This window comes from Lytechinus variegatus, chromosome 1, assembly GCF_018143015.1.
Source record: "Lytechinus variegatus isolate NC3 chromosome 1, Lvar_3.0, whole genome shotgun sequence".
NCBI lineage: Eukaryota > Metazoa > Echinodermata > Echinoidea > Temnopleuroida > Toxopneustidae > Lytechinus > Lytechinus variegatus.
The window spans coordinates 64,175,771-64,247,859 of record NC_054740.1 but is presented as its reverse complement, the minus strand read 5'-3'; the positions used below and the strand labels follow the sequence as shown (position 1 = coordinate 64,247,859).

At 35.4% G+C, this 72,089-nt stretch overlaps 2 protein-coding genes across 2 annotated transcripts; one reads left to right on the top strand and one right to left on the bottom strand.

Annotated features, from left to right (window-relative positions):
* Positions 1-23,708: 23,708 nt before the first annotated feature.
* Positions 23,709-26,915, bottom strand: LOC121431481. The gene is made up of 2 exons (XM_041629053.1): positions 24,504-26,915; positions 23,709-23,963 (listed from the first exon to the last, which is right to left on the bottom strand). The coding sequence occupies exons 1-2, from the start codon at positions 26,913-26,915 to the stop codon at positions 23,709-23,711; spliced, it is 2,667 nt and encodes an 888-aa protein (XP_041484987.1).
* Positions 26,916-42,505: 15,590 nt separating this feature from the next.
* LOC121419760 (nucleoporin NUP42-like) lies at positions 42,506-56,899 on the top strand. Its single transcript, XM_041614219.1, has 7 exons — positions 42,506-42,649; positions 45,759-46,203; positions 47,712-47,806; positions 49,005-49,081; positions 50,130-50,216; positions 50,789-50,895; positions 53,068-56,899. The coding sequence occupies exons 1-7, from the start codon at positions 42,568-42,570 to the stop codon at positions 53,549-53,551; spliced, it is 1,377 nt and encodes a 458-aa protein (XP_041470153.1). The 5' UTR covers positions 42,506-42,567; the 3' UTR covers positions 53,552-56,899.
* The last annotated feature ends 15,190 nt before the right edge of the window (positions 56,900-72,089 follow it).

Sequence of the window (72,089 nt, the reverse complement as noted above, 5' to 3'; positions counted from 1 at the left end):
TTAAAGTACCGAAGAACTTGTTAAAACGTTATCCATATTGTTAGAATCATTTCCTTTTATTTAATATCTCATAGATCGTCGATCAACAACATTATCGTTTTCGGGAAGTAATCCCCATATCGTGTGCTGATATCTTATTCCTCAGTTTTTTGTTTTATATGTATTTAGAGGGTTTTTTTCATAGACTAAAAAGGAATGAATATATAAGAAATAATAATGATAGAAAAGAAGTAATAAAAAAAACACCAATTAAAATTGTTACCCTACTTCTCATACAGTGGGTGGCAAAAATAGTCAATCATGACTTATTGCCAAATAAAAACATGGAATGGAATGGTCATCTCCTCTTGATAGAATGTTTTTTCTTTTATATACTATATCATAGATCGTTGATCAACAACCTTATCGTTTTCGGGAAGTAATCCCCTATTGGTTACTGATATCTTATTTCTCAGTTTTTTCATATGTATTAAAAGCTCCGTTATTTGTGTTTTTTTTCATAGAAAAAAGGAAAGAATATACAAGAAATTATTTTCTTATCTGAATGACATTCATATCTGAATGACACGCGCCTCAAAACCCAAACTAACAACAACAACAATGTTACTTAGCATAAATAGGATCATGGGTCTTTGTTTTTTATAATTATTACAATTTTGAAATAACCAGGTCTGGAAAAGACTTTGGACTTATAATATAATTTTTTAATTAACCTGGTCTGGAAAAAAGATTTCGTATTTTTGTGCTATATAAATGCATTACCATAGGGTTTCAACTTTTAGTTACCGGGTCTGGAGCAAAGACTATGCTTGATTCTCATTTTTATTCCACTGGAATATCATTATTGTATCATAGTTTGGACTTAAATTATAATTTTTGAAATAACCAAGTCTGGAATAAAGACTTTGGACTTATATTATAATTTTTGAAACAACCGGGTCTGGAAAAAGTCTTTGGCTTTATATTAAAATTTTTGAAACAACCGGGTCTGAAGAATAACTTTGGACTAATATTATAATTTTTGAAACAAACGGGTCGGGAAAAAATACTTTGGACTTATATTATAATTTTTTAAACAACCGGGTCTGGAGAAAAGACTTTGGACTATATTATGATATTTGAAACAACTGGGTCTGGAAAAAAAAAATTAGACTTATATTATTATTTTTTAAACATTCGTGTCTGGAATAAAGACTTTAGATTTATATTGTAATTTTTGAAAAACCATTTAAAAAATAAAGACTTTCGGCTTATATTATTATCTTTTAAACAACCGGGTCTGGAAAAGACTTCAGACTTATATTATAATTTTTGAAACAACCGGGTCTGGAAAAAGTCTTTGGCTTTATATTAAAATTTTTGAAACAACCGGGTCTGAAGAATAACTTTGGACTAATATTATAATTTTTGAAACAAACGGGTCGGGAAAAAATACTTTGGACTTATATTATAATTTTTTAAACAACCGGGTCTGGAGAAAAGACTTTGGACTATATTGTGATATTTGAAACAACTGGGTCTGGAAAAAAAAAAATTAGACTTATATTATTATTTTTTAAACATTCGTGTCTGGAATAAAGACTTTAGATTTATATTGTAATTTTTGAAAAACCATTTAAAAAATAAAGACTTTCGGCTTATATTATTATCTTTTAAACAACCGGGTCTGGAAAAGACTTCAGACTTATATTATAATTTTTGAAAGAACCGGGTCTGGAAAAAAGACTTTGGGCTTATATTATCATTTTCTAAACGATCGGGTCTGGAATAAAGACTTTGGACTAATATTATCATTTTTTAAACAACTTGGTCTGGAATAACAACTTTGGGCTTATATTATCATTTTCTAAACAATCGGGTCTGGAATATAGACTTTGGATTTAATTCACAATCTTTAAACAACCGGGTCTGAAAAAAGTTTTTTTTATTATTTTTGAAATATCCGGGTCTGGAATAAAGACTTCGGATCTATATTATAATTTTTTAAACAACCGGGTCTGGAATAAGAGACTTCGGGCTCACATTATTATGTTTTAAACAACTGGGTCTGGAAAATATACTTTGGACTTATATTATTATTTTTGAAACAACCAGGTCTGGAATAAGAGACTTCGGGCTCACATTATTATGTTTTAAACAACTGGGTCTGGAAAAAATACTTTGGACTTATATTATTATTTTTTAAACAACCGGGTCTGGAATAAGGACTTTATATTTATATTATAATTTTTAAAACAACCTGGTCTCGAGAAAAGACTTTGGACTTATATTATCATTTTTGAAACAACCGGGTCTGGAATAAAGACGGGCTCATATAATTTTTTAAACAACCGGGTCTGGAAAAAAGAGTTTGGACTTATGATATCTTTTTTTGAACAACCGGGTCTGGAATAAAGACTTTGGGCTTATATTATTATTTTCTAAACGATCGGGTCTTGAATAAAGACTTTGGATTAATGTTATAATTTTTTAAACAACCGGGTCTGGAATAAAGACTTTGGACTTATATTATTATTTTGTAAACAACCGGGTCTGGAATAAAGACTTTGGGCTTATATTATTATTTTCTAAACGATCGGGTCTTGAATAAAGACTTTGGATTTATGTTATGATTTTTTAAACAACCGGGTCTGGAATAAAGACTTTGGACTTATGTTATTATTTTTAAAACAACCGGGTCTGGAAAAAGACTTTGGACTTATATTATTATTTTTGAAATATCCGGGTCTGGAATAAAGACTTTGAATTTATATTATAATTTTTTAAACAACCGGGTCTGGAATAAGAGACTTCGGGCTTATATTATTATTTTTTAAACAACCGGGTCTGGAAAAAAGACTTTGGATTTATATTATAATTTTTTAAACAACCGGGTCTGGAATAAGAGACTTCGGGCTCGTATTATTATTTTTGAAACAACCGGGTCTGGAGAAAAGACTTTGGACTTATATTATTATTTTTGAAATATCCGGGTCTGGAATAAAGACTTTGGATTTATATTATAATTTTTTAAACAACCGGTTCTGGAATAAGAGACTTCGGGCTCATATTATTATTTTTTAAACAACCGGGTCTGGAAAAAAGACTTTGGATTTATATTATAATTTTTTAAACAACCGGGTCTGGAATAAGAGACTTCGGGCTCGTATTATTGTTTAAACAACCGGGTCTGGAGAAAAGACTTTGGACTTATATTATCATTTTTTAAACAACCGGGTCTGGAATAAAGACTTTGGGCTCATATTATTATTTTTTAAACAACCGGGTCTGGAATAAAGACTTTGGACTTATATTATTATTTTGTAAACAACCGGGTCTGGAATAAAGACTTTGGGCTTATATTATTATTTTCTAAACGATCGGGTCTTGAATAAAGACTTTGGATTTATGTTATAATTTTTTAAACAACCGGGTCTGGAATAAAGACTTTGGACTTATGTTATTATTTTTAAAACAACCGGGTCTGGAAAAAGACTTTGGACTTATATTATTATTTTTGAAATATCCGGGTCTGGAATAAAGACTTTGAATTTATATTATAATTTTTTAAACAACCGGGTCTGGAATAAGAGACTTCGGGCTTATATTATTATTTTTTAAACAACCGGGTCTGGAAAAAAGACTTTGGATTTATATTATAATTTTTTAAACAACCGGGTCTGGAATAAGAGACTTCGGGCTCGTATTATTATTTTTGAAACAACCGGGTCTGGAGAAAAGACTTTGGACTTATATTATTATTTTTGAAATATCCGGGTCTGGAATAAAGACTTTGGATTTATATTATAATTTTTTAAACAACCGGTTCTGGAATAAGAGACTTCGGGCTCATATTATTATTTTTTAAACAACCGGGTCTGGAAAAAAGACTTTGGATTTATATTATAATTTTTTAAACAACCGGGTCTGGAATAAGAGACTTCGGGCTCGTATTATTGTTTAAACAACCGGGTCTGGAGAAAAGACTTTGGACTTATATTATCATTTTTTAAACAACCGGGTCTGGAATAAAGACTTTGGGCTCATATTATTATTTTTTAAACAACCGGGTCTGGAATAAAGACTTTGGACTTATATTATTATTTTGTAAACAACCGGGTCTGGAATAAAGACTTTGGGCTTATATTATTATTTTCTAAACGATCGGGTCTTGAATAAAGACTTTGGATTTATGTTATAATTTTTTAAACAACCGGGTCTGGAATAAAGACTTTGGACTTATGTTATTATTTTTAAAACAACCGGGTCTGGAAAAAGACTTTGGACTTATATTATTATTTTTGAAATATCCGGGTCTGGAATAAGAGACTTCGGGCTCATATTATTATTTTTTAAACAACCGGGTCGGGAAAAAAGACTTTGGATTTATATTATAATTTTTTAAACAACCGGGTCTGGAATAAGAGACTTCGGGCTCGTATTATTATTTTTGAAACAACCGGGTCTGGAGAAAAGACTTTGGACTTATATTATTATTTTTGAAATATCCGGGTCTGGAATAAAGACTTTGGATTTATATTATAATTTTTTAAACAACCGGTTCTGGAATAAGAGACTTCGGGCTCATATTATTATTTTTTAAACAACCGGGTCTGGAAAAAAGACTTTGGATTTATATTAGAATTTTTTAAACAACCAGGTCTGGAATAAGAGACTTCGGGCTCGTATTATTATTTTTTAAACAACCGGGACTGGAGAAAATACTTTGGACTTATATTATCATTTTTTAAACAACCGGGTCTGGAATAAAGACTTTGGGCTCATATTATTATTTTTTAAACAACCGGGTCTGGAAAAAAAACTTTGGAATAGTATTATAATTTTTTAAACAACCGGGTCTGGAAAAAGGCTTTAAACTTATATTAATATTTTTTGAATATCCGGGTCTGGAATAAAGACTTTGGATTTATATTACAATTTTTTAAACAACCGGGTCTGGAATAAGAGACTTCGGGCTTATATTATTATTTTTTAAACAACCGGGTCTGGAGAAAATACTTTGGACTTATATTATCATTTTTTAAACAACCGGGTCTGGAATAAAGACTTTGGGCTCATATTATTATTTTTTAAACAACCGGGTCTGGAAAAAGACTTTAAACTTATATTAATATTTTTTGAATATCCGGGTCTGGAATAAAGACTTTGGATTTATATTACAATTTTTTAAACAACCGGGTCTGGAATAAGAGACTTCGGGCTTATATTATTATTTTTTAAACAACCGGGTCTGGAGAAAATACTTTGGACTTATATTATCATTTTTTAAACAACCGGGTCTGGAATAAAGACTTTGGGCTCATATTATTATTTTTTAAACAACCGGGTCTGGAAAAAAAACTTTGGAATAGTATTATAATTTTTGAAACAACCGGGTCTGGAAAAAGACTTTAAACTTATATTAATATTTTTTGAATATCCGGGTCTGGAATAAAGACTTTGGATTTATATTACAATTTTTTAAACAACCGGGTCTGGAATAAGAGACTTCGGGCTCATATTATTATTTTTTAAACAACCGGGTCTGGAAAAAAGACTTTGGACTAATAATATTTCTTTTTAAACAGCCGGGTCTGGAATAAAGACTTTGGGCTTATATTATTACCTAAACGATCGGGTCTTGAATAAAGACTTTGGATTCATGTTATAATTTTTTAAACAACCGGGTCTGGAATAAAGACTTTGGACTTATATTATAATTTTTTAAACAACCGGGTCTGGAAAAGGACTTTAGACTTATATCATAACTTTTTAAACAACCGGGTCTGGAAAAAGACTTTGGCTTTATATTAAATTTTTTTAAACAACCGGGTCTGGAAAAAAGACTTTGGACTAGTATTATAATTTTTGAAACAACCGGGTCTGGAAAAAAGACTTTGGACTTATATTATAATTTTTGAAACAACCCGGTCTCGAAGAAAGACTTTGGACTTATATCATTATTTTTTAAACAACCGGGTCTGGAATAAAGACTTTGGGTTTACATTATAATTTTTTAAATAACAGAGTCTGGAGGAAAGACTTTGGACTTACATTATCATTTTTTTAAACAACCGGGTCTGGAATAAAGACTTTGGGCTCATATTATCAATTTTGAAACAAACCGGGTCTGAAATAAATACTTTAGCTTTATATTATAATTTTTGAAACAACCGGGTCTGGAGAAAAGACTTTGGACTTAAAAGAGACTTTGCACTTGTGTGCTATATAAACGCATTACTATAGGATTTTAGTTTAGAACGGATTTGCCAAAGAGCCCTTCAAATTTATAACATTTGTGGGTAAAGTCATTATTACATTTGTAGGCAATACAAAATCATTACATTTGTTGGTAAAGTGCATTATTACATTTGTGGGTGAAATTATTACATTTGTGGGTAAAGTGTTATTACATTTGTGGGCGATTATTACATTTGTGGGTGTAACAGGGATCTTCCCCCCCCCCCCAAAAAAAAGGGGGAAGTAAGAGCAAGTAGGTCTAGATGTTGTCATAAGCAGCTGTCAAGTGCTTTAAAAATCCACTGCTTTTCAGATCTAGAAATGTTATCATTTTGGATAAATACAAAAACTAAGCTTCAATCATCTAGCAGTGTCTTGGGGCATCGTGAGATCTCCCTAGTTTGAATTATTGTCCTGTGTCCACCTAAACTTAAAAAATATTTGTGCCTCAAATGATGAAATTGAGTTGAGATAATAATAATAATAATAATAATAATAGTGATATCTTATAGAGCGCACACACCGTCTAGAGACGCTCATGGCGCTAGCGTAGCAACAGTTCCATTGGATATACAATTTTATACACGTACATTACAAACAGCTACTAAATAGAAATCTGAAATCACTACAAGTACCATCCTGCATCACCACCACTTAAGTTCCCAGCTACGTCCTGGCGGGGCCTGGTGCCCTTGCGTTTCCTGCACCTTTCACCGACAATTTAAGGGGCAAGCCCGGTCAGCTCAGTACTCACAGGAGCTCAAGAAAATAAGGGCACCAGCCCCCATAGGAAGCCAGTCAGACCAGGGTGTGATGTCAGGAAGTGCACTTAAAAAAATGCATACAAAACAAAATTATTTCTTTAAAAATATACATAATTATACAGTGTATACATATTTAGTTGTGAAGGTATTAAAGGTTGAACAAATACGTCTTCAGGTGTAGTTTAAAATGTCATGCACTTTAACGGAGTGAAGTGACTGAGGAAGTTTATTCCACAACTTGGCCGCAGCATATGAGAAGGACCTATCCCACCAAGAATGTCGGGTACGAGGAATCAGAAGCAAATTATCACCTCCACTGAGATCTTAAAGTACGAGTTGGATTGTAGGGATGTAACGTATCTTTAATATATTGTGGCGACATCCCATGAATAGCTCGATGGACAAGTAACATGAGCTTAAAATGATCTCTTTTGTTAACAGGCAACCAGTGAAGGGAACTAGGTATAAAGTCTCGCACTGGAATTTTGAAGAGATTGTAATCTGTTTAGCTGGTGTTTGGGCTATCCGAAGAGAACAGAATTACAAAACCTAAACGTGATGAAATTGATGCATGCAGTAATTGTTCACATGCTTTGTCAGTCAAGAACCTACGTATAAATCCCAGGTTACACAATTGATATCTCACTGACTTGGAAATGCTAGATACCTGCTGATGAAAGGTCATGTTGCTATCAAATATAACACAAATGTTACGTACATTTAAGACAGGGAGAATGACTTTATCACCTACATGCAGAACCAACTGATTGTGATTTGCTTTCATTAAGGAGTTATTAGAGCCTAAAATCATGAATTCGGTTTTATTTTCATTGATCTTCAGACTGTTTGAATTCATCCATTGCTTCATATCTTGAATACATTCTTAAATATTTTTCAGTGCTTCGGCTATCACTTTTACTTCAGGAGGAACAGAAACAAAGAGCTGAATGTCATCAGCGTAGCAATGGTAGTTAATACTATACTTCTTAATTACCATACTTATTGGTTGTAGATAAATGGAAAACAATAGTGGACCACCAATAGAGCCTTGTGGTACACCGTAAGAGAGGCAACACTTGTCAGATTTAGAGTTATTTACAGAGACATACTGGGTTCTATTTTCTATGTACGACGTAAACCATTGTAACGCAGTACCTGATACCCTGAGATAGTAAAGTCTCTTAAAAAATATCGAGTGATCAACAGTGTCAAAGGCACTGGACAGGTCAAGTTATGTTACCTTTGTCCATTTCACAAAGGACATTATCTACAAAGTTGGTTAAGAACGTTCAACAGTTATGTTTGTGCGCATCATGATCTGCGCAAAGTTTACACTCTGCGCGCTGACGTCACAATGGATGAACAGGTGATTAATTAACTGCGGGTATGAGCTGATATTTCTCATCTTCTGCTTTTTAACTGCAGATCCGATGCGTTATTTAATGAAGCTAAAAAATTGAATTATTCCATTGACCATTTAAAAAAATATCTACAATTTCAAAATACTTTACTCTGCAGTGCTGCCAAAAGTCACGAATATTAACCCGAGTTTGAATAAATGGTAGAGAGGTTTTTTTTCTTTATAAATACAAAGCATTCGGCGCATTATTGGTGTTTTAAAAGGCGCACTTGCTCTAATAAAAATGCTGATAGTTTAAAAACAAGCACATGAACCCCTATTTTATAATATTTGTACCTCTTAGGTATACTTTCCTCTACAACTCTGCAAATTTTGGTGAAAATGACATGGATTTTGTATAAAGATCAGCATTTATTGTACTTTGTAGTTTGTTACTGAAATTTGACATTTTTTAGATTGGGATTTTGTTATCTTTTACGCCATTTTTAAGAACTGACAATGCTATTAAACTTAAAATTGCAAACAAATAGCACTATAAATAGATCCTTCATTCTAACGATACAATTATTAACTCTCTTGCGAAATCTGATGACCTTTTCGCGTATTTTTACTGAGTAATAGAGGTCTAAACTCATTGTAGTAATCTTGGGCGGTCTAAAAATGCCAAATTCTTTTGAATGCGCAATTAGTCAGAACATCGATTTGGGTAAACTTTGAAGCTCTATAGCAAAAAATCAAGCACATGGACCTATTTTAATTTTTGCATATTTCGAATATCGAGATTCTAAAGTATCTATGTGCAAAGTTTGGTGAAAATGACATGGATTTAACTGTGGAACGTCCTTAAGAGAGTTGCAACACTGAGATATGGACGGTATGCAGATTGAAGATTATCGATCAGATTTAAGTACGAAGACGTGAAAAAGCTACTCGTTCTGCCAATTTAGACAAATATGACAAATTTGGGATGGGTCTATAATTCTGTAAAATGTCACTGTTAAGGTTAGATTTCTTCAAAGTGGGACGAACTGAAGCAATCTTCATAGAGTCTTGCACTATTCCAGAAACAAGACTTGTGTTTATTATGTTCACAATGGATGGTACGATAGTGGGGAGACATGTTTTAAGAAGTGATGTTGGTATAGGATCAAGGTCACTAGATTTAGAAGATGAGCTCATTATGATGGACCTCATCTCATCGAAACAAGTTGGGGAGAGTGTATCCAACGTACTATCTCAGGTTCGAGGTATATCAAACCCTCCAATGTTTAGGTGTGTTGATATAACATCTTGTGTTTTTTCTTTGAAGAAGTTGCTAAAAACGAACCACAAGATGTATCGAGGAAGGAAGAGGAGTAGGTTTTTTCTATTTAAAAGAACATTGGCAACTTTGAAAAGCTTTCTCGTATTTGTGTGTCTGCGGAAAAAGGATAAATAGTGATAAGTGAGTTGCCAAAGGACTGACAACTATGGGGCCTCTCCGACGGACATGGTTGGGAATGGTCGATGCCTTTCTCTCAGTGTCAATGCTGCCACATAACCCTTTGTTTGGAACCTGTGGAGCCGACATATCAACACACACAAAAAATCCTGTCTTACCCATTTTTTCTCCTTCTTATGACTACAATTTAGATAATTTTAAACGACTAAACACCTTCTGCAGCTGGGGTCTAGAAGGGATGCACTGTCTTCCAGATTGAGACTCCTTCACAGGTTGATCATCAGGGATATCGCTCTGATCCGTTGCTTCAAGATCCACATCATGCAGGAATAGGCAGACCTTTTCCATCTCCGTAACCAGATTTGAAGACACGGATCGATAGGATGCACTATTCTGCTCTAAATCTTCACCACAGATAGCCTCACTTTGGTCATGATTTTTATGTGTATCAGTTGGAGCTCCTGCTTGGTTGATGGAGGCTGGCATTGATATTGAGCTGGAACCTGCGGTAGATGTTTCATAATGTTCTACAAATGATATTGGATCAACTTCTGGAATTCCAGACTCAAGGATATCAATGACCCCTTCACCTCTCAGTTTCATGTTCCTCGGATCGGCTGTAGGAAGGAGCATCTGAAGGAGCTTGGCTTCACCATCATATGCGAGCTGTATGGAATTAAAATGTGACGTTGGACATCATGGTCTGATTGATTGAATTACGTCTTGTTAATGTTCATGGACACATGTTTTATTTCTCCTCTAACACAGACAGCTCGTTATCGTGCATCCACACTATTAAGGGGTCAATAATGCAAAATACCCCCGTCGGAGGTCATCGATTTTTGTCTTTAGATAGATTATTTTTCCGTTTTGGCCTGAAATGCACCAAAACGGAAAAATAAACTTAAAAGGGGAAAAAAAGGTGACTTACTTCGGCTGTCGCGCAACCCCCACTTCCTAGTTTATCTGAACATAATACATAAACTATTGCCATTGAGTCTCTGTACAGATCGAGTTAGAGGTGTAGAGGTATTTGGCCGGGGCTATATGCCCCACAGCGGCGACCCAGTCCGATGTCCGGGAATGTATAGAAGAAGCAAAACACCCCCCCCCCCCAAAAAAAAAAAGGGGGGAATTTTTTTCCTTTCTGTGGAAAATACTTTTTAAGCCATTAATATGAATGTTTGAAGCAGATTTTTTAAATTGAAGGTATCAGTAAATTCATCATTGTTTGAATTATAAAAAGGAAATCAAGGCAAGAAGGACATTTCATGCAAATATCTATTTCACGACACAGAATTAATTGCAAAATACTTAAAAGACAATTCCACCCCAACAAAAAGTTGATTTGAATAAAAAGAGAAAAATCCAGCAAGCATAACACTGAAAATAAAATTTCATCAAAATCGGATTTCAAATAAGAAAATGATAATAATGACAACAACAATATATTTACCCAGGGTAGCCACTTCAGTTCCGAAAAGTGTTCTCCCAGCGGGCTCTGCTATTATTATTACCCGCCTAAGGTAGGCTACAGATTCAGGTGCACAAAGCTTTTTGAGAAATTATTTCCTGCCGGTACCCATTTACCTCACCTGGGTTGAATGCAGCTCAGTGTGGATAGATTTCTTGCTGAAGAAAAACACGCCACGGCTAGGATTCGAACCCAAGATCCTCTGTTTGAAAGGCGAGTGTCAGAACCACTAGACCACGACGCGCCCATTTGTGACATTTTAAAGTTTCGCTTAGCTTCACAAAATAGTTATCTACACATCCCGGTTGGTATGCAAATGAGGGAACTAATGACACCACTCAATATTTCTTTTGTATTCATTATTTTCTGTTTCTGTTTGTGGTAACTCCCGTAGGAACTCGGCAGGACAGCATTTTTTTTTGCTGGTAAACGCCAAGCTGGTATATAACCAATTACCTTGGAAACATTTAACGTCTAGGTTAATCAGTCATAGTGGCTGACGTAATAGACGACAGATATCACTCTTGGGCCTTTTTATCAAAGTGGAGACAATTGCAGAGTTGGGATTCGAACTCACAACCTTGTGATTATGAGTCCAATGCTCTAACCACTGGACCACACAACCCGTGAAATTTGAAATATGAGATATTCTAACTTTCTTCTCATTGTCGTGTGAAACAAAGTTTTATATCTCCCTTAACAAGTAGGATTACCATTGTTTATCAATATGGTTAATCAGGAAAGTTTGTCCTTACTGTAAAATCTGTAAAAATTGAAATATTGTATAATTCAAACAATAAAAACACTAAAGAATTAAGAGTGAGGGACATTATCGACCGTCTAATTTGCATGTCACTGAGTTGTGCATATCACTGTCATGTCATAAATTTCTTATTAGGCATCCGATTTTAATTTTCAGCATTATGATTGTCTGATCTTTCTCTATTAATTCAAATTTAAAATTTTCAGAGGTGGACTTGACCTTTAATGTAAATCCATTCCCATCGAGAGGTGAAGAAAATAGGAAAAATAGAAGAATACATGTAAGAAAGCATCATTGAATAGATTTGTAGCAAAACAAAATGTTTAAAAGAAAATGACACAATCATAAAGGAATTTGATGGAATTGTGACTTACCACATAAAGCTTTACAATATCTGATAACGTAGGGGAGAAGAATAGGGCTTCATACGATGCCCAAATTTCTATTTGGTCATTCCACTGACCAAGGAATTCAGTCATCTTTTCAACCACCTGAACCAAATAAGAAAATCATGAAATCATTAATTAATTCACTTCAGTTGCATAGCTCAGCTATACCACATGATAACATTATACAAATCAGGGGAAAAAATAATTTAGAGTGCTGTTAATATTGTGAAGACAACCCTTTAAAGGTCAAGTCCACCCCAGTAACATATTGATTTAAATAAATAGGGGAAAATTAAACTAGCACTGAAAATTTCTTCAAAATCTAATGTAAAATAAGAAAGTTATGGCATTTCAAAATTTCGCTTATTTCTCACAAAACAGTGATATAAACTACTCTGTGACATGCAAATGAATCAGTCGATGATGTCCATCACTCACGATTTCTTTTGTTTTTTATTGTTTGACTTATAAAATATTCCATTTTCTAGATATTTGACCATAGGGACCGACTAGACTGAATCATACAGTATTAAACAATGCTAATTCCATATGTTCAGGGAGGAATTGATCACCGTTTCACTTGACATTGAGGAGAAAATTAGAATATTTCATATAAAAAAAAATACAAAAGAAATAGTGAGTGGGTGACGTCATCAGTCTCCTCATTTGCAGGATGTGCACATAACTGTTTTGTGAAATTAAGCAAAACATTAAAATGTCATAACTTTCTTATTTTACATCCGATTTTGATGAAATTTTCAGTGTAATGCTTGTTAGATTTTTCTCTTTTTATTAAAATCAATTTTGTTGGGGTGGACTATTCCTTTCAAAAAGAAATCAAGTACATTTCTTGCTTACAAGGGAGAGGTTAAGTAGGTGCAGGGACGCACCCAGAAGGAGGGGGTAGTATCGGAATTGGCACCCCCCCCCTCCTGTGAGTGGTTCAAGCTTTGCAAACATGTCTGTATACCACGGCACTACCCCTCTCCACATGAATCCAGTCTGCAGGCTAAGACCCTGACCGAAACTTTGATCAACAAGTAAATCTCCACGCAAAGACTAGCACATACAAAACTTGCTGTTTGAGCGAGAGGGCCTTCAGTACACAAAGCAAGAATAGGCTGCAATTCAGACCCTTTACTCGAGTTTAAGGGTTTGCACAGCAGACTACCATGAATCCCCTCTTGCAATCATGAATCCGCGACTGCCTGGGGTATATCCCGCGCTGCTTCTCCCATCCAGAATAGATACACCCGCCCCCCCCCCCCTAATTCTGTGACATACATGTATGGATTTGGTTCATAATAACAGAGGGTACAAAGTTCCCGTAAACAGGCTACAAACAAGGGCGGGTCCAGGATTAAAAAAAGGGGGAGGTGCACATTTTCCCGAGGAAAAATTTGACAAGCAAAAAAAAAGGTCTTCACATTCTAAGGGGGAAGGGGGACCCACTTCTGTTTTAAGGGCAATTTTACATTACAAATTTTAATTGTGCCTCTTAAAAGGGGATCCACCAGTGGCTACAAAGTCCCCCTAAAGAAGGCTATGTCACCGGTTATTGAGGTGGTATTGAATTGAACATATTATGCACAATTCCCTTGCTTCATAGATGTGTAGTCAATGGCACGGTTTCCCACAAGATTCGTCTAGATATTTCACTGCATTATTAGACAATGAAGTTTGGCTTTGAATGGCATCGCATTTATTCGATTGTAGTGAATACATGTACTTGTGCATAGATCAGTGACAGCATCGTTCAAAAAATGATTTTGGGCAATGTTTTTAGCATTAAAATACCAGGAATGACAGCCACTGGCCATTTTGACCAGCGGCGTCCGGGTGGGGAGGTGTGCTTTGGTGCCCCCCCCCCCCGAAAAAGAATCAATACCGAGAAAAAAGGGAAAAGGAAAGAGAAATGGATGAAATATTATCATTATTTTCTGAATACTATGCAAAAAAATTTGTTACCAAATTTGATTTTTTTTTCAATGAAAAATATCAAAATAGTTTCTCTCTCACTGGGCTCGCTAACAACTTTTAGAAATAGCTTTGCCCGATACGTCATATCTGGGCCCCCTCAAATGACACTACTGATTTTGACAAAGAAAATTTCGAAATTCTGTGATAACTTTTAAGGTAACATATGAATCTATTCAACATGAAGGAAAATCTGTTCACTGATCATTTTACATGACCAATAGACAATATACAATAATATATATATATATATATATATATATATATCCTTACTCCAAACAATTTGCAATAAATGGCTTTCAACGGTTTTGGGGGTATTTTTTATGTCAGGAATAACATAGTTGGACCTTTCATACCACAGTATAGACACCAAAATTGTTTCTCACAGTCACAGGTGGATGTGGTATGAACTCTGATCATTATTGAGTGATAGGAGTCATTTTCGATACCATTTTACTCTCTTGGATTTTTAGGCACAATGGACAGCTGCATATTATAACCAGCCCAAACGTATTATTCTAACCATGAAACCACTGTGTGAACACCGAAATCATATTTCCTTGGTGAATTTTAAATGAACAATGTCCATTTTTAAGTAACAGCAGTTATTTTTTTATTCCTATCTCCGGAAGCCATCTTGGATTTTCGACATAATGGACCACTGACTGACCTTGTAACTAGTTTTCTGACTTGTAAAACCATGGTTGAGACATCAAAACCATATGCCCTTAATGGATATTACATGAACTATGTCCATTTGTAAATAACAGCGATTATTTTTTACTCCATTTTTTGAAGTCACCGTACATTTTTGGACATACTTGACTACCGAATGTCCTTATCCTGTTATCCCATTGCATTATTTTACCAATTCAACCATGGTATAGACACAAAAGTCATATTCCCGGATATTGAACAAACTATGTCGGGCAATTTTAGACTCCATTTTTGGAAGCCTTTTTGATTTTTTGAAATACATGTTGTTCGTTTTTTTTTAGAGAAATAGAACATTACTTAAAAAAAAACCTTGACCTACTTTATAAATCCTTCAAGCGAATTTGACTGTGGGATCTCCGTCTGTTATTTATGATTTTGATTAATTTTGTGTGAACTGTGAGAAATTTTTGATTGAAAATCAGCTTCATGATAGTTTCCAAAAATGTGCGCAAATCATGGTCACCCCATCATATACATTTTCAGTGAATGACGGTCATCTTGGACGCCATTTCGAAAATATCCACTTTCCCGGGTGCGGATGTTGGTAGATGTTTAGTGTTACCTGTATACGTTATTCATTAACTTCTTCAATATCATACATTGACATCCCTGTTGTGGTGTTTATTCCCATTTAATGTTCTAACATACCCCCCCCCCCCTGAACTCAGCTCTATTGCAATTCAGTTAACATTGAGTAAATCAACGTTTGTTTATAAACACATGCAAACACACATGTATATAATTACAATAATATGATACATGTATAATGATAAAAATAATGTAGGATTTATATAACGCACATATCCACCTTGTTAGATACTCATTGTGCCCCTATATTACCCCGGCTGGCTAAGCTATTCGACCGATTCCGGTGGCCACAGCTTTATGAGTAATCACTTCCTGTCGGTACCCATTTACCTCACCTGGGTTGAGTGCAGCACAATGTGGATACATTTATTGCTGGATAAAACACGCCATGACTGGGAATCGATCCCACGTCCCTCAAATTGAAAGACGAGAGTCTTAATAACTATATATATATATGGCCAAAAGCTCGTAAATAAAAGGAAATAATAAGCTACGTCTCACTCGTCTATTTACTTGTCTTCCAAGTATATATATATATATATATATATATATATATATAGGGTGTTTCTAAAAAAAGATGACCGAAGTTCAAAGGTCAGCTATAACAAACATAGATATTTTATTCTTGTGATCTAATCAACTTTAATTTGACACCTTCCTTGCGTCACAATTATCACGGGCCACAAAGGAATGGTCCATCGAAGGCGAAAGGTACAAGCCGCACTTTTTTTCCAAGGCATGCACGAAACCCACCTTGTTGTAAGGTCATTTTTCATCTATTTTCCCTTCCCAATTTCAGTGAAATACCATCCCTTCTGTTAACTTGTTGTGAGGTACTGACATTAACTACCTTCAATCTCTATTAAACACGTCGTTCAACTCTTATGCACCAATACCTTCAATGTTTTCACAGTACCTCCCCTGTCGATGCTGCATGCCATGCATTGCTCTTCTAACCATTGCAGGATTGTTACGAAAAACATTTATCTTATGCTAAACTTGTGCCTGCAAGTCACCGAGGGTGTGCTGAACCAAAATTGAAGCTAGGCACTAGTTTTGTAACATTTACTCGCAAAAATGTTATAAGGGTATCATTTCATTGAAATTTGCAGAGAAAATCTCTGATAAAAACCAAATCCCTGTAACAAGGTGGGTTTCGTGCATATACTATACATTGAAACCCAAAACTTGGAAAAAACGGGTTTTGTACCCTTTGCCTTCGATGGACCATAACTCTGTGACTCGTATCAAGTGTGACGTAAGCAAGGAATCAAATGAAAGTTGATGAGTTACTCAGTCATGTAAAAATAAGATCACAAGAATAAATCATGTAGCCTTCAAAAAGTTCACCTTTGAACTTCGGTTACCTTTTTTAAAAAACACCCTGTATATATGTGCATATATATATGTCAATTATAGTTCTTTTGATAATATGTAGGCCCTATGACCCTTTTCGGGCGAAATGAATTAATTTAAATTGTTTCAAAATATTTGCCAGTACAATGTTGTACTTGTGAAGGCCTATTTCTTCACATGATATATGTTTAATTTCGAAAAATAATAATTTTACATCTGTTGTGATGAAATTGTCATTCTTAGGACCTTAGTTTATTCATTCAAATCAAATCACGCTTAATCATACCTACGTCACAGCTCCTACGCAGGGGCGGCGGAACCGGGGGGCACTTATTCTCTCCCCCCCCCACCTCAAAAAAAAGAATAATAATAATAATAATGATAATAATAATAGGCCCTAATAAAAATAGATAAAAATCCCCGTAGGAAAAAATGTCTTTTCAAAATGGAAAGTGCCCTTTTTATCAAAATGAAATGTGACCTTTTCAAAATGAAACACCTTTTTGAAGGAAAACATTATACAGGTTTAGGTTAGAAAATAAAAAAATGTTTGCATCAATTATTGTTTAAATAAGTAGTCATTCTGTCTTTGGTAACAAAAATGCTTAGAATTTCAGGTTGGAATATTATAATTTTCAGCTCAGGCTTTGCGTTTGCATTATTCGATTGGTGAGTTACGTTTCCTATTCATCATTCATTAAATGCAGTCCTTGTCTTGTTCCTTTTCTGCTCAGTATGTAAACAAGTTAATTCTTTAGTTAGGTACACAACTTTTTCATGATAAAAAAGGTGAATGGCATGTTTGATTTTCATGTCTTGTTATATACGAAATGTCCGAAAGTATAAAGCCTAAATATTCATTTTATTAATCTGAAATCACTTCAGAAAGGCTTTGCTCAACTTATTTACTACAACTACTAAACACAGATGATAGTCTCATGCTGAAAATATCCGTTTTCACATATAAGTGTCCTTTTTGCCCCCCCCCCCCCACGAAAATACGTTCCGCCGCCCCACGTGATCTGATAGACTCGGCGACTGCCTCGTGGTAAGTCAAAAATTATGAAATAAGGGCCATTGTATATGCTTACCTCTGAGAAGTGACTCCTTATTTTGGAGGTAAGGGTTTGAGTGCAATATTGATAATCCGTTAGTGCTGAAAACCCGTCCTTAGCGCCAGATGAACGTTTTTTAAATTTCTAATAAAAGCATACATAGTTACGAATGTCAATCTTATCATTCACTGTTAGAATTGGGGAAATAGTCACAATCTGAAAAAGAATCTTAAAGTTTGTAGAATGGTATCATTAGAATATTAGAAAGTTGCAACTTTACTTTCAAGTTAAAATTTTGATTGTTGCAGATGTTACATATCATTTAAAAATGGCTCTTTCATTTAGTTGTTCTTTGCAAGATTGTTTTGAAGAGTGCGTATTTCATTACAGTAGTTGTAAATTTTAGAATTAAAATGCACTGTTTTTTTCTTCCTTTCTCCCTCTTCCGTGTATCTTGCAATCGGACATCTCAAGGGGGATTGTGCTTTTGGACAATAAAATCATCGCACCAAACTCCCACTTTCCTGCCTCAATATTTTCTGCTCAGCACTCACCCAACTTCTCCGCTTTGGTCTCTGTGCAGCATGTTCGGAGAGAAAGTTTTTTGAGGTTTGGTTGCATGTATCCAGCACTTCAAGAATCAACGAATGGTGTGTCATCTTCATGGTGATATCGCTCTGCAATTTCTTCACCAAAGTATACAAATTAAAGTTAGGTTTGGTTTTCAGGTTACAGTTTTTTAAAAACAAAAAGGTATGTGTTTGGAAACTGAAAATAAATTAATTTTAACGATCACTCGAGTCTTAACTGTTATTCAGAGATCCGATTAAACCAGGTGTTTGCGACACATGTCTACCTCAGACAAAAATGATAAATGTTTTTTAATGCCTTATTCCATATATTTAAAATATCGATTCAGCTTTGGTAGGTGCAACATATTCAAGATTTAGGATGTAGTGATGTATTTTAGAACATTTTATTTAACACCTGTAATTCAGAGCAGCCACACATGTAGTAACTTTCAGCAATAATTTGAGAACAAATATTATGTGAAATGGAATTTGCCTATATTTGTATGGCTGATTTTGTAGGCCTATAGCGTGAGAGTGTTGTGTATGCATTGAGGGGGGTGTGAGGGGACTTATTTGACTCGGTATGTCGAAATCTGTGTGGGGAGGGATATGATATTCCCTAATCCGTCATCACAACAATCAACCTCTGTGCTTACCTGAGAATACAAACATGAATTTTTGATTAAAAAAAACAATTCAATATGACATTCATGTGGCCACACACATGCAAATTTATTTGTATAAACATGTATACATATATATAATATATATATATATTACATTGCATTTGCTATTTTGGTTTTCTTCTCGATCTGCTAAAAGAAATTTAATTGATTACCTCGTAAACCTTGTGAAGAAGTGGCCGAGAAGCGTCCGACGTTGTATCTAAAAAGATTATACAGGAAACCGAATGAGAACGGATTGTCGCAATTGGAGAGGGAAGTGGCCCCATATAAAGCTGGTTATACCACATGTAAAGATAGGTTTGGCATGTTCAACCTTCCAATCGGTACATGAGGTATATACCCCACCCAATGACAGACAATAACCCAATACATGAGCGGAACCCTTTGGCTAATTACTCCCATCTTCTTTGACAATAATAATAATAATAATAATAATAACGGCATATTTACCCAGGGTAGCCACTTCAGTTCTGAAAGCTGTTCTCCCAGCGGGCCCTGCTATTATTATTACCCCGGCCTTAGCACGGCTACCTTGATCGGGTGCTCGAGCATTCGAGGAATTTTTACCTACCGGGTACCCATTCACCTCACCTGGGTCGAGTGCGGCACAATGTGGATCAATTTCTTGCCGAAGAAAATTACGCCATGGCTGGGATTCGAACCCACGACCCTCTGTTTCAAAGTCTGGAGACTAATCCATTGGGCCACAACGCTCCGATGATACTATGTAGGGAATTCAATTTAACATTATCATTCATTTACCGAATAAATTGATATTTCCCAATATTCAAATTGGCATCCACAGTGCGTCCAAGATGAAAAAACGACACAGTGGAAAATAGATCTATGATGTTCCAATTTCATCTTAGCTGTAATTGTGAATAAATATAAAACTTGGGACGCTCTTTTGAAAAATCCACATACACCCACCCGTCACATTTTACAATGTTCTTTTTTGCAACAGCACATACGAAACGACACTCAAATAAAACACGACTGAGCATGAGCAGAGGTACAATTCCTGGTATAATTTTAGACGTCGAGCTTCATAACAATGCCTTATAAACAATTATAGGAGAAGAAATCTTACCATCGGGCAGGAGATCTTGGAAAGTTGAGCTACCTTGGGGGCTTTTGGCCATGTTTCCACGTCCGCTGTTTCCGATTGCGCAAAGTGAGTCAGAACATTTAACTGAAGTCATGAAGTCGAGCGATCAACGCCGTTATTATGTACTGCTCGGGTTGCGCTGCACTATTCAATGTTATTATATTATTTTCAAAAATGTTATTGTGTGAAAAGGAAAACCGGCAAAGTTCAATTTTGGTAGAGAATGGGAAAGGATTGAGCATAGTCTTGCAGTGTAAGGATTTGTCATATTTTTCAGGGTCTGTTCGCCGTACTAATATGGGCTTTCGTAGTGTAAAAAGTACAGTTATTGCCAGTCAAAGGGGAGACAAAATATAAAAGAACTATAGATGATATATTGAAATATAGATAAAGAGAAGTCGGACAGATTCAATACAAGTTTGGGGCATAAAATCCCACAAAATAATATGGGCTTTCTTGGCAAAGTACACAGAAGGAAGAATTTTTTTTCATTTTTCGTGAATCAAAGAAGAGGAAAGGCAGATCAGTTACAAAAAAAATCAACACAAATTTTCGAAAAGAAAATAGGCCTACTTGTTTTGTATTATTGGTCTGACCCCTCTCCCCCCCCCCGCGTCTAAAAAGAAATGCTGGGTCAGGTGGAAGTGTTTATGTTTAGCCCCTTTTGTGGTGACCCAGGTTGAATACAGGTCAAATGAATCGCTTGAAATATCATGACATGTTGATATTTGTGAACACTAATTTTATAACTGTCTAAAAATATAAATGTTGAACCCCCCCCCTCTCGATTTCGCAGCCATGAATCTGCTTTTACAGCAGTACATAAACTGGGAGTCCTTGTCGGTCAAATGAATCGCTTGAAATATCATGACATGTTGATATTTGTGAACACTAATTTTATAACTGTCTAAAAAATATAAATGTTGAACCGCCCCCCCCCCCTCTCGATTTCACAGCCATGAATCTGCAGTAATTTTGGATGTGACAACGTTTTTTCATGAGAGGTGTGTGTTTCGTGGTAATTAAGTTGAGTAAAACCTTTTTGAAAAAAATAACATTAATTACATGTGTAGACTTTAGTCATTCCGCGAGCGAGCATACATACCAAGCGGTTTGAAAAAAAGGCAACGGTCTTCATCGACTGCCAGGAAGCCCTATGGGATCTCTATTTGATATAAAATCATAGCTGAACAGTGTAAGAAAGATAAACATAACAGGTAAAATTCACTATCTGGACATTTCATGATGGGATGAGATATTCATTATTTCTGTTTCGGAAAAAAGAAATTCGACCAAAGTAGCCACCTGTCTGATTTTGGATACTAAAACGGTCTTATTTGATTATGATGACACCGAACAAAATAATGATTAAAAAACGCACCTCGAATTTGAGTTCAAGGGGCAATCATAATTATGTAACAAGACGTAATTATATTACGAATGGACGGTATCTGTACTTTTTAAAGGATGCTTTAATGAAATCATTTCATTCCCTTTCAAGAGATTAAAGGTGCAAGGCTAAAGACAAAATCACCGGCTTGCCCTAGTCATAAAATACTATTTACAACAATCACCTAATTATTTGTAGTTTTATGTACACATATGTATATCGCAAAATTTCGAACTATTCCGATCTCGAAGCCAAAACGATTTCGGTTTTGAAATAATTTACCTTTTAATGTACATTTACAATATTTTTTAAGCTCAGAACTCAATAAATAACCTCATCTCAGTGGGTCCGTTTCTTCGCTACTGGCTTTTTTTTTAGATCTGCCACTTATATGTAAGGTCGAGGCTCGATTTGGATCAAAAGTTTAATGATTAAAGATAATTTTTACTTAGAATGAACTGAGCTATTACCATGTACAAACTATGTCATCGTAATTACGGTTCTTTAGCACTATTAGTGTTTGCCGAGCATAGGACGTATGTCTAGTTTGCATCTGCCGTTCAAAATAACTAAATATCGAAATTTCAGTCAATTCGTCCCCATTGGACGAAATATATTGATTTCGATTTTGAATCGTTATAACGTCATCATCGGAACAAAATAATGATTAAAAAACGCACCTCGAATTTGAGTTCAAGGGGCAATCATAATTATGTAACAAGACGTAATTATATTACGAATGGACGGTATCTGTACTTTTTAAAGGATGCTTTAATGAAATCATTTCATTCCCTTTCAAGAGATTAAAGGTGCAAGGCTAAAGACAAAATCACCGGGTTGCCCTAGTCATAAAATACTATTTACAACAATCAACTAATTATTTGTAGTTTTATGTACACATAATGTATATCGCAAAGTTTCAACTATTCCGATCTCGAAGCCAATACGATTTCGGTTTTGAAATAATTTACCTTTTAAATAAATAAATAACCTCATCTCAGTCGGTCCGTTTCTTCGCTACTGGCATTTTTTTAGATCTGCCACTGATATGTAAGGTCGAGGCTCGATTTGGATCAAAAGTTTAATGATTAAAGATAATTTTTACTTAGAATGAACTGAGCTATTACCATGTACAAACTATGTCATCGTAATTACGGTTCTTTAGTGTTTGCCCAGCATAGGACGTATGTCTAGCTTGCATCTGCCGTTCAAAATAACTAAATATCGAAATTCCAGTCAATTCGTCCCCATGGGACGAAAGATATTGATTTCGATTTTGAATCGTTATAACGTCATCATCGGCTGCTTCTTGAGGCTGCGTCTTGAGGCCGATATGACTTTACTCTGATCACTATCTTAGCAATAAACTTGAAGTATAATTTTTTTATTTAGCATGCTACCTAACTTCAAAATGTAAGTAATTATCATTTTTAATAATAAATACTGCCAATGTAATTTTCATCTGCAAATTTAAAAATATCGAACCTGTAATCTAGAAATCACGAAATTAGTCCATCTATTCTACTTACAAACTTAGAAAAATGTGTAACCTGGGCTCCGTAACACAAAGATTAGCGATCAATCGCTAAATGAACTGACCAATTAAGATCAAGTTTACACGCAAATTTGGCGCAAAATACTGACCAGGAACCAATCAAAAGTGTTCTTTCATATTTACAATTCATCGCAAACCTTTGTGTTACGGAGCGCAGAAGGTATAAAGTCACGTTATAAAGTTTCGATTTGTCAGTTTCAGTTTAGCTCTTGTTTCGATCTTAAAGTAAAGAAAAACAAATCGCACTAAAACTTCTTAACCGGGGACAGGTATACGTTTTCAGTGAGGGATATGCTACATGGTATTGTTGATTGTCGAGTTCTTGGTGTTTGTACTTTTGCTGTCGCCTTGGCTGGAGCTTGCATCCTTCCGTGTGATGCCCAACTTTTCCTTCCAAAGAGCGATCACACGCTTGTTTAGACCGAATGCCAGGAAAACGAAAACCCCTTGGAGAGAGTTGACTGCGGTGAAGATGTACCAGAGTTCTGGAACGTTGGCATACTCGCAGACGAAGCAAAAGATCCAAGTGAAGCCCATCACACTAGAAAGCTAGAGACAGGAATATATATATAATGTAAGCAAGTCTACACTTTCCACACGATCTTCTGATGATGTATAACAACTGACACACCAACACGCTAAAGAAGCTCTGACGGTTAGGTCAATATCATATATATTAGATTGGAACAGGCTTGATAAAATAATAGAATTGTGATTGTCCTTTTTGAAAAGAAAATCTCAAACTCCGACTTTAAAATCTGATGATCACAACCATTGGAACTATTTTGAAAGCATAATGCAGATGGTTATTTTGACTCTTTATTCCATCAATGATACGATGATTAATGATTTCCTTAAAGTTCAGATTATGTATGTTGTCATTATTCAAGGAGCATGCATGGCAATGCTGCAGCCACAAAAACGAATCTGACTCCAAACCTATCGAAGGTAGGCCAAGCCACCGTAAATATCCTAATGGATTTCGTCGGTTATTTGGAGGCGGTTTCGCGCGTGTGTCTGTAGCATTTACAGCAGATTTACAGCATTTTTGGAAATTTCATATTACACCATCAAAAAAGATTCCTTTACCTTGATATAAAGAGAAAGTTCTTCCTTTGCTCTGGCTAGAGCTGGTCTTTCTTTGAGGGCCTTCTCGGATGCCTTTTTGGTGAGTCGGATACCAACGACTGTGTCGCTGAAAAGAATTATGTTGAAAAACAGCAACGCAGCTAGAGGTACGCCGAAACCATACAAATTGGCATCACCACTGGATAGCCAACACAAACCTTCTCTTCCGTACTCAAAACTCAGGTCTGTGCACTCACAAAGATCAATCGTCAAACAGGCGCCAACAATCAAAGCTGGCGTTCCCCAGGAATAGAGAGAGTACCAGACGTAGAATATCTGGGATTTGCTGCCGACGCGGATTTTGGCACGGGACCCGAAGGTACGATTCAGATCAATAGCCAGCGCGTTCATCCAAAAGAAAATTGAGAGCCAGAAGAAGTGGGACGCGGCTGACATTGCCTTACAAAAGCCCTTGCTATTGCTGCTGATCACTGCCAAACACATTAAAACGAATACCATCAGGAGAGCAACGGACAGGGCGAGAATTGATTTTCCTGCCATGTTTCTGAGCTTTGGGAAAACTACATAAGTGGTAATTACAGCGAGTACAGATACCATCGACAGTATAGTTCCTACCATAGTCATAATGTCCAACCCTTCAGGAAGGCTTTGGTTTTGACCTTCACTGTCTTTACGACAGTATAGAACCGAACCATTTTCAATGCGCTCGAACTCCCCGTTCTCAATTATTCTGTTGTCAGTTTGCAAACGTATGGAATCTTCAGAGTCGTCAGTATATTCGAATTGTCCCGGATCAGCCATGAAGTAATCTTTGCAGGTTTGCAGAGAAATATTACGGCAAATATATTCTCCTTTTATTGAGGTCACCTCATATGCCCCTGCCTCTCTGGTGATCTCCAACCTAAATGGAGGTAGCAGAGTTTCATTGGTCTTCCCTTTAAAGAAACTAGAATACGAGGCGCAAGTCCAATCAGCAGGAACATTTATTTCTATCTCTGTCACGGAGACGTTCCCAAAGGAAGGTGTAAAATAGCACGCTGCGTCATCAATCCAAGAAGAAGCATTAAAAACGGCGCTGATATTAGATTCAATCAAGGCAGAAAAATTAAGAGCTATTTCAAAGCAAGCCTGACATGCTCTCGTTGAGATTGTCCCGTTCGATTCAAAACAGCCTTCCTGATCGTAAGACTGTATTTCGGATCGATTACAAGACACATGAAGCAGGTCTAACACGTCAAAATCCGTCAGCAAGTCGTACGGCGATCCCATTAACAAAGAGTTCATTGCGTCTACGAGGTTCTTCAAATCATTAGAAGTAACGTTCACCTCCGTCTCTCTATTTGACTGAGACTCGAAGGACAGACACACACCTCCTACTTCGTCAACAGGAAGGCGCTCGCAAGTTCCTGTCGTATCGTTATAGACAAATCCGGACAGGCAATACACGACCTGACAAATCCTTGTCAGTGGATCAAAGGCCTCGTTGAGGGCACAAGAAAGAGTAGTGGATGTATCAGGACTGAAAGAAAAGTATTCCGCTAGCGAAGGAAAATATCGTCGTGATATCCTTACTCCTGGCCTCATCGATTCGCACAATTTGACATATTTATTACAGACATCTATACCATTGCATTTCGCGCAAGCCAAATTCTTGTATATTGTCCCATTGTGCTTCACAGGTGCTAGATAAGAAGGGCATGTAATTTCGGTATCTGGTTGTTCTGGATATGGCATTGGACACGTGGTAACGCTGATATTGAACGTACATGTCCTGGGAGCTAGGTGTTCAGGTCTGTCTTCCGGTTCTTCAAGAGCTCGAGAACATGTTCCTCGTTTGATTAAATTTTCTTCTGTGTAGTCCAGGTCATCAAGCTGAGACGATTGAACGTCATAAGTTAAATCATCATCACATCGCCATTTTCCTTTCCATTCCTTGATGTTGGACAAGTCCACCCCGTGGCACATGGCGCAGTAAATATTCTTGAAATGTCCGATGCTTTCCACCATCATCGGAGTGTGGAATACATCTGCTGCCGTTTGATACTCTTCACAATAAAGGCGAACAATGCTCTCACGTGGAACGTAGTCAGGGCAGCTACTAATGAAGTTATAATACTCGAGACTTGTACTGTTTCCTGAAGATAAAAACCATTCTACCAGTATGGACTCACACTTCATGTAGGGTAGGAATTTCTCTATGAGAAGGTTCTCGACTGGAACTTGGTCAGAATACCCTGGCGCATCATGGCAACAATCCTCAAAGAGAACGCAATCGTCATCGCATTTACATGTCTTAAGTGGTCGACGTTTCTGGCATGAATAATGTTCTTCTGTATCTGAACATGTCGGGTCGGGATGAGGCTGTTCTTCCCCATCTTCTGTGCATGTTAGTGGTTCTGTTAAGAAGAGCATATATGGATAGAAGAAAATTATGCCAAGCGCAGTGGGTTCACGGTACACTATGCATTTGTTTGTGGGTATATTATGCCACTTTTGCAGAACTCGAATTCCCAGGAGGGTAGGGGGTTGCAAGATGGGGTTAAGGGGAGCTCTTTTTTCACAATTGATAACCGACGTATTTACAGTGTGAGTCAGAAAAAATGTTACACTTTTTAAATTAAGTATTTTTCAAGAAAATGTGGGATTCAGAGAGAAATTCTAGCATGTAAGGATAGAGTAATTACTCCTTTGTCACTTTGTAAAATTTGTTTCAGTGTTGTTGTTATGGTTGAGTGCACAACAGCCATTGTTTGAAAGAGTGTCAAAACCCATTTGCGCCAAGTCAGGTGATTACATGTACCTGCTGAAACAGAGACAGAAGCATTCACACAAACAATTAGCGTAAGTTTATGCGTATGTTTATTAATCAAGAAAAAGATATTTATTGATTTACTGATTCTTTTGTTTATTTTTCTTGATTAATAAACATACGATAAACTTAACGCTTATTGTTTGTGTGAATGCTTTTGTCTATGTTTCAGCGAGTACTTGTAATCACCTGACTTGGCGCAAATGGGTTTTGACACTTTTTCAAACGATGGCTGTTGTGCACTCAACCATAACAACAACACTGAAGCAAATTTACCAAGTGACAAAGGAATATCTACTCTATCCATACATTCTAGAAATTCTCTCTGACTCCCAAATTTTCTTGAAAAATTCTAAATTTAAAAAGTGTAACATTTTTCTGACTCGCACTGTATAATAAGGGCAAACTTGTCAGTATTCCTGTTTTATCAACTTAATATGTGCACCGAAGAGGAACGTTTATCTTTTTTCCTGTACATTATTCTTTGAATATTCTTTTATGCCAAGTTTTGGGGAGGTGTCAAGACTTGTTTGAATCTCATGAGGAAAGTTTAACTTTTCGTACATCCACGGCCCCACCCTTATCTATCTGTGTATCATGATACCCATGCCGGTTCTGCTTTTTTTTTGCACCCAGGATTTACCCATCTGTATCACTGGACCAAAGGGATCCGCCCTTTTTTTGGAAGGAAGTCATCCACTAATTTCTAATTCGAGTATAAATCCTGTATCTTAATATGTTCTGTCAATTACTTTTTTCAGAGAGGACACCTGTGGAGAGATATTGATATCAAATCATTGAAATATGAACTGTCTAAGAAAAAAATGATAGCTGGATTTCTAAGTTTGCTGCGTGTAAACAAAATAACGTTCACAGAGACAAAATTTCATCATGAAGTAACATCTTCCTCTGTTTAACATATTAAAAATACCGAATTCGGAGAGGACATTTTCGAGCAAGATTTGCACTCTATTTTGGGTTGAGCTTCTCGGGTTTTCGATTTTTAAACAATCGTATTTCTTTAAAATTGCGGTAAAACAATGACTAATGATTGCTCATGAAAAAGATGCGCTGGCTCAAAAAAAATAAAAATAAGACAGTAATTTTGGACCTAAAACGCCCGTTATGGTCAATATATATATATATATATATATATATATATAAGGGTAGATAGCTCTGGGGAACCTTGATTTAAGCTACGCCTACCATTGTTCTCTTCATCCATTTCTTTACACAATATTTAAAATAAAAGAGTTGCCAAAGCTGTTGTACATGTATAGCTTCACACACACATATATATATATATATATATATATATATATATAAGGCCTCCTGCACGTCATAAAAGAGGTAGAAAATATCAAATCTATGATGACAAGCTATTGAACACTGTATATACATACATGATATACTCTAATTGTGAAACAACACTTATAAAAAAAATATCACATTTCAAAGACTAGATATTATTTCATGATCATGATCATAAATAATTACAAGACCTTGTCATGCCTCATAAACCAGCTCTTAGCCTGAGATCATCACACCAGCAGCTTCTTAAGACGCCCCCCCCCCCCACTGCAAAAAAAAAAAAACAAACGTGTAGCCTATCAGGTGTCTAAGCTTTCTCTGCTGTAGCACCTTCCCTTCCTAATGATTTGCCACTAAATTTAAGAATCATATCATCACTGGAAACTTTCAAATCTAAATGAAGCCTTATCTTTTCTAACATTATTATTGGCACTTTGACACTCATCCAAACTCATTCTTTTTTTCTAGTGCGCCTCGGAATTAAACATTTCTAGATAGATGGCGCCACATTAATGCCTATTATTACTAGTGTTATTATTTATTATCAATATTGTTATTATTATCATTATCATTATTATTATTATTATGATTGTTATTATTATTGTCTTTTGTAAATACGACAACGGAGAAAAAGAATAGAGAAAATTTACTGACATTCTAACGATAACTTACCTGAAAATTCGACGATTTCACCTTTGACTAAGTCAATTTTCAAGGCAATAGAAAGTATCCACAAGATACGAAAGCAATACAAATGAAAATGCATCATGAAAATGTTCAGTCAAACTGCGCGGAAAGCAGAAAGTCAAACACGCACTGTTTTAATTCAAAATAGATCATGAAAAACGAAGAACCTTCTCCCTGTGTCAAAAGTCATCTAAATCAATCAACTATCTTAGAATGAGTGTATTAGATGTTAAATTTGACAATCAGCCTCTGATGATGGTGATCAAAGTGATGATGTCAACGATGAAAATCCTATGACAGATTAAGATTTAAAAAAAAACACGAAAACAATCACATATTAAATGTTCAAATCTTGATGGTTCCCATCCTCGACAAGATGATAATCTCTGTTCAGGTTTCCGCATTCAGTAATATTACTCTCATTCTTCGATTCTACTCGGAATAAATCACCTCGAAATACTCATGGAAAGTCATTTCCAACTTCGATCGGAGAAGTCTGATTGGCTAGCACTTGAATAAAAGTTCTTTCCTTAAAATTTGTTTTAAAATCGTTTAAAATCATCTTTCTTTATTCGTTCTGATTTTTTTTTTTGGGGGGAGGGTTAGTCTGACTCGATGACAATGTAGGTAGATCCTCGGAGTTTAAGGAATCGTTTAGAAGAATGGTACTGAGGATGATATTGATGATCTCTATATATCCACTTATCTCTTTTATCTAAGTGACTGTCATGAATGAAAGCTGATATGGAGCTGATATCAATTAAATAAAATTAAATCTCATGCACACGTCCCTGTGGCCTCATTTTTGGTAATGGACTCTTAAACAGACAACTCTACTTTATTAGATAATGACTGAACAATTATTAGATTTCAGTCTATAAATGCATTACCCCCGTTCCAGACACAAGTATGGTCAAGGATCACGACTCTCCTCTGCTCGCAGTTAAAGAAGATAATGGCGTTAAAATGAAATGTAATCGAAGCTGAGATGCATATATACTCTTCCAATAATGATCGGTGTTCATCGGGGTCTCTGAGAAGTTGATGGAATGCTGGCGTTCCCGTTTGTAACAACCTTTCATCGAACACGCGAACCATGTGACAGGCTGAAACAGTATGCATGTCATGGTTGTACCGAACTTCGTCGGTTGTCAGCAGATTTAGAAAGCTTTCTTGTGGATGGGATGGAAGGGGGTGGCCATGCGTATCATCACAATTTGATGGTCATTTTATGTTTTTTTATACATGATTACTAAACAGATTGGGAAACTTAAGCTCCTCCCCTATCCCTTGTTGGAGATTAAAACAGAACGGGCAGGTTTAGAACAAGGTACACATCAGAACAAGTTGATTGACAGTTTGACATGTATCCCAAGGCATGTAAAGGTATCAGAGGATATTAGCCATTGTAAATTAGGGTTTTGGACAACGTGAATTTCCAACTTTTGTGCAAATTTGTTTCTATATAGTTCGTGTTGAACGATAAAAGGTCGAAGAGTGTGTGTTATTGCAAATTAACATTTTATGTAAATATACTGACGTCAGCTGCATTGACGAATCACGGTGTTTGGCTTCTTAATATCAGGCGTCCATCAGTTGGCATTTGGAAATAAAGAAATGGATGCTGGAATTCACCTCTCAAATTTACTGTAATGAGTTCTGGGGCCCGTTGCAGAAAGAGTTGCGTTTAAACCCAAGTCAAAAAATCAATCGCAAGTCCCAAATGCGCGCTGTTGATTGGTTGAATATCAAGTTGCGCATGATTTGTTAGAGTTTCGATTGATTGCAACTCTTTCTGCAACGGGCCCCTGGAACGGATCGTTCTTCACAAACTCACTTACGAAAAACGAGATGTCTATTACCTTATCATACGTCAGTTATAAATCTGTGTCCTTTATAATGGGGTAGCTAACACATGGAATATGAGCAGAGTAATAGTGTAGATCACAAGGTATTTGCATATGTAAGTTCTTTCGAGGGATTAAAACTAACAAAAAAATCCCTTTTTTGACAAATACATATTACCGAAAATGTCAGCAAACAAACTCACTTATACGTAAACAAAATCGCATAATGGAATTATAGAATTCCAAAGCTATAGTGAAAGAAAAATCCTCTCTGATGTCGTATCACCTCTCTCTCCCCAACGCTTCGAATGTTAACTCAACAGAAATTTAACATCTTTGACGATAGGGCTGTCACCGTTTATTAATACTAATATCGATTTCGTGGTCCAATTTACCGAGCTCTCATTTGTATAAAGACTGAACTGACGGTGGAATCAAATACGATTAGTTTAAACTTGCATGTTTTTATTACTTCATTATTTGCTACCTCTAAATCATATAGATGCTGTTATACGTGTATAATACAGTAGAATACGGAATATTCTTGATATACAGACATTTACTGCGAGATCGATTGATTTGTCTTTTCCTAAAAGCTATGGTCGGATGATGATTTTTTTTTTGGGGGGGGTGGACAAACATAGATTCCAAGGTGTGAGATAAGCAAGGCTTTCTGTTAAATATTAAAGTAAAATTTTCAAAAACTGTAACAAAAATCTCATGGGTGGATGAGTTTAACAAAGATGTCAAAACTACTTATGTTGCAAGAGGACTACATCAGTTTTATCAGGATGTTAGTTCAAACAGTTTTAATACGTTCTGATCGTTAGTTCAACACTATTTTATGTTACGCAGTTGTTACGACCCCCCCCCCCCCCTAGAAATGAGAGGGCGCAACATGGTGTGTATTACAAAATGTTTCAACTCCATGGTGATAATTTAACACCTGACCATGTGGTGTCTCGGAACACCGAGTGTTTCTCACCGCACTATCTCTTTACAAATAATCTGTGTTCTCTATAGCTTCTATTTGCCCTATATTCCGATCTGTAATTTGACTAGTAAACCAAAGCTTCTATTTTTTATTATCAGTTGCCGACATATAGCGTAATATTTGATTTTTGCCTATCGGCCTACCCATACCAATCAAATGATCGCTTTTCAAATTTATTACGATATCAACTCAAATCACACAGTTTTTTTTATGAAAGATATTGATTAGTCCTACATGTATATGTGAATCGTGATGAAGGTATGGGTCGGTGATTTCCGCGGTATTTGACTTTATTTGCGACATGAAAAGGGCGTTTTTATCACGATACAGTTTAATTTCCTGGTATATAGAGCGAGCTATGAAAAGCACAAATCTACATGCACATTTGTACTGGTAGGGCTATATAAACTTCAATTTTATGTGTTGGAAATGGTAAAGCAATGGTTTATATTACTTTCTAAAATAAGTTAAGGATTCATTAATGCCTTGATATATCTGTTTATTCACATCGAAGTGCTAAATCGGCGCTTTTTTGTTCTATCAGAAACTCAGTTTAGGAGTTTGGTTGTCAGACATGTCTAAACAGTGCTTTTCATTTTCACAAATTATATTAAAAGCTTCGTGAACAACCAACTCTGTCGAAGAACCTTCTTATTTTAAATATCATTTGGCAAGGTCTAAAAAATGAGGGAAAGGGGGGTGGAAAATGGGAAAAATTGATAAAGATGAAAATCAAAAGGAGGGGAGGAACTAAAAAAAAAGTAGATAGAGAGAGCGAAAGAGATAAAGAGAAAGAACAACGACAAAGAGGAGGGAGGGGAGGGCAACTTGATGTTTAACCTAAATGTTGGTCAAACCGCCCGAGCGTTGTTGGAGCGGTCATGGAGTGGAGAGAAAAAAATCATCACCGCTCGCTACCATTCACCATTTTCGATTTCGATTGGATTTTTTTTGTTTTTTTTTTTTTTTTTCCCCCAATTTTGTGAGCGAAATTCGACCCTCTCTCCCTACCGCTCCACGATCGCTCCAACAACGCTCGGGCGGTGTGACCAGGCCTTAAAGACATGGTCACACCGCCCGAGCGTTGTTTTCTCTCCGCTCCATGACCGCTCCAACAACGCTCGGGCGGTGTGACCAGGCCTTTACAGTGTGTCGAATCGATATCCAACCAATTGAGGCGCCGAAATTGACCGGAAAATGTAAAGGTGCCATAATGGTCTTAATATCAGGGGCACCAATCTGTTTCCTTATAATTGACAAAGGGCACCGATTAGATTATAATTTTTCGATGCGCCTATTACAATTACTATAAACATTCTCTAAATTAATAATAATTAATTTTGAGTAATTTTGACCGCACACAATACAAAAGATTAAAGCTTTACTGTATATTCTTCATTCCCAACCTTATACATGTAGCTAATATATTTATTCAGGCCTCTATGATGAATCTAGTAAACAATTTTCATTTACTTTTATTTATAATTATATAACAACCTTAACAGGAGATCTATTTATTACTCACAATTACATCTCCTCAAGTTCATCTACTAAAATATACTATCCAACTGCAGCACTGGGAGCTCATTTTGGGTGCAACTTTGCGCCTGTAGAAGTATTGTGCACCTCTAATGGTGCAGTTAACTACATTTTTTCACACATTTAATATGGTGCGAAATATGCACCTTGAATGCAAACCTTTTAGGTCCAAATAGGCATTAATTTTCCGGTGCAAACAGCACAACAGGTGCATTTTACTTCTTTTTGTAAGTGTGACCACAATCTTTGTAATTGTATCCCTTAAATATTTATATTCTCAGATATAATTGACAGCATGGCTCTGGGAAGCAGGGGTGCTGGAGATGCCCCAAGATATTTTTCCTTGGGGTGCCGGGTGTATTTTTCTCCAAAGCAGCACCCCCTTTAATTCTGGCAGGTGCTAAAAATGGGAATATGTAGCTAAAAATTACTTATATTTTGTAGTGAAACACTTTTTGTTTTGGGGTTCTTTTTTTTTTGCTTGTAAAATTTTTGAAGTGAAACTTTTTTATGACCTTTATTTTGTAGTGAAACCCTGTTCAAAGGGCCCTGCCTGACAGCCGCTACCTTCATTTCCTTCTCCAAGAATTTGAACGTGAGAGTAACAAAAGAACCAAATTTCAGAATTTGACAAAATGAGAGAAAACATTGTAATTTCTAAGTTCTTTCAAAGGGAGGACAAGGAGATCCGAAGCTGGCTACCAACTAATACAAAACCCAACTTGAATAGGGTAAACCTATATGTCACACATAGATCATTTATTCTCAATTTCCTTAAATTGATCTAAGGCTGACAAGTTTGACAGAGTCGGGGGAATTTCATAACATGTGGCAATATTCTGCTTTGTGTGTTGGTAATCCATGGATATTTAGCTAGCGCTAGTCATTAATTTAGCAACGGGAAATTGAGCACGAGCTCCGTTGTCCGTTTGCAAACATTTCAGAAAATTAACGTCCACTTCAGATATGAATACCGCCACCACAAGATGTTGCGCCTGTCATTGTTACCATGGTTTCAAAAGCCAAGGACTTCCATAGTTACATCAACCCTACATAATTATCACGACTGCAGACCGTTCAAGTACCGCAGTTTGTTGATCATCCATCTTGCTTTTTTAAACTTGTTATCTTTATTTTTTCCTCGTCATTGTGTTATTTTTATTCTTATTCTATTTTTTATTTGGGGTTTGTTTCGACATTTAATAGTTACACAGTATAAGACAAATTACACAATGTAACGCATATTATTGTATTGCAGCCTGTCTAATATTGTAGTTTTAATGCATTGTCGTTTTCGAAATTGCATCGTGTTCATTTTTCTTTTATTTTTTTCTTTTTACATTTTACCTTCATACATTATTTTGCTTGTTGGTTGCTTGCTTTAGGGGTGTAATAATTGTTATTTAATGGTTATCTGCATTTGTGATTAATGATAATCGATGCAAAATTCCTTACGGGGGTCGAACTATTAATAGAAACACTTAATTTCTATGATTAGTAGTAGATTTTCAGAAAGTGTAATTGACTTTCTAGGCAGCAGCCCCAAAACGACTTTAAGTTTTTACAACTTCATTATGCAATTTCAACTATTCTTGATATTTTGCTAGAATCCTGAACAGCATTACAAATCTACGTTATAATTTCTTTGGGAGAGATTCCAAATCCAAGATTGCAGGGCCAGTGGAACGTAATTTTGTTGGGGGGCAAAGCCAAAAAATGGCACTTATTTGCCAAAAAGGGCATTTTGGTGCAAACGGATATTTTCACCATGAGATTATCATCTGTGTAAAGAAGTTGTGTGTTTTGTAGTAGTTCAGTTGAGCAATTTTTTTATTGATAAGTTATATATTTAGGTTTGGATTATTTTCAAATCTGAAATTGTAAATCTCGCGTTTTGGTCAATTATGGACACAATTAATGTTAAAAGGGTCTTTTTGTGAGATGATGCGAGCCGCGAATCACGAGCTCAAACTTTTGGAAATTTCATGTAATAAGACATGAAAAGTAAACATTCATAGCACTTTTTGAAATTCAGAAAAAGGATGTGAATCTTTTCGAAGAAATAACGCGAGTGCGAAGCGCGAGCTGAAATTTATACTGATCAGAAAAGGAAACCTTTTAAAGATTGCATTTAGTGACTCATGAATAAGGTACGGGCTACATATCTCACCAATCGAATAATGCGAGCGCGAAGCGCGAGCTGAAAATTTGTGACATTCCAAGCAGAAAACTGGAAATTCTAGGCATTATATTTAACCATGAACACCCTGATAAACAATACTTGGTGAGAGCGCAAAACACCAGCCCCAAAAATGTGGAATATTCCAACCTGAAAACTGGACATTGTAAGCATTTTTGTATGAATAATATGAGTATCTTACTAATTATTGATGCAAAACTGTGATTTTTCTCACCTGAAATCTAGATATAGCTAGGGGTGGGCAAATGACAACTTTTTTTTTCAAACGGGTGAATTCTATTGCCATTTTTGCTGCTGAACACAAATCCGCCAACCATTTTGACCTCCAATGAGGTTTGATATTGGTTCCAGCCATTTTTTTTTAAAATGGCGGGAAAATTGCCCTTTTTGCCCTATTTTTATATATAACGGCATATAACGGGTGTGTATTTGTCTCTCTCTTTGTTTTTGAGGGTGCTGAGTTCAATTATCTCAATATGTAAATCATTGGATGTATAGCCATGGTAAAAAATTGCCATTTTCCCTCCATTTCTTGAAAAATGGCGGGAAAATGGCATTTTTCCATGTTTTTTTACATTGAGTGCATAAAATTGGTGTGTGATATGTGTTATGTGTTTGAGGGTGCTGAGTTCAAATATCTGCACATACATAAAGGACATTAGATGTATAGGCTCGGTGAGATGAAGTTGGTTTCCCGCCATTCTTTGAAAAATGGCGGGAAAATGACCTTTTGGCCATATTTGTACATTAAACATCATAAAAGGGGTGTGCGACATGTCTCTTTATTTTTTAGGGTACTGAGTTGAAATATATGCATACTTATTGAGGTACAGGCATGGTGATAAATGGTAAGATCAACATTGTAAGCAAAAATAAATGCAAATAGTGAATTTCATGTTTAGTAAAAATCATTATCATACATGTAGTTATGAACAAAACAAAACGAAATCAAAGATTTAATAATCTGCAGACCAGCTGCTCTAATGAATCAATGTTGAAAATACATAGGCATACAGTTGATATGAATATCATGAAAGCAGACCACATCACCATAACTGGACATTCCGGTAAAAGGACATCCCTGACCACAGGTTATGTGGGAAATTTGATGCATAGTGGTCAAGATGGGGCTGATCAAAGCTTATGGGTTCAGGTGCTTAATAGCCATTCTTGCCAACTCCACAGCTGATGAATTGAAATCAGAAATAGACTTCTGGATGACAGATCGAGTTGCTGACAGAAGTCCTTCTTCAGGCTCTTGGAGTAGACCTTACTAAAATCCCAAAATGCTGCGCTCATATAATTTTGCGTATAGATCATGCAATAGATGTGCAGAAACATAACAGAACAGAAGATTTGCATCCACCAGTTACTGGAGGTATCAGCAGGTGAGGGGATATTTGTATCTCCAGGATTTTCAATCCATACTAGGGTTAATCGCAATCTCCTAGTTATTGTCTCCTAGCCATAATCAGCAATAAGTGTCCCTCTTGGATGGAAAATAACAATATTCAGTGCCAAGGATTCAAAGGATTTGTAGCCAATAAATTCGGTAGAATTGCAGAACTTGCTAAGGAGTACCTGTCATGACGAGAATTCATCCAAGCTTTCTTCAATGCAGATGTGGACACCAACAACTACAAACTTGTTCTTGCAGTGGCTACATTCATTCAGAATGAGTGGTTCACATGCTGTTGAGAAATTTACACAATGACAGGTACTATCTTAACATCTTCCTGTTGAAAGAACTGCTGGGCATCAACAAGATGGGTGAGCAAAATGTTGGGGATAGAATGTGGCAGGTGATTCCTTGAGGAAAAACTAAATGGGTAAGACAAAATTATGGTGGACAAAGAGAAAAGAAACAGGATCGGGAAGAGATAGGCTAGTTGCTGATGTGATTGAAGAAGTTATTAGTACAGTGAAGAGCCAGATGTCCAGGACAGATTACTTTATCGGATGTTGATGGCATGATTTATGCTCCTTTTACCAACTTAGAATGTGAACTGAATTTTCAAAGCTAGTGCACAGATTCAAAGTTACTGATGGAAGTTCTCCTGTCCAGACTCTGTCCAGAAAAAAAATCTGCTGGCATCTGGTGGTCTTCTGGTACACCCTGAATTTGAAAGTAAGAGTATAGAAGAAAGGAAGGAAAGGTGGAAGTGGGCTCGCTGTTCTGAAGAGGTGAACACAGTATAGAAGCTCGAAGCACACTTTAATGCAACTGTTGTATCTGCACAGAAATTTGCACTGCATAAGAATGAGGAGTTAAAGAAGAAAGCTTGTAAAACTCTAACAATCTTGGAAAGATGTAAAGACCATAATGGCCCACTGACTCTTAACAACTTAGATATGTTAGCAAATCTCAGTGAAAATGGCTTCAGAATTAAGTTGGCTATCTTTGTCTCACAGTAACTCCAGACATTCGTCAAATAGGTGTGTGAAAGGATCAGATGACATACAAGATGGAAAAATGTTCTGTGGAGAAATTGAAAGTTTTGATAAGAAAGGCACTAAGAATACCAAAAGACTAAAAAATGGATGCTCTGCTGCTGAATAAAAAAGTTCATATATTAATTCATTATACACGTACACACATTAGTACACTCTGTGCTCAAACTCTACAGTTTCATGTAAACAATTTTCATTTGTCAAAATATTTTCGTTTTACCAAACTTTGACACAGAGTACTTGTAGGCAATCGTATTAGTCAAAAATTATGTTGCAGTTTTACTAGTGTTGAGATGGTCTTGTAAATCACTGCATATTGGTAACAGATGCAATAAGTACATTTTAACATCTATAATTCTGACTAAAGTCAAGGTGATATCTAGCAAAAATTTCACCAAGCCAAGCATTACCCCAAATCTAAAACAGAAATATATAAATCCTCAAAGGGAAACATTGATATCTAACAAGAAATTCATATAGCCTCCTGCTTTAAATTTCATTTTCTTTAATCTAGTGCTGATCATGAAAACATGCACTATAGGAGGCATAGTTCGAGACTTGTTCTATTACGTTATGTACATTGTACACCAAAAATATTTCAAAGCCACATACATGTATACTCCCCCCCCCCCCTTGCCTGACAATTTCTGGGATTTTTCTCTAGAAAGAAAATGAAATTATATCATCATATATGAATCATCTATTTTTCAAATAAATAGCATGAACACATCAGTTCATACTATAGTAATTAGTATAGGTACAGATGCATTAATATTGTTTTTTTATGAATGCAATAGTGATTTGTGATCATTTATCACCACATGATAAAAAAAGCTGATTTCACCCCCAAAAAAACTTTACAAATGTTGGAACAGATTTAATTTATTGATTGTTGGCTTCAGTGGCCATGAAAACATATATTTAGATATGTAACAAACTACAGATAAATGAATAGTTACTGCTTTATGTCAAAAAATTATGATTTGAGGGCAATTCATACCAAAAATGGCCCAAATATGCTGTTTTCACCTAAAAACATCATTTTGAATGACCCAACTTATCTGATTCATGCATTTTTGTGCTTAGTGACCATGAAAACATAGAGCTAGACATGCAACAAGTTACAGATGAATGAATAATTAAGGATTGATGTACAAAAAATGTGATTTGAGGACAATTTTTACCAAAAAATGCTGATTTTCACCCCAAAACGTCATTTTGAATGACCCAACTTATCTGATTCATGTATTTTTGTGCTCAGTGACCATGAAAACATATAGTAAGATATGTTGCAACCCTTATTTGTACAGATATTTAAGGATTTACAAGTGAAAACACTGATTTTTGAGGAATTCGGCGGCCATTTTGAAAAATCGCTCGGAACCAATATCAGACGTATTCTAAAACAAAAATACTTATTAGATTTGTGTTCAGCAGCCAAAATGGCAACAGAATCCACTCGTTTTAAATTGAATTTCCCAAAAAAGGTTTTATTTGCCCACCCCTAATATAGCACTGTTTGTAACCAGGAACAGCATGATTACTTGAATAAACAATAATTGCTGCGAGCGCGAAAAATATCGGAACTCCTCTGCCTCACCGGGAGGATGCACGTGCATCAACCCCTCCCCCATGCAGCCTACGCCCTTGAGGGGGGCATGACAAAAACATACTTTTGAGTTCAAGGCAATGCTCAAAAGAGCCCTGGAAAATCCTCATTCAGCTTATCAAATATTTCAGATTTAGCCCCAGAAATAAAGGATAATTTCACCTAAAATACATAACCCAAAGTCATAAGAAGGGGAGGAAGGGAAAGCGTGCGGCGGTGGTTGATCCATGAGGTAGCTCCATGGGTGATCTGTGCCATCGAAGACTGCCCTCTTTTTTTTCTTTTCTTTTCTTTTCTTTCTTTCTTTCTTCCTTTCTTTCTTTCGTTCTTTCTTTCTTTCTTTCCTTCCTTCCTTCTTTATTTCTTTCCTTCCTTCCTTCTTTCTTTCTTTCTTTTTTCTTTTCTTCCTTTTTTCATCTATCTCTTGGGGAAGAAAATGAAAAATCCAACGAACATAAAACTCAAATTGAAAATTGGATGTAAAACAAGAAATTCATGACATTTTAAAATTTCGCTTAGTCAGTATGTAAATGAGGGGACTGATGACATCATCCACTTACTATTTCTTTTGATACATGAAATATTATTCAAACAATAAGAAACAAAAGAAATTGCGAGTAAGGTACCTCATCATCTCTCTTTTAAATATCATTGAGTTGTGCATCGAACCAATTGGTAGAAAAAAAATAATAGCGAAACTTTAAAATGTCATAACTTTCTTATTTTACATGCGAGTTTGGTGACATTTTCAGTGTACATTTATGCTTTTTTGATTTTTTTGGGGGCATATCAACAATTTTCTGGGGTGGACTTGACCTTTAATGTAATATTTTATCACTCGAATTCACAATTAAATGTCTAAACCTAAACCATGACAGATCTTCGAACACTTTGAAATTTTTAATTTTCTGGTGGCGTTCATTAATTGTATCATCTGTATGAATTATATAGAGATATCCCGGGGGGGGGCACGTACTCCATTGACGAGTGGAACTATGCGTGACCATGGTCACCATGGCCATGGGATTTCGAAAAGCACCTTAATCAAGTATTTTCCATGTTCTGAAAATGCCCCTGGAGGGGCCCGGGGGGGGGGCACTTTCTTAATTTGACAAGTGGATACCATGCGCGACCAGGAGATCTCAAAAAGCACTCTAAACAAGTATTTTCCATGTTCTGAAAATGCACCCTTAACAAGTATTGGCGGATGAAACCCTACCCTTAACAAGTATTGGAAAAAGAACGATACCCTTGACAAGTATTCCCTGAATTGACCCCCTAAACAGTACAGTATGTCCGTGACATATCAATTTAGTTAACTGATATGTCACGGACGTGATCACAGACGTCGGCTTTACCTTTACTTTCATATAGTACCACCCCACTCAACTCGCTCAAATCAGACCCTAAACACGTAGTGTTAGGGCAAAAAGCACATTCTTAATAAAGTGTTACATAGATGTTTTTTTGCATAATTATGTAACCCTCGCAAATTGGACCGTCACGGTAAACACCGTAGTTTTCCTGTAGGAAAATATACCCTTTTTACATCATTTTATGTCTTTGACACCCTTATGACGTTACATACATAACGTGCTCTATTTTGAAAAAGAGATCCTTTTTACATGTTTTTTCTGTCTTTCTTTTTGGGGTCACGCATGATATCCACTCGTCAATGGAAGTGCCCCCCCCCCCCCCACTCCCCGACAGATCCCGACAGATACATGTATGGTATGATTATGTCACTCAAAATTCTATGATTTTTGTATAATTCTATCCATTACAAGTAATTTCTATTATTTATATATAGTGTTTTGTTCATTTCTTTTGCAATGTGCCATTACTTGCATGATTTGAACTGAACGAAATTCATAAATACATGTAGGCCTAAAGGGGAATCCAACCCAAATAAAAACTTGTTTTCATAAGAAAAAGAAAAATCAGACAAGTTGATAGGTGAAAGTTTGAACAATATTGGACAAACAACAAGAAAGTTATGAATTTTTAAAAGTTGTAAATATTGGTAATCACTATACCCATGGAGACTTCAAATTGGCCGCATATGGGATGTCATAGTGATGTAAGGCAAGGACTACTCTTCCATGTACTCCAATACATATTATGGCTAAACTGTCATTTTTCCCAAAATTTTTATTTCAAATTATATTTTTCTTTCATGAGGACATACTACAATATACTACCTGGGCTATATTTAGATTACTGCCCCAGGGGAATGGGTACTTAGAAGAAAACCACAAATCCCTGATTATAAAGTACATGGCCTATGGGAAAGTTGTCCTTGCCCCTTGTCATAATTTACTTACACAGTTGCCAATTTGAAATCTACATAGTATTAGTGATCTCTATTTTAAAGCAGCTATAACTTTCTTATTGCTTGTCCGATTTCTTTCAAACTTTCACCATTCTGTTTAATTTATTTTTCTCCTTCCCAACATAACATTTTATGGCCAAGGCTGGATTCCCCTTTAACCTTTTGTTACTCTACAAATCAAAAATAAAAATATCAAATAGAAAATACTATTTGCCGATACAATAGAAAGAGAAAACCTTGAATGAATGAATTGGGCCCGGGAATCGGGACTTTATATCATAAAAAATGCCTGTTTGTCGTTATTTTCAACAAGGAAACTGTCGATTTGGTGATAGATGTCGATATGAGCATCCTAGAAATCAGTCAGGTATGTTTCATTTCTTGGTATTGAAGGAGGTTCTTCGATTTTCGACGAATCTCTGCACCGTGCTATTTTTTGTAGGTGCCCCATGCACCTAAATTGGTGTAAGCTCCAAGTCCAAGTTGGATCTAGAATCAACAATGGCAAAAGTTTCGGTCTCTGTTCATTTTTGCTCAGCTGAACTCCAAAAATTTGTTTTATATTAAAAATATGAAAAGATGGGGGAAACTTTCCACCCTGTTTGCGTTACTTTCTTGTTTTTCGACAGCACGCATATAATTATAGATAGCGATCGCAACGGGTTCGCGTTTAACACATTTCCTATTCTGCCAACACACAAAATGGGCAAAATTCATTGAGCCAGTGTATCAACATTTCAAATCCTTTTTTCATAAAATGTTACGATCTTTTTCTATTATATCTAAACTTCTTATTTCTAGTCAATTTACTCACATTTGCATCGCCAAAATGTTGTTTTTAAGGCCGTTTTCGAGAGCACCACCTGTCCGTCATCACACGATGGAAGTCGCCATTTTGGAAAATATGACTCCAGAACCGGGTTAATCTTGCAAGTTACTTTTACTTGTTGACACCCTCTAGGGGCATCAAATAACCATGTGTTATGTATCATTAAAATCGGCAGACTTTCTTCTACAAGTTAGTGACGATTTCAGTTCAATGTCGGCAATGTTTTTCGTTACAAAAAGGAGTTTTTTGGACACTTACGGTAAATCGTGTTTCTATTTTCTTACTTCAAAGCCGTATAAACAGAAAATTTCCCAGGGAACAGTCAAATATCAGATATAAATTAATTCTTTGAAGTGTATTTGTATCAGAAAATCTAATTTTGATATATAAGAATGTGTCGCATAGCTGCGCAAGAGGCGAATGCAAGCCCATGTTGTGCCGCCTAGAGTGTGATTTTGGTGCCATGGCTGACCGAAAGGAGTGAGTGGGCGTGGTGGCCGTGGGTGTGGTACTTGATGCATGTATGTTATTGTTAAACCCATTGAAATTAGTTGTAGGTGATAAGTTGTGCATTTGATTTCTGCATGAATTATGTTTATTGATGATAAATTAATGATAATTTCAACTTAATATTTCAAGAAAAAAAAAACAGGCGGGAATTAAAGCACGTTTAATTCCAGTCTCATTTTTTTTCATGGCGTACAGGCGCAGACCATGCATTGACTGCTGCCTGGTACTGGTATTAAAATGAATAGATACATGACTATATCTATATATTCTGTTTTGTGTCATCATATCAATAAGCTGTCTCATCAATTATTATTCACATGATGTACACAATAATGGGTCCCTGTTTTATTATGTTTACTAGGAGGGAGATTATTTTGTAAATGTGATTTTAAATGTAGTAGAAATTCAGATAATGTCAGAGACTTGCTTTTTAACTTTATATATTCCAATATATTTAATGTTAATATATTCTATAATTCTAAGCAGTGGAGTACATTTCTAGCTACTGTTGCAGCTCCAGCTGTCTGATCTCGCATTCTCAGATCTGCAAACAAAAAGAGACATCATGGTAATTATACAGAATACAGAGTGAACATGGACAAACAGAAAGAAAAAAAAAATTTACTTGCAAAACTTAATTTTCTACTTTTGAATGATATAAATCTTACAGATACCGGGAAGTATAGTGGGACATTCATTTTTATTTTCTGATTAAAGTCTGTTGAGGAATGAGACCCCCAAGAGTTGATTAATTTTTTTTAACAACGCAAAGCGTTCCATGCATTTCTCTTGTCTTATTCTAATTTGTTATCTTACTATATTTTCACAAATAGAAGCTGTTTGAATAAGAAAAATATGAAGGTAACACAGCCATGCTCTACAAGATCACCTCTTGTGTTGCATTTTAGTCAAATTAACTTAGTAACCTACATGAAAAAAAAGTATGGAAGTTTCTTAGATCTACAAGTACCTGTAGATCTGCCACCCAATGGGTACTTGTCTTGGGTGGCAGAAAAGTTCTGCATATAGCGTCCCTTTAAGAGGCCATATCTTCAGTTATGGTGCTCCAAATGTAATTTGGTCTTCACCATTGAATTTGTCTTGAAAAAACCTTTCAAGTGATGTATAATTTGTCTGTATTTAAAAAAAAAATTATGTAATATAGCTATTATAGATAATTCCCTCTAGAAAAATCTAATTATATTCTTTCAAAATAAAGGCCTGGTAACCCTGGTATATTTGTTTTATATCCTTCTTTTAGAACATAAGAACATTAGATCTTGATAACCTACATGTAGTTGTAATTTTATTTCAGCCCTTTTGTTTTAATATAGGTAACGCGCTGCACTGACTTACCTACTTTTCCTGAAGCGACACGCTCAGTGGAACATGGATTAGCGCTGCGCCGTCCCTTCACAAGACTTGCCCGGTAGAGTCGCCACACAGACCGTGTGCCTGAGAGGCCGCATGATCTGCGACATCACTGATAGAATAGTGCGTTATTCCATCGTTGACATAAATTAATTTTCTTCAGTGGAAATTTCATTTTCAACATCATCGCAAAATAGTGAGAATATGTTTGGACTTAGTGACATGATCCTATCTAAATCAATCAGCATACAGGATTTAATTTATGTAGGATATACATGTAAAACAATACATGTAGCACCGGTGTGTTGGCTTAGTCGGTAGAGCATCCGTCTCACAACAGGGGGTTCAAACACCTGCTGCGTCAGACCAAAAGATATTAAAAGAAGGGAGTTGCTGCTACCCTGTTTTGGGTTCAACGATTAAAGGGATAGAGCCTTATCGATCTGGGCCCACGATCAATTGGGCAAAGCTTTGCGAAGTATTTCATTTCATGTCTATTTCTAACAAGAAAATATGGATTTTCATTTCATCATTCATCATATTTGGTTAACTGAACCTTTAGTATTCTATGCTTTTATTAAAATCTAAATTTTTATAGCAATTTAAAGAATGCTGAAAGAAAGTGAAATGCATGTACATTGTACATTGTATTTGTTATGGTATATTAAGACTTTATGTCTGACAGTGAATTAAAACTTTGGAAAAAAGTATTATTTAGATTGACCTTTTTAATTTTCTTTTTTACCTTTTATTTTTTTGTGTGAAGGGTTTGGCAACCAAGGCAGTTTCAGAGGTGGCGGAGGAGGAGGAGGAGGGGGAGGATCCCAGTCACAGTATAAATGGAGCAGCTCAAACTATGGTACCCAGCAACACTATGGTACCCAGCAACACTATGGTAGCCAGCAACAGAGGGGTCAAGGATCAAGGGATCTCTTTTCAGGAGGAGGAGGTGGAGATGGATCGTGGGGGAACAGAGGGAGCCATGGTCAGGGAGGCTACCAAGGAGGAGGCAGGGGATCTTGGGCTGGAGGTGGATCAAACCGTGATGGGGGGTTTAGGGGAGGAGGAGGGGGAAAACAAGTGAATTTTAAAGATTCATTCAACACTTTCCAGGGAAATAAGTTCGGAGCGCTTGCTGACCAAGGCTCAAGGGACGATAGGAGCAACCAGGCACATGGTAACACACAAGATGTCTCTGCCCAGGAGATTATGTGAGTATAGATTTCTATCAAGGATGTCTAGCTTAGAAGATCTCTCCAAATCATTTCCAGTGTTGTGAACTTTATGCCGTATTGCTGAATTGCTAAGTTTCTAACAAGACCTTATGTCTTTCTTCAGTTTGTTTTCTTCTGTACTTTATCCAGACTTTTATTGTATACCCTGATTGAAGCAATAATTTACAAATAGACTGAGAATGAAGTTTGATAATGTAAAAAGGCGAAGTATTAGTCATGATTGTCATTATTTAATGAAAATCTTTTCTTCATTTTAAAATTTAAATGCACCTGGTGTTCGAACTTTAAAGTTCAAGATAATGTTAATTTGAGTAAATAGAGAAAAATCAAGTCAGCAAAATGCTGAAAATTTCATCAAAATTGGATGTAAAATAAGAAAGATATGACACTTTAAAGTTTTGCTTATTTTTCACAAAACAGTTTGTTTTTCTATTGTTTGAATTATACAATATTTCATTTTTTATAGATTTGACAATAAGGACCAAAATTGACTGAATCATACAGTATAAAACAATGCTCATTCCATGTGTTCATGGAGGAATAAATCGTTGTTTACTTGACAACGAGGAGGAAAATAGAATATTTTATATTTCATATAATAAAATATAAATGAAATAGTGAGTGGATGACGTCATCAGTCTCCTCATTTGCATACCCACCAGGATGTGCATAGAACTGTTTTGTGAAATTAAGCGAAACTTTAAAATGTCATAACTTTATTATTTTACATCCGATTTTGATAAAGTTTTCAGTGTTATGCTTGTTGGATTTTTCTCTTTTTATTCAAATCAACTTTTTGTTGGGGTGGACTTGTCCTTTAACAAACCACTTCCCCATCCTAAAATGTACCCTCAATTTTCTGTTAAAATCAATCCACTCATTATTAAATGCCTTGGTTTGACTTTAAAAATATGAGCTGCAAGGTCCCTCTTGTCACCTGTGAAGCCTTGAAAAACTGCAACTGAAAATCATTATTAGACAGTGCTTTAAAGAAGTGAAAAATATGGAACGCCAGCAATGTCAACATCTAAATTGCATGGTTGTTCAAAATATTTTCCAGATATGTATATTCATACATTCATTGTTTTCTTCAGAATTCAGTGTTCTTCTCAAAATTTGCAAGAGACATTGTGCAAATTTCCTATAGTAGAAATTGTGACATTGATGGATTTCCATATTAGCTGAGATTGATTGGATCAATTGTAACTCTTTGTTAGACAGGGCCCAGAAACACTATAGAAATACATATATATATTTTACTAATATAAGACTCTCCATGAGATGAATTGTATAAAGATTTTCAGTCACTCAGACAACTTGAAAGTGTCTTCTCGAACTTGATTTTTTTTCCAGTATTTATTTTTATCCATTTGAACAATAAGACAACACTCATCGAACTACACAATTTTTGTTTAAAAAGGACCTCTGTTATGTTAACCTTTGTTTTGAATTACTGACTTGCTTCTTTGTTTTTCCTTTAACAGGGATGGTATTCTCTATGACATGGAGGAATGGGAGAGTGGGAAGATGTGGCCTTTTAGCTGTTACGGACCTAACAAATCAAAATCTTGCTTGGCAGGTCAGTTACATTCACTGATCTGAATACTATCTGGATGGGCGGTGGAGCGTCTTGGACTGAAGCCATCGTCCGCCATCTTAGGACCATAACACAGCGAACAAAGCCATTTATTCTACTCGTCGTGGACCAGATTTTAATGCTTTTTCTCGTGTTTTAATATCACAGAAAATAAAAACCTATATCATTTTTTACAAGACTGATAATAGCACTTCTCCAAACTCATGATATCCGCATCGGTGACTTCATTTCTGGAAAGCCAATCAGCGTGCAACTGCCCATCCAGATAGAATTCAGATCAGTAGTTGCAATATTCCGTAATGTCAAATTCGCAATGACAGAGGTGCCAATTTGCCAAGTAGTACTGATTTTTTTCAGTACTGTATTTAACGCTGAAAAATGAGATGAATACGATGGTGTCATGCAACATACTATTTCTTAAATTCATTTTTATTTGTTGTCCTACAGGGTTTCTTTGAAAATACTGATTTTCAGCCTTGAAAATAATGAAATATTCTTTTTGTTTAGGTTGGCAGTTCTGAAATAAAATTGTATTAAATGCTACTTCATTAAATGCAACAGAAAATTGTAGTCAAGCAATGTTATTATTTGTTCAATGAAGTTTTGATAACTATTGAACTATTGAAGTACTGACAGATATTATGTTCTGTTTTGCCCGTGTCCTGCATCAACTAGACTATCTGTTTTATTTTATTTTATTTCATTTATTTATTTATTTGTTGATTATTTTGTCTATTTATTCATTTATTTGTTTATTCAAAAAAAATTTGTGGGGAGGGGTTGGAAATCGATGTTGATACACGCTGTACACATGCTTATTTCAAAGAGGAGCTTAACTTCAAGGAGCTTTTAGCAGACAGCAATTGTCTTGCCATAGGGCCATACATGCATCCATCAGGAGATTCTGGTTGATTTTCGCAATACAGTAGTATTTTGTGAATTTGGGTTTTGAAATTTTTATGTAAATTCAGTATATTTTGAAAACTCAAAGAAAAATTGCACTCCAAAATTGTCTTTTAAAAATTGAAAAATGAAACGTAAGGCTGAAAACTTTTTCACTGTAAAGAAAGGTTTTTTTGTTTACATTTTTTATGGAGGGGTCATTTTGAAAAAAAATTTGAATCATTTTAATGTGCATATCTGAGTTAAAAGCAGCATATTTTCATTGTTTCAACTCTAGGTCTGGAGGATTTATCCCAGGAGGAGCTTCGATTCTTAGCGTACACCGCAGAGAAAGCTAAGCAGTTTGACCAATATGTAAGAATTTTGTATGTTAAAAAAAACACTTTCATGTGTGACCAGCCACCCCCAAACCAACAATAATTCACCAGTGAAGGTTCTCTGTAAAAAAGAAACTTGGTCTTCAAAAAGTAAAACTTGCTCACATTTTGTTTTTAATCAGTAATCACTTTGTCTACAAGTGGTTTGTCTTCTTCTTAGATCATATAATACCACATAGGGTAAACCCATTTGGTTTGCTTTAATGTCGATCTGCTTGTCAGTTGGTCTACCCTACACGGAATGTGGTTCACTAAATTTATTGTTCATTTAGTCTAATGCCCTACTCTGTCTAATTTCCACTTTATGTTCTTATTACTGGTTACTTTGGCAGATGAAAATTTGGTCCATTAAAGGGGAAGTTCACCCTGAAGAAAACTTTGTTGTAAAAATAGCAGAAAAAATAGTAAAAAATATTGGTGAAGGTTTGAGGGAAATCCGTTAAAGAGTAAGAAAGTTATAAGAGTTCAAAGTTTTGGATTTGTGACGTCATAAACGAGCAGCTGCCCCATGTGTTATGTAATATAAAATGCATGAATTTCAAATTCTGGATGGTTCCTGATGACTTAATTTTTATTTCTATTCACGATCGGGTGTGAAATGATTTGTCTATTGATATACAAAAGGTACAGTGAAAACCATTTTCAATTTTCTGAGAAAATGACATTTCATTGATTTTTTACCATTCGCTATGTAGGAATGCTGCTCGCATATGACGTCACAAATCAAATAATAGAAATTATAATAACTTTTTAATTATTTGATGAATTTTTCTCAAACCTTTGGCAATATTTTTTATTATTTTTTCTACTATTTTTACAATTAACTTTTTGTCAGGGTGAACTTCCCCTTTAACAGTTCATCTACCCTTGTAGACTAAATGGTGTTAGACCAATTTGATAAAAGATGGACAAAGATATGGCTTATTGACTGGAAATTATGTTAATAAATGCTCAGTAACTTTGAAAATGTACTTGCAGTGGATTTTACAAATACTTTTTTTCAATTGCCTGTTTTTTGTCAATAGAGGGCAGCCTGTACTACAGCTATGGATGCAGTGAAGAATAAAAGGAACCAGCTTAAGAAGCCTTCCCAGTCCATGAAGAACCAATTGGTAAGTATATCAGATTCATCTTGTAAATTTGATATAGATTTATCTCTGAAATTCCATATTGGTTTGCTTATTTATTATGAATACGTCTCTCATATGACTATTAAGTGATATATTTTTTTTTTATTTATTCACTTATGCATGCATGCAGTGCATAGGCTAACTAATATTCAAACTAGCAGAATATTTATTTTATCTCTAATATGACTTGATAAAGTGCTATTTATTTATTTATTCATGGAAATATAGGACCTCTGTGACCTTTGATCCCATGACTTCAAATCAATTCAGGTCATTGTAAATAAGCTTTTTCGGTAAACCGGTATTATTAACACAGCCCGGTATGGAATATAGAATGGTGCACATACTGCCACCCAACATTTAATGCTGTGATATCAACATACCACAAAGAGAGCAAAGACAAAACAAAAAAAACACAACATGATGGTTTTAAATTACCCTCAAAAATATTTATCTGAAGTCATAAACATTAGAAAAGGCATCTGTAAATGTAGAGAAATAAGAAAGAATACTTTCTTTTTTCATATACAAATATGCATTTTGTATTAATTTAGGTGGACATATACAAAGGAGCATCAGATAAGAATCCATTTGCAGAAGCCAACTCAACTAATATTTTTGGTAACAGTGTCCCGTCCCTAACTGACATCTTTGGTGCCAAGTGAGTATCGTATGCGTTCAAGTTTGTAGAAAGATTAGGTAAACAGGGAATGAAATGAAATGCTTCGAAAAAATATACCAGTTACGTACTCGAAGAATGGGAAACGTGTGTTGATTTGTTATGGAACAATCACTTTTATATTGATAGATTTTTGTTTAAATCATTATTCCATGAAACCTAAAGTAATTGAAAGTTTCTATCATGATTTGCTTTTTCCAAAATTATCAGGTAGCAACACGATATTGAATGAAATATCACCCCAGTTATTACTTTAAAAGAAATTATAAAATTCATTCCAAAATTTTTTAGCATCTGATCACAATGCATGTTGCCCTCAACATAACTTTCATAATGTGAAAACTGAATTCTTTAAAAAAATCTTATAACCAATTGTTATGCTAATTAATTTGTAGGATTCTGATTGAATGGACTTAAACAAAGTTGGTTGCAACATTTTTTTTGTATAGATATATTTTTTTTTTTATATTCCATATATGTATTTCTTTTTTTCTCCTTTTTTCAATGAAAATCATTGGCAACACCTTTGATATTAAGCAACATATTCAATTAAGTTTCGTCAGTGAAAGTAACAATGATGATATATTTATGAATTTTGAAATAAGAAAAAGAATTTGTGTTAGATTTGTTCATGAATTCAAATTATTTTACCAGTTATCTCAGATTTGGTATAAAATGGGTACCTGGCAGGAATTTATCGCTTTAAATGCTAGTGCGCTGTAAAAGGCTTGCCGGGCTGAAGACAGGCGAACGATTTCCAACATCCCTTTGGAAGGGCAGAGAGATGTTAAATGGTGTGTGATATGCACTGTACATTATTAGTGTTATTGCACAAGATTCAAAAGAAAGAAAAAGTCAAGAAACGATGTAATTAACTTTCATTGTTTGTTCATTCACCTGCAATCCATGATCAGAGTAGTAACACTGTACTATAGGTGTGTGATATTATTACATGTATCTTGAGGGCTTCAAGTACTAGAAATGATCTTCGAACCTGGAATGTTCAGCTTCCTGTCAGAAGTCTAAATGATTGGAAATGCAGTCTTTGGCCTGCACCTTAAAAGGGTTACTCCAGGCTGAAAATTATTTGATTTGAACAGATTAAGTAAAGTCAGGCTGACAGAACACTGAAAAATGTTATCAACATTGGACAAGGAATAACAGAGTTATGACATTTTAAAGTTTTACATTATTCTTCAAATCATGAATATGCAGTGGCAAGCTAATGATATCATTTCTCACTTATTCTTTTGTATTGTATTATATAAATTGTTAAATTATTTTTATTCACATTTTTTGTCCCAAGAATTTCAAAATATTGGATTGAATACTAATTTAATGTGTAAAGATAAACATTGCTGCAATCTAAACCATACAAACATTTTATATGAAATATATGATATGATTATTTTATGTAATGACATAAGATAAGCAAAGTGGGGACATTGGATCATCAGCCCATCTGTTGCATGTTCATAATGACATGCATATAACTGTTTTTGCAAAATATTGCATATCTCAAAAAATTGCTCCAAAGCATGATTTTATATTCAAATCTTTTTTATTCCCAGCTAAAATTCATGAATTTTTGGCTGGGTTGAAAGCGGAAACAAAATCAATAAAAGTTTGAGTATCATTTAATGAGCAATAAGAAATTTATGAGCATTTGAATTTTGTAATCACCACTGCTATGGAGATCCTCCTATTGGTGATGTAAACAAGATCTATGAGGTCATCCATGTACAACTACTCTCCCCTATTGGACACTGAAGCTATACCCCAAAACATCTCTTTTTTGCCTATTTTGATGACTTTACATACAATTCATGATGTAATATTGTGAAAAATCTATGACATGTCCTCTCATAAAAAATGAACACCTGATCTTGCCTTTATAAAAAAGAAACCTTTATAAAAAAGGAAAATTTGCATGAAATTTATACTAAAGTAATGGGTGTTGACATCACAGGTCTTGGCCGCATTGCCAATGAGGGAATCTACATAGCATTTGTGATCTCAATATAAAAATCCTCATAATTCAATATCCATTCAATCCTTCTCAAACTTTCATTAATCTTTTTCTTTGATTTTCCTCTTTTATGTGAATTCAACTGATACATGATTTCATTCTCCTTTAACTAATTTCCCTTCCAGCCTTGCCAACATCAAAGTGGCGTCAGATTCCAGCACAAGTACAGGAACAATGTTTGGGAAGCAACCATCAACAGGTTCATCTCTTCTAGGTGTCTCACCTGGGGCAGCAGAAAGCGCACCTGCTGCGCCAAGTAGCTCTTCACTCTTTAACAGAACTCAAGGTCCCACCCAACCTGTCTTTGGTGGTGCAGTTGGGAAATCAGATACACCAGCCCCTGCCTTTGGATCAGCGCCGTCCAGTAGTGCTTCTTCCGCTTCATCGGTCTTCGGATCGGGGTCACAGACCTCTGTAGGATCCGGTACAGGTTTGTTTGGTAAAGGACCATCGACTCCAACGGTAGATCCCCAGCAACAGAAGGCAGAGTCTAGGACTTACACCCCAATGGCATCATTGACTCCTGAAGAGAAGGAACAGTTTGAAGCACCGATATTCACTTTAGGGAAAGTACCTACAAGGCCACCGCCCATTGAATTGGTGAGATGACACAGCTGACCAATGAGAACAATGCACTGTAAGACAGAATGGAAGAAAAGGAATAATTCGATGCTGACAGTCAACAAGACAGAGATATGGGAACAGACGGTCAGGATACACCTGAATTTAGAAATGGAAATCAGAATATTATTCTTTATTCCAAATTTGGCATTTTAATTATCGTCATTTGTGTCAATATTTGTTTCCTAGGGTAGACACTACTTACGATAAGCTTTACTATTGGGTCCTTCATATTGTACCCTCCTTCAGTCTAATTTGCTAGTCACCTAGTTAGAAGGCAGTGGGTCACATTTTCTTACCTGTAATTCTTTGGTATGCTTCAACAAGGACTTGAACCCATGGTCTTCCAATACAGATGCTCTCTGGGGATGTGCACCTGAAAGAGGTATTTGTATCTACAGAGCCTTGGGTGAACTCTTTCAAACACAGACTAGACCAGCACAAAAGGGATAGCAGAGTCCTTGTACAGACTTTTTACCCGGTGGAAGGAAGTTTCCAACTTGACAATCAATTCTGCTCCTTGCATACACACCACTTCCCTATTTTATATTCATATTGCATGAAGAATATTTCATTACTCCATGTGTTATGTGTGAGTATCAATTAATCTTAAAAACAAGACAAGCCCGTTTTTGGTAGATCATAGCGGGAGTGGTGGGGTTCACTGCATGATCGTGTCTGTGTCATCATCCATACAAAGCCATTCTAAAAACTATTTTGGTTTGACATGCAGGTGTGACACCAAACATATCTTCAGAGCTACCTGGGCATGGCAAATTTGGTCTTGGAAGTTGTGTGATATTTTAAAGTAAAACAGATATGAAAGTTTGCAGCAACATCTCATTTGCATTTTTCGACTTAATGCATGAAGTGTAACAGGCATTCTGGGCCTTGTCAAGGTGATAGGAAAACACAGTATTAAAACATCGTAGGACATGTATTAATTGGATAATATCTTTATTCTGAAGTCGGGTCTAATTCAAAGTCTGGCCTTAAGTTGTAGTTTAACTATGAATGGCCAAAAGGGAAATAATCTCTAATGGTACAGGTTCAGTTTATCTGCTAATTTGACTCTCAAATTGTTTCTGTCAATAGTAGATAAATAAGTTTTCTTCATCAAAGCATAGTAAACATTAGAAATATGCAATGTAAACAAATTTTTGACATATCTGCTTCCTATAAGTTTAGCCCAGAATTAAACCATGGCTTATAAAATTTTACAGACTTCAGAAAATGGGCCATAGTGGTTACTCTTTTGCTGGTGATATCAAAATGTGATTATTCTTATCTGGGTACCGTAACACAAAGAATAGCGATCGATCGTACGGTTGATTTTCACGATGGATTGTACATTGTAGTCGATGGAATCAATCATAGAAAAATGTTCTACAATCATTGCTAAGTTTTGTGTTACGGACCCCTGTTTTTATTGCAGTTGTAGATCACAACAATGTATATCAAAACTGACAGGGTTGAGGTCAAGTATGAGGTGTCAGCCATGATAATTGGGAGATTATGCATGTAGGTCTAACATCTCATTTGTGTCATCTAAACAAATGAATGAAGAGATTATTTCTTGTTTTTATATTTTTGTCCCCAACACAAGCTTTTTTTAATTGTTTTTCTTTTTCTTTATTTTGGGTGTGAATGAAAATTATTAAAGGGGTACTCCAGGCGGAAAATTATAGAACTCTTTTACCGAAAAAATGCAAAAACTTTATTACTTGTCCGGTTATGATGAAATTTTCACTGTTTTTTTTGTCAGATTTTACAAATTGAAACACATGATTTTCAGGCTGGGGTACCCCGTTAGAATTCATGGTAAATGGGAAATTAAAGGGTTTACTTGTCAATCATGTTACAATGATAATGAAAGATGACATCACTTTCTATAAAGTTTGCCTTTTTATATTTGGTATGGTTAAAACAGTTGAATTAATGTGACTAAAAACAGAGATTGAATGAATTCATTATATATGTTTATGATGATGATTTTAATGATTATGAAAAAAAACAGGTGATCAAAGAGATCAGGAATATAATGATGTAAATCGCAAACTGAATTGGACTGTTCAGGAATGTGTAGATTCAGACTCTGTCCATCTTACAAAGAGTTGTGATTGATTCCATCAAAGTCAATTTGCAACTGATTTAATTTTGTGTAATTAAGATCAATAACAATTTGAGTTTGATTTTAATCTTGTGGAGCGTTGGGGCCCAGTGGATTAGTCTTCTGACTTTGAAACAGAGGGTCATGGGATTGAATACCAGCCGTGGCGTAATTTCCTTTTCCATCCCAGGTGAAGCAAATGGGTACTTGGCAGGAATTTATTCCTTGAAATGCTTTCACACTTTATAAAGGTTGCAGGGCTAAAGCCAAGGTATTAATATCCGACTGCCCTGGGAACAATTTTTTTAACCTGGGGTGCTGATGTAAAATTTGAAAAAGCTCCCCCCCCCAAAAAAAAAAAAAGGTTTTCACTACAAAATTATTTAATTATGCTGCATATACTGTAGAGCGCTTAGAGACTTCTGACAAAGTAAGTTTAGGCGCTATATAAGCAAGTATAATTATTATGATTATTACAAAATGGTGATCAAACAGGTCCAGAGAGATTTGAAACGCCAAAAAAAAGAAGAAGTAAAAGAAAAGGTTTTCACTACAGAATGAAGGTAATTTTAGTTACATTTTCCAATTATTTACATCCCGCTTCTCAGGGCCATGCCTTTGGAAGCACATAGGGACATAATGTGTGTACGCTATACAAGAACTGCATCATTGTTATCTTTTTAACAACTCTTTTTGAGACAAAGATTTAAAGCTGACAAAAAGTCATGCTTTGATGCCAATGTGCATATTACTAGCAGGTTATATATTAAATATGCAATCTCATTAATGAATAGGTTTGAATGGGTTTCTAATTCAGTAACAATTTTCAGATGTGCGAATGTGGAGATCAGCTACCGTATACAAATGAGAATTTGTCCATTTTTCTTATAAATGTGTGTGAATTACCTTGAAATGCTGATGATACAACATTTACTCCTGTGAAATCTGCTACTGTCTTCATATCTCAGAGGGCACACATGTATGGTTAGAGTTAGGATTGTAATAGAACTGTTGGTTCAGAATAATGCAAAGATAAGGATGAGGGTCTTTTATATAGTGTTGGAGCTAAGATTTTATGTTTGGCTAAACATGCAAATTTTCTATTGTAGGAATAGTCTCCAGAGCAAAAGCTGTCATGGAAGCGAAATGTTGCAATTTCACATCATTTCTTCAATAGCTGAAAGAATGTTCACCGAATATCTATATTTTCAATAGATGTACCGTGATTTTCAGTAAATGTACCGTTTTTAAGAGACTTGGAATAAATGAATTTAAAAATGCTCTAAGCCTTTGATCTTTGGAATTCATTGTGTGTGGGGGAGGGAGGGGTGAGGTGTTGTGTTGTTTTACTTTGTTTCTTTGAGTGTAATTCAACTGCCCATTTGTTGCCCCTCCTGAGAAGTTCTCCAAAGTACTCCACTGGCAACTACAATATCTAAAAACCCTAAGACTTTTACCCTACCATCCCCATTAAAAGACCAGGGACTGAAGCAATTTTTGCTCCAATACAATGATATAACATTCATATTAACAACAATAAATCACTGTTTTGTTTATTTTATTCATAAGTGAATGAAAGTATAGTCCGGTTGATTTTGTTTGATTACTTTCATTTAATTTCCCCCTTTTGACAGTTCGACTATCAATTTCATGCAAATTTTGATTACATCTAATCTGATATACAGAAGAAAAGGAAACTGAATATACACATATATGTATACAAGTATATTGCGCCAATTAATGAACTTTGTTTTTGCACACTCACTGCTAAGACAAAATGCATGATGGAATTCATGACGCACCAATAAATTTCGCACTGTATGGTTACTATTCCTAGGCTGTATGTTATCTTTCGCTTTAGCATCGGCTGCTTAAAAAGTGCTTATTCATTCCATGGAAGTGATCCGGCCGGGTAACCCCGGCCGGATTCCTGACCTTCCTTACACAATAATGTTAACTTTGGCAAATAAATCCATTCAAATTTTATCATCACTAGTTATAGGCCAAGTATATCTGCCCCAGTTTATCTCCCTTTTAAACACTCCTTATCTTTTTCTCGTTTAGTGCTTGTCTTTGGGATATTACTATTTTGCCACTCAAGTGAATGACATGAAAAACACTTCTGAGTTTCAAGTGGTGGCGAGCAAAGGGTAAAAACAAAGAGGTTGTACTGTGGTGTGGTGAAAATATGTCTCATGCCAGATGAATTTAACATCGGCTCTTGAGGTATCTCTCTCACTCCGTTTCTTTCTGCCCCCCCCCCCCTCTGTCTTTCTGTCTCTCTCCATCCCTGTCATCCCCCACCCACCCACATAAACAATACGTGGGCCAGATATGGCAGATGGAGCAATAAAATCTATAAAGATGCAAACGAGCAAAAATGCTAACATTTTTAATACAAAAACAAATATTTTAATTGTAACATGATATTCAGAAAACATTAGATTTCCCTTTATCCCCCCCCCCCTCCCGCCCTTGGCCGTGAAAATATTTGGGAACATGCCCCCAAGCTCTCCTCACCCATCTTTATGCCAGTGCTGCACACTCTCTTCCGCTTTGTGTTTCTCTGTCTCTCATATGTCCCTCAACATTTTTGTCTCTCTGTGTATTTACGCACCATATAGTTTGCACAGATGTGTATTTTTAGATTAGCAATGACAACAGCATGCTCAATACTAATGAGTCAAAGAGCAAAGTTTAAATTGTGAATGTCCGGTTCTTTCTTCCAACATCATTATCCTTGATTCAGTCATATCTTTTTTTTCAGCCGATGATGATTGTGGTGGTGGTGGTGATGATGGTGATGATGATGATGATGATGAATATGAGTTAATTAATTACGAAGATGATGATGGTAATGATAGTAATGAAGAGTTGATGATGATTATGATGATAAAATTATGATAAGATGATGATGATGGTGATGATGGTGATTATAGAGTTGACGACGAAGATGATGTTGGTGTTGGTGATGATGATGATAATGATGATGATGGTGATGATGGTGATGATGATGATGATGACGACGATAATGATGATGATGATGATGACGATAATGATGTTGTTGATGATGATGACAACGATAATGATGATAAGATTACTGTGATCATGAAGGGGATTGATGAGCGAGGGGGACCTTGCCACTCCCCGACTTCTTTTTTTTTTTGGGGGGGTGGGATTGTTTGTTTGATACCATGATTTCAAACGCTACTGCTCCCTGACCAATCCTGAATCTACTACCCGTGGGGTGGGTATGATAGGGACTAACAAGGATATCTTTATAAGGGGAGGGGGCAGTCAGAGGACCTAAAAGATGACGTCAGTTTTCTCAATCGAATTTGGATACAAACGGCCCAAGAGCCTCGCTTTTTTACGCTTTTCTATGTTTAATATTTTCTTTCAATTCCTCCACTGTTCCCTTTAACTGTGACATAGTGCTCACTGGCCATATTATACCTCTATTGAAACTTTTAATCCGTCTCATAACCAATGAATAAACTACATAGCAAGGGATCCAAATCAATTGATGAATTCGTTCTGGCAAGTTATACCTTGGTCACATTTGTTCTACGGCGGCCGTACGGCGAGTCGAGAACAGCCGTTTTAACATTTTTTTTCCAACTTTATATACTAGTAGGTGGTTTGCCTTGAAATTAATAAAACGGCTGTTTTCGACTGGCCATACGGCTGCCGTAGAACAAATGTGACCAAGGTATTAGCCGAGAGCGAACAAAACGTCTTGACTTAAGGAACGCTACACACCTGTTACAAGGTACTGTGATGGGTCAGAAAGTATTTTGTCTATGCCAACAACAATGTATGTTTCAGTGATCAGGGGAGCATTTCACGACACAAATTATTTCACGGACTATTGTGATAAGCTACTAAAATCTACGAACCTCATTGGCTCAGAGCCAATTATTCACTGAAACTCATTGACTACTTGTTTCATGAATTACCCCCCCCCCCCGCCTTGGTAATGACCAGTGAAAATCCAGGTGAATAGAATACTTCGTCGTTAAACAAATTCTTTGGTGGTGTTGCCTATTCAACTGACCGTTTTACTCAATTCGAATTTATTTATCCGATTGAACAAAAAGTGCATGGACCACGCCCTGGGGACGATGCCACATTGGTTGGGGGCTGAAGGGTGGGGGGGGTAGCCCCGATGATTATTTTCAATCAATAGTTTAACAAAATACAAGGGGTTAAGATTATTGTGATCTCCATCAGTCATCAATGCAGACAAAGTGCTAATTTCGATTTTTTTTTTTATTTTACTGAAATTAGATAAAAAGGGAATATCTTGATACTGATGGAACACCAACGTCGTGCTGTCTCGAGTCAATTCTTGCTCTCTCTCTCGTCCTATCTGATTAAGTGGGGGCGATCTGCCCCTTAAAATGAAGAAAATTATGTAATTCTTAATATTTGGGATATCTAGAAGAAATAATTAGCAATTGTTTCATGCCCCTCCCCCATTTATGAAATGCAGTACCCGCCATTAGTGACCACCAAGAAGACCGCATGCTCTGAATGCGAAGATGAATTAATCCGCGCCTTTTCAGCTCCTCTTCAGTTCAATTGTCGCATGTTTGGATGAGGTCTAAAATTCCACGTTTATCAGTTTCATCCTTCAAATTTAGACAATTAATGTCATCGGAAAGGCAAGCAAAGAGGTTAGTTTATTATTTAAAGATTTTATTTCATGAAATATTATAAGGCATGAAGTAAATTTTCAATCCTTTTTGTTACTTGACAAAGACAAAATGTTTGTTCATGTAAAGGGCATATACGCATGTGAAGGCTATGGTCAAATGTATTTTACATTTCCATTGAATCGTAAAGATAGATACTGAATCTTATTTCTTGAAGGCTGAATTTAAATGTCATGATTAATTTACCCTTTTGCATTGGATTAAAACTGAAGACGGAGCTTAAAATTGTGCGAAACAGTAAGACTTTGAATCCAAGTTTAACCAGAAGACAATGTCAACCAGAAAAAGACAAGATGTCCACTCCGATAAATAAAAAAAAATAGGACAAAAGTTTTTGAAATCATATCTGATAAGACACAAGATTTAAGATATCTGCCCCTAACAAAAATGGTTAGATATTTAAAAAATATATAGACTCCCATTTTGACAGGCCATTTGTATTTTTTTATTTGGATCGGTCGTCCTCGAACAGAGATACTAAATAATATTTGAGACAAGGAAGCAACTTGACAGATATTGCAATATCAGCCGAGAACAGAAAGATATCTTCCTGCCGATAGCCAATCGGACATCCTGTACTTAGAGCAGTGGAAGATCTTGGTAAGTTAATATTTTATAATGGAAGCATTTTCTCCAACTTGATGCCACTTTTATATCCTTTTAGAATTTGGTGAATTTTGACATTTTCCCCAAAAAATGGTACAACCTGGAATAATAAAGGATAATTAAAACATGTATTGACTTGTAACCACCTTTAAAAAGTCAACTGTTCTATTATGTGCTTGAGGATTCAGCAAAAATCAGCATATTTTTAGGGGGTCTTAAATCATTCAAGGTCTCGATTTTGAGAACAAAATTACATGAATATCAGACTTTTTACACGTGCACGCGAAAATCCAGTAGCTCGTAAGCTATTTTGTGTTTTAAATTGCTCTAGTATGACAGAGTAAAAGAGGAAGGTATGAAATTTATTTATTTAAGCTGGGGCGCGGGCATTGAAGGTAAATGAGGATGGATTTACTTTACATCTATTTTTTCTAATTTTTACAAATTTCTGAGGGGGGCCCCTCACTTGGTTGCCGCCACTGCCCATCCCGCTCTTTTTTTCTCCCTTTCTTTCACTTTCTTCGATCTCACTATTACGCAAATTATCTATCATTTGTTTTGGCGTCACCTGTGCCTGGGAGGCGACAAGCGAACTGAATCACTATGACCCGCGAGTCTCTCCTGCCGATATAACTGATTGGGGGAATGCAGGTGGACCACTACACCGGGGTTCCCCCCCCCCTACTCTTATACGAATAGTGCAGTGGGTTCTTAACGTGCAAAGATGGTGACCCTCCTTTACACGGCGCCTCCATTTAACGTCCTATCCTAGGGACGGAATGTTTTCCATTGTAACATAGCCTGCATCTTTGAAACATGGGAGAGACGTTTACACACAACGCACTGGCTTCAGTCATCCGCCCGGGGTGGACTCGAACCCACGATCTTTGGTTCGACGGGCAGACGCGTTAGGTGCCAGTAAATATATGAAATAACAAGCGAGGTATTTCAATTGTGCGTTCGACCACAGAATTTTGTACATTTCACGGATGCTAGCACGCGCTCAAGACGTAAATTTCCCGACCGCTTGGCCATGTTGACGGATAAAGTGTGTGCGGCACGTGCGGACTGTCATATCAGTTTACGCAGGCATGTCAAACACTGACTTTAAAACCATGATTCCACCAAATACCTCTTTTCCAATTTCTCAATGGGATAATCCAGTGGAGCGTTTTATCAACATTTTTATCAACATTTTCGTCGACAAGTTGCCTAATAAATTCCCTTTATTTTGATTGGCTAGAAAGCACAGTTACTATGGTTACTGTCGGATAAAATGGGTTTTGTTGGATAAAACGTCAGACAAGTCCTTTCGTGAAATGGCCCCTCAGGCTGAAAATAAAAAACTTTATTGAATAAAATTAAAACACTGAATATTTGATCGACATCACATGATGAACAACGAATTTGAAGTTATCTAGTGTCGCGTTATTTTCAAACAATTATAAGCATGTCTTTTTATTAATATCATTTTATAATATCTTTTTTAATATACAAGGAGCTAACTTAGCTGATGTCATCTCATGCATATATATTTTGTATTTTTTTTATTATGAAAGTATATTTTTTAACATTTTCCTTCAATAATGTTAAACCAAGATTGACAACTGGTTTCATTGGAAAGATATAAGTAACAAGGACCAAGTAATTAATTCAGTTTGCGAAGGTTGAATGATTTCAGTCAACTGTCCTACATTTAGATTAAAATCATATCATATGTGTGAATTAAATAAGATGAAATGAAAGTTGAATTGAAAATTTGATGACATTCTGACAACAGAATGTTGGTATTGAATACACTAGGCCTAATATGAAATCTGTCGTGAATATGCGTTATAAAAATATGGACTTATATTAAACATCCATTGTCACTTTACTGTATTCCATATTATTAGAACTATTTTATAATTTAATTGTTAATTTAATTTGTTTAATATAAACAAGAGTAAAATTCACAGCAAAATGCTGAAAATTTCATCAAAATCTGAAAAAAATTAAGTTACTCAAATTTAAAGATTGGCAATAATTTTCCGACAAAAGTTCTATGAATTCGTCACAAATATTCATTGAGTTACTGTGATTTCCCTACTTTCTCCTTATGTTATTACATGAGATCATAGTTATTTCACATTTTAATATGTGTGTGTATGATATGTTTCCCTCATAATGAAATCAGCAAAAATATCCGAATGCAATGATTCAGCTATCGTATCATTGTGTTTTATTCTTGGGGAACAAAATTTGAATAAACATAATAAATCAATAATTTATTTCATACAATAAAATGTAAAAGAAGTGGGGATATGACATTAGTTTGCTTATTAAATATCAAAGAAATGCATTGAACTTATTCACCGAAATAATGCAGATCTTTATCTCGTCATGAATTCGATATTCCTTGTCCAATTTTGATCAAATCTTTAGTGTTTTGTCCGTCTCAATTTTTTCTGTATCCGTTAAAATCATTTTCAGCCTGTAACACTCCTTTATTTCAGGATAGTACAAAATTTTGGCATCATGATGCCGATAACTAATTTTAATTATGTTTGTAATCAATATTGTTCTGGTATTCACAATCCTTTTTGTGTGTTTTATTTAATTCCACAGTTTTGACGGATTTGGGGAGTTCGCAAGTTATTTAGAATTCGCTTAAAAAGTTGGAATGAAGACTTGGCTTGTGTTCTAATTCAGACATTGTCGACTTCACCACAGCCAAAATACCACAGATTGGAGGAGGTGGACGGACAGGCACGACGGGTCCAACAAAACAGAAGCTACTCAAACGGGATGTAATTTATATTTAAGGAGATATCTTTGGTAGTCGGCGAATATTTATCCATTTGGAATATCAACAGAAAGAACTTGAGATACAGGATCACTTTAAGAACTTATTCTTGGACAGAAACTCTTCAATTGTAATGAACGGACTAGACAATTATTTTCACGGCAGAGCTTCGCCGAGGCTAATCCGAACTTCAGCACCAGCTCAGTCACGGGAGGTTTGTTGATGGGTCTCAAGACGGTTGTTCTGCCCTCGATTTATGAATTTGAACTTGATATAAAGTTTGTGACTATCAACGGACAGACATGGTTATGGAGCTTTGAAGAAATATTTCTTTATTGGATCATCATAACTGAAGTTGCTGAATATGTGTTTGTTGGATCATGGATGCATGACGACTCCGTCAAAGAGAGGACAGATGAACATGCCGAGACTGATCAAACGTTGCTGTATTAGTGAGTCCTTTTACCCGTAGAACAATACAGCAATATCACTTAATGGTCTTAATGAAACTTTAAAATCTATGGAAATTGGTTAAGTTTAGGTTTTGGTGCCAGGATTCGTAGTGTAAGTTTTATGTATCCCCCCGTAGGTGTAGAATAGGCGCCTGGCCGAAACCAATTCTTTAGCCCTTTTCCATAAAATTTAATGTGTCATGTCAAGAAGATTGCTGTGTTGTCACCTACTGGTAATGAAATTCAATTCATAATTTTATTGAATGTTTGTCCACCGAAAGCTTTACAACTTTTTTTTTACAAAAAAGTGGTAAGGCTTTTACCCTTTCCTGACAATTCTCATAGAATTGTTCATTGGCGTATTAATTCAGGGGCGGTTCCACTTGGTGGGGGCACCTAGCCTAGGCTCTGGAACGATTTTCGAACAGGATGTTCCGATTTAAATTTGACAAGCAAAAAAAAAAGGTTTCGCTACAAAAGGAAGGATATTTGGATTAAATTTGTTATTTAGCTTACCTACCAGATTTCTAGGGGTGCTGCCTTTGACGAAGAACACATGCAGCACCCCCGCTTTCCAGAGCGATGGGCAGAGGGCCTCACCCACGATGAAAAAAATCTGCACACAAAAGAGGGGGTGAAAAACAAGAAAAATATTACAGTATTCAAGTTTTGGGTCGTTAAACTCTAAAGACCCCTACCATTAAATTGATAAAATAATACTGTCACCGTTTTGTTAGTCTTGCCCCTAATACCCTGGCACCGCTCCTGAATGAAAAAATACTTTCACATGCCATATATTGGCTAGTGAAATTTACGTAAAAACAATTAACGATATTCGAAATTTCGGGCGTTAAATCGATTTCGCATCCGAAACTGGACATCTCGTTTGTTCATATCCGTTCCGTATGATTAAAAGGTGAGTTTCATTTAATTGTTCTTTTTCTAATTCCGTATATCTCAATCGGGCATGGCAAGTATATTCGTTACATTTTGATTAATGCATTTCTTCATTAACAATTAAATGGTGCAGTGCACAGTCCCAAAAATATAAGACCATACAGAATGATTTCGGTAATCCTCAATAAGTCAGGTATAAGTGAGATGGATAGTTTATTAAATGATAGCTAAATGAGTCACAAAGATCCAATAATCATCGTCAAAAGATGGAAAAGGGCAATAGAAGTTCAGAATTCCACAAACTGATAGATGTTAGAACCTATAATTTTTTATTAATTTATGCTCTGATGGAGATTTCCGTAGTTCTTGTTCGACAACAGTCCCAAGCACAGTCCCACACACGTAATAATAGAAATAGATCTAGAGATCGTTACCATGGTTTTAACTCAAAGGATCGTGGATGGGAAGGGTAATGGGTGCCTAAAGTGGGGTAGGTGATGATGATAATGATAGACTACTTACCTAAATTTCTTTCGGTTTTTTATTAGAACTTAAACTTGCTGAAACAAAAAGGTTTATGATGATTATTATGAAAATTAATGAAAATTAAGTTTATTTAGAATCTAACTGATACAGAAATCCTCGCTGAAACAAAAAAAAATGTTTGTGATGATGGGTATGAAAGCGATTACACTGATAATGTTATCAAATATGGAAAATGAAGTTTATTTAGAATCTATATGATACAAAAAACTTGGATGAAACAAAAGTTTATTATAAAAATGATGATCATAGCCAAGTATAAAAGACAATGTACAGTAATGTATTTAGATTCTATTCTAACTGAAACAGTAAACATTTGCTGAAACGAATAGGTTTATGATGGTGAATATGAAATGACCAAAAAACTTTGCTTAAACAATGGTTTATGAGGGTGAATATGAAATGACCAAAAAACTTTGCTTAAACAATGGTTTATGATGGTGAATATGAAATGACCAAAAACTTTGCTTAAACAATGGTTTATGATTATAATAAAAGTATTGATCAATTCCAAATATAAAAGAAAAAGTATTGTATTTAGAATCTAACTGAAAGAGAAAACCTTGAAACAATAGTACATATTGTAAATTGATGTTAATTGCCAAATATGAAAGACAATGTAGTGTATTTAGAATCTAACTGAAACAGAAAACCTTTCTGAAACGAATAAGTTTATGATGATTATGAAGTGACAGAAAACCTGTTAAGACAAAAAGTTTTGATTATTATAAAAAATAATGATATTGCCATATATGAAAGACGATGTAGTGTGTTTAGAATATAACTGAAACAGAAAGCCTTGCTGAAACGAAAATGTTTGATAATGATGATGAAAGTTATTATAATGATTGTCAAATATGAAATAAAATTAAGTTTATTCATAATCTAACAAACAGAAAACCATTGCTAAAACAAAAATGATCGCGGTATTTAGAATCTATCTGATACAGAAAACCTTGTTTAAGAAGGGTTATGATGAAAGGTTTCAGATGGTTATTTTAAAAGTAATGATAATCATTGTAAAATATGACATACTTTGAGCTTTATTTAAAATCTATCTGATACAGAAAACCTTGCTAATTAAACGAGTTTATCATGATTATGATCATGATTATTATCTATTGTAAAGGACAATGAATTTTATTTAGAACCTTGCTGAAACTGTGGATCTACTACTAAGGTCCACGCTGAAACAAAGAGTTCTGTGATGATTATAAAAGTGATAATGATCTTTCCTAAATATAAGACAAAGAAGTGTGTTTTATGTGCTACATCTAGTGCATAAGTCATTTACTAGATGAACAATTATCAAAATCAAGCTATTTCATTAACCTTGTTCTTATTGTGTGTTTATGTTTCAGGTATGGAATGCTCAAAATATCGACATGATACACTGACACGTGTATAGGAGACATTAAGATTGTAAAAAAAAATCGTTGCATATCTTTTCGGAATGTTGACCCGAGTTAACCCCATGAACGTGAGCAAAATTCTGCAAGAATCATTTACCTGTAGAACAATACAGTAATATCACTTAATGATCTTAATGAAACTATGAATTTTATCGAGCTGGTTTGTCAAGGTCAAGTTTAGTGTCGGGATTTCTAGGCAAAATTTACACATTAGGTCCCCATTAGGCGCCTGACAGTTCAAGCTTGTTCTTAAACTAGCTCGTTAAGATTTATTATTTCATGTCAAGAAGATTGCTGTAATGTCACTTGAAGGTTGCTTATTTTCAACGTGATTGGGATAGTTCGACTGTTTTGAAAAAAAAGGTGTTGAGGTTGTGCCTTGTTTAGGCCAAACTATCGTCATCTTTTTTGCGTTGTGACGTTATACATTTGATAAGCAAAAGTTATTTAAAAAGTCGCTGATTCGTTAATTCTCTTCGTGCGATCGTATGTTTCTCGCTTTTAATGGTCATTCTCAATCTCAATACGCCCATTATAAATCATCGATCGTCTCGTTCGTTTGAATGATCGCGGTAAGTTTAAAATCATTACCACTCTTTGAAAATCTCTTTACTGATATAATTTTCTATTATTGACTTATTGGTGTAATCCAACTTTCGTAATTTAGATTAACATGTTTATGTAGAGCAACATTCTAATGCACGTACGTGTAATGATGTGATGGAAACAGTTCTTAGTAAAATTATCTTAAATCTTATAAATATGAAAAGGCCTTCAGAACAACTAGTTATATACAAAGCGCTGAATTTGATAATGATAAAAGTAGAGCTGGTAGCAACATTAATATGATAAAAGATGATACTTGCAGGTGATGGAAGATACATTATTCACCATCAAACGATGGATTAGGACAATATTTGTTCAGAATTCCACAACTTCATATGCTTTAGGCCTAGATCTTTTCTTGACATGCTCAGATGGAAATTCTTATAATTCTTATTCGACAGTTTGAAGTTATAGCAACAGTCCCACGCGCAGTCCCACACACGTAATGAAGAAATGTATTTTAGAGACCGTTGTCATGGTGAATAGGCATGATAGTAAAGGGCCATTGGCCAGTACAGTTACTTTTTTGGTTATTTAGAAACTAACTGAAAAGAAACCTTGTTGAAACAAAGGTTTATGATGAAAGTGGTAAAGATGATCATTGTCAACTAAGAATAACACTGAAGTTTGCGTTATATTCTAGATCTAGTGCATAATATATTAGATTAAGAAACCATTATCAGAACCAAGATTTTCATTAACATTGACATTTTTGTGTTTATGTTGCAGGTATGGAATGTTCAAAATACATGATGCAAGAGGCGTCCGCTAGATTGTAAAAAAAGGATCGTTGCTTATATTATCGGCCGGTCGACCTGAGTAAACATGGTAAACATCATACGTGAGCAAACATAAGTTACCTGGAGAACAATACAGTAATATCACTTCATGATCTTAATGAAACTATGAATTTTATCGAGCTGGTTTGTTAAGGTCAAGTTTAGTGTCGGGAATTGTAGGTAAAATTCATACATTAGGTCCCCATTAGGCGCCTGACATTTTAAGCTTGTTCTTAAACTAGCTCGTTAAGATTTATTATTTCATGTCAAGAAGATTGCTGTAATGTCAACTAAAGGTTACTTATTTTCAACGTGATTGGGATAGTTCGACTGTTTTGAAAAAAGAAGATGTTGAGGTTGTTCCTTGTTTAGGCCAAACTATCGTTAGCTTTTTGCGTTGTGACGTTATACTTTTGATTAGCAAAATTTATGTAAAAAGTCGCTGATTCGTTAATTCTCTTCGTGCGATCGTATGTTTCTCGCTTTTAATGGTCATTCTCCATCTCAATATGCACATTATAAATCATCGATCGTCTCGTTCGTTTGAATGATCGCGGTAAGTTTAACATCATTACCACTCTTTGAAAAAAAATCATTACCACTCTTTGAAAATCTCTTTGCTGATATATTTTTCTATTATTGACTTATTGTTGTAATTCAACTTTCGTAATTTAGATGTAACATGTTTATGAATAGCAACATTCTAATGCACGTACGTGTAATGATGTGATGGAAACAGTTCTTAGTAAAATTATCTTAAATCTTATAAATATGAAAAGGCCTTCAGAACAACTAGTTATATACAAAGCGCTGAACTGGATGATAAAACTAGAGCTAGTATAACATTAATATGATAATAGATGATACTTGCAAGTGATGGAAGATACAATATTCACCATCAAACGATGGATTATTACAATATTTGTTCAGAATTCCACAACTTAATGTACTTTACATCTAGATTTTTTCTCAATAATATGCTCACGTGGAAATTCTTGTCATTCTTATTCGATAGTTTGAAGTTTGAAGTTTGAAGTTATTAGCAACAGTCCCACGCGCAGTCCCACACTCGTAATGAAGAAATGGATTTTAGAGGCCGTTGCCATGTTGAATAGGCATGATAGGAAAGAGCCATAGGCCCATACAGTGGGAAAATGATAAAAGTAATAGCTTACCCGACAAAAGCTTTTTCGGTTATTTAGAAACTAACTGAAAACAAACCTTGCTGAAACAAACAGGTTTATGATGACAAGGAACATGAAAGTGATAATTATGATCATTGTCAAATGAAAATAACACTGAAGTTTGCTTTATATTCTAGATCTAGTGCATAATCTATTTATTAGATTAAGAAAGCATTATCAGAACCAAGCTTTTCATTAACATTGATATTTTTGTGTTTATGTTGCAGGTATGGAGTGCTCAAAATATTTACATGATACAAGAGGCGTCCGCTAGATTGTAAAAAAAAGGATCGTTGCTTATATTATCGGCCTGGCGACCTGAGTAAACATGGTAAACATCATACGTGGAGAACAATACAGTAATATCACTTCATGATCTTAATGAAACTATGAATTTTATCGAGCTGGTTTGTTAAGGTCAAGTTTAGTGTCGGGAATTGTAGGTAAAATTCATACATTAGGTCCCCATTAGGCGCCTGACATTTTAAGCTTGTTCTTAAACTAGCTCGTTAAGATTTATTATTTCATGTCAAGAAGATTGCTGTAATGTCAACTAAAGGTTACTTATTTTCAACGTGATTGGGATAGTTCGACTGTTTTGAAAAAAGAAGATGTTGAGGTTGTTCCTTGTTTAGGCCAAACTATCGTTAGCTTTTTGCGTTGTGACGTTATACTTTTGATTAGCAAAATTTATGTAAAAAGTCGCTGATTCGTTAATTCTCTTCGTGCGATCGTATGTTTCTCGCTTTTAATGGTCATTCTCCATCTCAATATGCACATTATAAATCATCGATCGTCTCGTTCGTTTGAATGATCGCGGTAAGTTTAACATCATTACCACTCTTTGAAAAAAAATCATTACCACTCTTTGAAAATCTCTTTGCTGATATATTTTTCTATTATTGACTTATTGTTGTAATTCAACTTTCGTAATTTAGATGTAACATGTTTATGAATAGCAACATTCTAATGCACGTACGTGTAATGATGTGATGGAAACAGTTCTTAGTAAAATTATCTTAAATCTTATAAATATGAAAAGGCCTTCAGAACAACTAGTTATATACAAAGCGCTGAACTGGATGATAAAACTAGAGCTAGTATAACATTAATATGATAATAGATGATACTTGCAAGTGATGGAAGATACAATATTCACCATCAAACGATGGATTATTACAATATTTGTTCAGAATTCCACAACTTAATGTACTTTACATCTAGATCTTTTCTCAATAATATGCTCACGTGGAAATTCTTGTCATTCTTATTTGATAGTTATTAGCAACAGTCCCACGCGCAGTCCCACACTCGTAATGAAGAAATGGATTTTAGAGGCCGTTGCCATGTTGAATAGGCATGATAGGAAAGATAGGGAAAATGATAAAAGTAATAGCTTACCCGACAAAAGCTTTTTCGGTTATTTAGAAACTAACTGAAAACAAACCTTGCTGAAACAAACAGGTTTATGATGACAAGGAACATGAAAGTGATAATTATGATCATTGTCAAATGAAAATAACACTGAAGTTTGCTTTATATTCTAGATCTAGTGCATAATCTATTTATTAGATTAAGAAAGCATTATCAGAACCAAGCTTTTCATTAACATTGATATTTTTGTGTTTATGTTGCAGGTATGGATTGCTCAAAATATTTACATGATACAAGAGGCGTCCGCTAGATTGTAAAAAAAGGATCGTTGCTTATATTATCGGCCTGTCGACCTGAGTAAACATGGTAAACATACACGAGCAAAACTAAGTTAACTTGAGAACAATACAGTAATATCACTTCATGATCTTAATGAAACTTTGAATTTTATCGAGCTGGTTTGTTGAGGTCAAGTTTCGTGTCGGGATTTCTAGGCAAAATTCATACATTAGGTCCCCAGTAGGCACCTGACAGTTTAAGCTTGTTCTTAAACTAGCTCGTTAAGATTTATTTTTTCATGTCAAGAAGATTGCTGTAATGTTACCAAACGCTTGCTTATTTTCAATTTGATTGGGAAAGACTTTTTGAGTAAATGTTGAATGTCTTAAGCGGTTTTTTAGCTTATGACGGTAGACTATCTATAAGCAAAATTCCGCTGTTAACAATCGTTCAATCGTTGATTCTTTTCGTGCAATCGTATGTTTCTCGCTTTTAATCATCCTCCTCAACTCAGTAAGCACATCATAAATCATCGATCGTCTCGTTCGTTGGAATGATCATGGTGGTTTTTTTTTATTTTGTTTTTTAGCACCGATTACTGCTATAAGTATATATATTTATTGATTCATTGCTGTTATTCGAATTTTCGTAAATTTTAACTTAATTTTTATGCAGAACATTCTCATGCGCATACATATAATGTAGTGATGGAGACATTGTTCTTAAAATCGTTAAATGCTAAAGCTTTTTTAAATTTTATAATAGTTATACAATGTATTAA

Coding starts and splice junctions, on each gene's coding strand:
- LOC121431481 (XM_041629053.1), bottom strand. CDS start 26,915: ATGCTCTTCTTAACAGAACCACTAACATGCACAGAAGATGGGGAAGAA. Junction 23,964..24,503: donor AACTTTCTCTTTATATCAAG/GTAAAGGAATCT, acceptor TCCTGTCTCTAG/CTTTCTAGTGTGATGGGCTT.
- LOC121419760 (XM_041614219.1), top strand. CDS start 42,568: ATGCCTGTTTGTCGTTATTTTCAACAAGGAAACTGTCGATTTGGTGAT. Junction 50,217..50,788: donor AGTCCATGAAGAACCAATTG/GTAAGTATATCA, acceptor GTATTAATTTAG/GTGGACATATACAAAGGAGC. Junction 50,896..53,067: donor ACTGACATCTTTGGTGCCAA/GTGAGTATCGTA, acceptor TTTCCCTTCCAG/CCTTGCCAACATCAAAGTGG.